General features: G+C 41.1%; 1 protein-coding gene across 1 annotated transcript; it reads left to right on the top strand.

Moving 5' to 3' along the window:
* The first annotated feature begins 21,717 nt into the window (after nucleotides 1–21,717).
* On the top strand, nucleotides 21,718–62,132 carry STMN2 (stathmin 2). The gene is made up of 5 exons (XM_082045851.1): nucleotides 21,718–21,784; nucleotides 49,270–49,365; nucleotides 50,004–50,176; nucleotides 58,613–58,804; nucleotides 61,557–62,132. The coding sequence occupies exons 1-5, from the start codon at nucleotides 21,766–21,768 to the stop codon at nucleotides 61,614–61,616; spliced, it is 540 nt and encodes a 179-aa protein (XP_081901977.1). The 5' UTR covers nucleotides 21,718–21,765; the 3' UTR covers nucleotides 61,617–62,132.
* The last annotated feature ends 9,957 nt before the right edge of the window (nucleotides 62,133–72,089 follow it).

Below are 72,089 nucleotides of genomic sequence, written 5' to 3'. Positions count from 1 at the left end.
GTTGCAGTTCAGGAATGTGCTCCTAATAACAAATGTCTTGATATCACCCACCTACCTCACTTTGGCTTGACCACAGAGGGGTTTTCAAGTTGAAATTCTGAATTTAAACTGGAATTAACTTGAATTTAATTATTTCTGGATGAAACTGAACAAGAAGGCATACTCCAGAAAAGCAGCTGAACCAAATTCTGCTCTCAGAAATATAATTTCAGTGCTCATGACCAGATAAGAATTAGTCCAAAGTAAAAACTCTTGATATGCATTCAGTGTGCACATTGGATCCCATGGCATTTAACCGTACAGACCTCGGTCCCTCCGGATCACAGTGCTGGCTAATGCAGACATGTTAGATGGCACGTCAAGGGAAAGAGAAAGCCTTAGCGTCCCTCAGGTGCTTCACAAAAGTGTCTGAGCCATCTCGCAGTCAAATTTCAAAGCACTGAATATTCATTACAATGGATTCAATCAATCTTTATTGTATACAGAAGTGCAACTGCAAAGTATTCTACAGGCAATTTCTGTAAGTAATTTTTATTGTAATTTCCATTACAGCTGCAAATAGAAACTTGCTCTTAATGTTTTCATAGCAGTCTCCCACTTGAGCTGTTATCATGAAATATGTTTTCTATGTTTTCTATCATAAAGTAGTGAGGACAACATAGCACAGATGGGGCGGGCAATATAAAATTATTTAGCAAATGGATCTTATTACCAAATGGTTTATATGTTAAAAATTAGGAGAAAGAGTGACAAGATTAACTTACAAAAAGGTTGCAGAGGAAGATGGATTACTTCTATTGAGATTTATTCACTGATTTTTTTTTTTGCTTAGAGTTGAGACTTAAAAGACCATTAAAAACAAGACAATAAGTTTCAGTTATAGAGATGGTTTCTCTTTTCCTGTGGTTCTTTAGAACTTAAGGAGACACAAAAGGCAAATATCCAAAGATTGCTCTGTATAACACTCGATCAAACTGCAGTTGAAAATTTACAGTTATTTATCTAATGATCAAATTAATTATTGTTCTGCTCTCAGAAGCAGAATTTTGAAGGAATTCATAACAATGTCCTTTTCCTTTCTAATGTGACTCACAGGGGATGCTAGGTTAGGCTACAGCTGGCAACACAATTAGTTGATTAAGCAAAGTGACTTTGGAGTGTGCACTGATCTGATGAGTGTGATCTAAATAATGAAACACTTTTTCCCTCCAAAAGGGAATGCTTCTTAAGCACATGCCTAAATTGAAAAACTTGTAGTCCTGCTCTGGCAATGTTCCAGGGGTGCACCAATGGATGCACAAGATGCAACTTGGACCTAGCACTGGCACAAAATTGGACTTGATATGGTGATTCGGTACAAATTCTTCTGAATTAGAAGACAGCCTGCAGAAAAGGCATAAAAATGCCTTACAGAATGAAAATATAGTAGCCTATCACACTGTATTTTAACAAAGAGTCACCATCCTCAGTGGTAACAAATGAACCACAAAAACATTACCGCAACTGGCAGAAAAACAAATCTCCCTTCCCTCACTGCACAGGCACCTTCTTCCAGTGAAATCAAATGCTACTGAACCAACTAAGCTTTCCAAATAAACTGTATAAGCTCATCTTTGTTTTAATTGATACAATAGTTTTATTTTCATAGCAAAATTAAATCAGTTGTGTATTCCCCCCAATCGCCCCTCCCCACCCCAATCCCCAACCCCGAACAGGGAATTGGTTCCCTGGAAGTGCTAAGAAAGAATTCTCAACAAAATCCAACAACATGTGATAGGTTTATTGGAAATTTCATATTTGGTATGATTAAGAAGACTATTTTTGTATTTGCCTTCTCTTGCTCCATCAGGAATAGTGAATAACTGACCTGAATAACATCTCACAGCCCACTAGCAGTAGCAAGAGTTATTGATTTTAAAACTGAAAATTACACTATTCTAAAGTTAAATATTTTCACTCCAGATAAAGCCTCTGCTTTGTTCTTAACAGTTCTGAAGAAATGCATTCAAGATTTTCTGGTATTCCACAGTTCCAATTTACTGATTTTGAAAATTACCTTAGTGTTCCTCTCTGGGATGTTCATTCACTTCACATGTTCATGTGAAAAAACTGCATGTCTGTTTATCAGTCCACATGGTAAATAACTAGTGTTTAGTCAAAAGCCCCTAATTAATGTTCACATTTCTGTGAGGTTTTGTTTATTCCATCTTATCATCAAAAATGAGTTCAAGATAGAAAAAAGGAAATTAATGGATCAAGATTTCAAGTGAACACCTGTAAAGGAAAACTTTACGCCTGTAAAGAGATAAGTCATTTGAAATGGTAATATTATTGACATCAAATGGAGAAGAACGAAAGCAAGAAAGCAAGAGAGAAAGAAAGAAAGAGAGAGAGGGAGAGAAAGAGGGAGAAAAGAGAGAGAGAAAGAGAGCTTTCAAAAGAAGCTTGAAAGTAACCTTGACAGTCATTTGCACAGATTACACAGTGAAGAAGTTTCCAAAATGGGACAAGGGGTACCATGCTGTAAAATCATCAAAAAGACTAAGAACACAATCGGAATAAAGAAAAGATTTGATAAATAAGAAGGTGCAGTAGAAACCAAGTTAAAAATAGCCATCTCACATGATCAGCTACAAACTATCTGACAAGCATTTGATGATGTTATACTCAGGACTCTCAGCTTTTAATTCCTGCTTTGCTGAACGGGTTTTATTTTGTAGTTATAGGTATATTGCTATTAAAATCGATGTAACAATGTACATTTACATTGTGCTTTGTGACTTAGAGCAAAAAATCCCCTGTTGCAATGGACTCACACAAATGAGAGGAGGCATCTTTATGTGTGCATGAGTGCCTATGAAGCATTTGCACTAAAATCTTGTTATGTTTAAGCAATGAGGAATGCCTAGTGTGGCTGAAGGGGATTTTCTGTGGGGAATGGGGGAGGGAGCAAGAGAAGTCATTCCTGAAAGACCTTGGAGAGAAAGAAAAACCTGAGAATGGCACCCTGACTCGAAGAGCAACAGGGCTAATTTACTGATGGTCTAGTAATTGTCAGACTTCAGTGAAAGCCACAGAAAACCTTTAAAATCTCAATAAAAGGAGCCTGTTTTAAAGAAGCTGTCATTGCTGAAAGGAAAAATAATAGACTAATGGGACTAATTCTAAACCCAGCAGGTCTGGAGGTGAGTCCCTGCAGAACAGAAAGGGAAAGCAATCATGTCAGATGAAAGAGAACTTGGAAGAATATTCTGCTGGGTACCATCAAGCCAATTGCGAACTAATGCATATGTTTCATTGCTGTCACTAATTTAAATAGGCTGAACATTCAATCACTGTTATTATGTTATCTTTTTAGTTGAAGGTCGAACACATGGGCATTGAAACCTTACCATTTCTTCTGTACATGGAAAAAATGGATGCCCCTACATTTGATATGTACTATTGCACTTTGTAACTAGAATGGTTACTAGTAACTAGAACTGAAGGATGTATCTGAGCAAAAGAAAGCACAAAAGCCTTTGGCTGGGTGGCAATCTCTATCAACAAATCAGCAAGGTAAGGAATGATGTGGTCCCTCTCATAGAGATTAGTGGAATGGACACACATGTATGGTATGCTGCACCAGGCCTGTGGTCACCAGTGAGCAGTTCTTTTTATTGTGGCTTCTATGAGTACTTCTCATAAAACTGTAGTATGGAAACCAGAAGTCTCTAAAGGGCTTTTTCTTTATTTATACACTCCATGATGCAGACATTGAAAAAAAAAAAAAAAACTAAAAAATCAAACCTCTAAGCAGAGTTATTCTCAGGAAACCTAGTCATAACTCTGTAAATCCAAAACATGAAGTATCTCTCTTCTGTAAGTTTCTTAAAGTATCATACAATAATTTAGGTTGGAAGGAATTTGGGTCATCTAGACAGACCTCCCAGAGTAGGATCAGCTTCCAGTTTAATGAGGTTGCTCAAGGCCTTGTCCAAGAAAGTTTCAAGTATCTCCAAGGATGACAAGTCACCAACTTTTCTAAACAACTATTTCCATTTCCCATCTTCACTGTGCAGAATTTTTTTCTTTATATTACCTGGAAGATTTAATGTTTCTATATGAAAAGTAAAAATTCCTAAGTATGGTCTTTTCAGCATGCCAAATAAATACATTTAAATTTTAAAAATGACAAGCTATTTGCTGGAATTTGCAGTGCAATCTGGAATACAATACATTTTAATAGAATACGCTTCACATCAAAACAAAATTCGAGGACCCTTAGGATTTCTGAGTTATTACTCTCCAGATTTTAACAACGGGAACAGAGATGACAGATCACAGCCTTCAATCCTGCTTTTTAAACTAAAAAAAAAAAAAAAAAAAAAAATCCTCCTTTTGATTATTCCAAAAGGAGGGTTCTGATGCATCTGATGCATCTTGTTGCGGCTCCATCTCCTGGACAGGACACATAGTATGCTTCATCAGCACTCCCCAAATGCTTACTGAAGTAGATTCAAATAATGTATTAGAAATTATTAAAATTATATTTATTTTTATATGTATCCCAGTGCCTTAAAAAGTCACAGTTCTGCTACAGACTACGCAGCACAAAACAGCACAAGGGTTTCTGTCTAATATAAGCATTAATACATAACCTTTATAGGCATAGACTTGTCAAGGAAGAAGAGGGAACCTCAGATCTTCATCTCCTGACTTCCACCCCAGCACTGGGCTATCTGAATCACAGTTTGAGATGCACTAGAGAGACCTGGAGACACACTGGAGAGACCTGGAGACACGAGTGTGGACCTGAAGAAGGCGGCAGAGTAGTGTGCCTCCTTGTCCCAGCTGCACAAAAAGAAAGAGGTTCCCCACCTCACACCGAGGTCACCTTGTCTCCCTTCTCACCTGCCACTCGCCCTGGAGCTGCGATGACCTCAGAGCCAGACACCACTGGTGGACAGCCAAATAGATGAAAGGGCAGAGCAAGACAGCCCTGGCACAAGAAAGTGCTACACAGTGAACAATAATTATTGTGGATTCAAGCAACACATGGTAATGTCCTTCTCGGTGTGAGTGGTTTTAACTAAGTGAAGTATCCATGCCCATGTCATGGCAGTGCTTAGAGTGACCACATACTAGTTGATGCACATTAAGTCATTGTGCCTTTTGTAGTCAAAAGCTATGAGTGATTCAGCAATTGCCAAGCAAGCCAAGAGTATTGGGATAAAGTAACACAATCTTTTCTATAGCTATAAATCTTTCCTGAATTATTTTCTCTTTGGATAAGAACATAGCTTTAAGAAAACAGTGACATGTAAAAATGCTGGTGATGGTAAAACCATCACAACTCTTGAGAAATTATGAAGATTATGAGTAACCTCCATGGTTAAAAATATAAATAATACTTAGAGGCTGAAATCACCTTCTTTCAAATTTCAGTGTCTACCCTTTTTTTACACCTGGGAAAAAAATGCAGGTCCCGTTATCAGACTTCGGTTCCTCATGTAAAACTACCCTGAAGTCATTTTTCTTTCAATGGATTAGTCGACCTTATTTTTTAAATAAGTGGGTCCCATCCTTACAGATGTTGATGTTTTCACCACTTCATGTTTCCTCAAGGACATTTACATAATAGTTCACTCGAATTGTGCTTATTACTCCAGCAGCTGAAGCAGGGCACACCATGGTAACACATTTACTTCTGCAGTCTCTGACAACCCTACAGCAATCATTGTTATGTGAACAGGATGAACACATTCACTAACAATCTCAGGGAAAAAAACCTGAAAAATTATTGTATAAACACACATCATGGCCTCCATCTTAAATTCAAAACCGTTCGAGACAAAACACTAACTGAACCAAATATTTGTATTTTCCTTCACTGTTAAGGTTATAGGTGTATATAAAGATGTCATTTGCTTTTATCCCATAAAAAGAATGATGGAATGCAGGTCTAGGGATATAAAAGTGTAAAAGCAGACATTTTCAGCCTTAAATAGTATTGTTTTTTTCTCTGTTTCTCTCATTCATGCAAAATGCTTCTCTGAGACACTACAGAATGAATCAATGCACCATTGAAGTAATGGAAGAGGTATGGGCACATGAATGCCTCATTTTGAAAAATACAGATTACTCCTAAGTCTTCTGAAATGTGTAACACTCCCCACTCAAGGCTACGAGGATCCTGGATGGCTCCCATTGCTATTACTTGAACGTGGTCTCTCCTGTTGCTTCTACACTACAGAATTTCCAAAGTATCTGTAGAAGGTTTCAAACGAACTCCAAATTTCAAAGCAATACCCAGGGAGAAGCACTGAATTTCATTTGAGTTAGCTTTGAAGCAAAGACCTTCAGGCACAAGCCCCAGAGTGAAGCTTTCAGGAAAGCTGACTGAAGTTAGTAATAAAAGCCAATGTTGGGCAAGCTTTCAGTTTCAGAAACCACAGTAAGTCATTCACAACATCAATTCCACAATGCTCTAACATAAAAGTAAAATACCCCTGTAAAAGTATAATCCTTGGTATAAATCCACAGTAAATCCATGGAAATGTTCCTGCTGACTGTGGATAGCCAGAACTGTCATATATGACTATATAGTTATGTTATTCAGGAAGTCAACAAACTGACTAAAGAAAACTCTACTGAGAAACCAGTGAAGCTGCTCAGCATGACAATTGTTTTCAGTTCAATAAGATGAGGGACACAAACACAGGAGACCTGTCAAAGCTGAGCCTAGCATCCACCTTGGGATGCTCAGCCACTAACATTTTGGGACACTGTTGCCAAAATCCTTCTAAACCAAAATTCTTCAGCGATAAGCTCTGTAAGCCTCAGCCAAGGAGGCCACTATTTCCACATCTTCTTGGGGATCAAATCAAGTCCTGAGAGCTAGTGACTGTGCTCATCAACTGCAGTGAAGGAGCGGTGGTGTAGCCAAGTCTCCTCCTCCTGCCCAGCCCCTGCTGCCTCTTGCTGCTCACTCCCAGACTCCTCCCGGGGCTTGTGTGTGCTTCCAGTTCTGCTGCACAGTGCAGAAACACAGCTTCACTCATGCTAAGCAAATAATACATGCTTTCTTTATACTAATATCTGCAGCCTGCAGGACTGAACCCGAGCTTATTCATGGTGTACAACACTTTGGCTTGAAAGCTGGCACCCTAACATGTGGAGGATTTACGGCACATGAGTGTGCATAACAGAATCAGATTGTTATTCAAAGAAATTGGACCCAATCTCATCCCGGCAAAGCCCGTTGTAATTTTCCTAATTAATGCATTGAGAGCAGTCCTCAGGAACTATGCTGAAATGTAGTTTTCCATTAGTCTCTGCAGGCCTGCAGTTTTAAAACGTGGCAATTATTCAAATATCATTTAATCATAAAAATTATAATTTTAAGCTGTGTCATGAATTTTGACATTCAATAAATTCATGATACATTTTACTACACGTTCTTGCTCAGGTGTTAATGTTCAAAATCCCACAAATGCAACAACATATAATAAAACTTCTGACTTAAGATATTAATTAGGTGATTAAACTGTCACACAGGACTTGTTTGTCCTTTGTAAATTAGTAGTTCAATCCTCACAATTTAGTAGTAGAACAAATCATAAAACAAAAGGCTTGGTTCACTATAAAAACCACTAAGCTTTTGCACAAGGCCAAAGCAGTCATGGAAAATTGATTTTCCACAGCTTACTCAGTCTTGAATAAGCTCTGCTTTGTGGATGATTTTTTATTGAGTGAAGCCAAAACTCATTATAGCTAAGACCTTTAGGAACAACGTGTGTTTGCTCCATTATTTTTAATGTCATCAACATCACATTTTAATCTCATGTATTATAGTGGGAAGAGCACAAAGATATATTTGCATTTTATTGCCAGGATAAAAGTAGGTGCCTCTGCTAGATCTTTAGTAAAATGTGAACCGTGGGAGAAGGAAAATGATTATTCATTATTTCTCACAGGATACACCATGGATAAAGAGCATGTTTAAGGTAAAGTAAAGCATGTCTTTTTGTACAGTATAAAACTGCGGAACTCCTTATCATCGGATCTAAGGACAGTAAATATACAAATAGCCCTAGACAAATTCAAGGGACAGGACATCAAACACAGCATTCTATATGCTGCTTAAGGAACCTTTCAGACAGTGATCCTCAGAAGCTGGGAAGCCCTGAGCAACCTGCTCTCTCTTCAGAATTGGGCCTTGCTTTGGCCAGCAGGTTAGACCAGAGACCTCCTGAGGTGTCTTCCAACCTGAAATGTGCTACATCCCTTTATACATGCTCATTTCTTACAATGTCAACAACCTAGCTAATAACAGAAACAAGATAGAGAGCTATATGGACATTCAATTTGAGTTGGTGTGAAACTATAGAATCACAGAATCATTTTGGTTGGAAGAGACCTCAGGATCATCGAGGCCAACCATAACCTAACCTAACTCTAAAACTAAACCATGTCCCTAAGAACCTCGTCTAAACACCTTTTAAACATTTCCAGTGACAGTGACACCACCACTTCCCTGGGCAGCCTTTGTGTTTGACTTAAATGCATCTTCCGTAATTACATGCCGTCTTAATTTTAAAATGAGAGATGGGGAATCCATCTCCTCCCTTTGTCATGTATTTCAATAATTAATCACTCCTTCTCTTAAAAACAGGCACAGAATTTCTAATTTGAATTTGGCTGGTGACAGCTTCCAGCCATTGCTTCTATAGTACTCAGAATTTTCTTAGTGTGAATATGCTTACACATTTTAATATGGTCACCTCTGAGTCTTGTTTACAATTCACTAACATGCCAATATCTTTTTTTCTCATGGGATGAGGTATTTCTTAGAACTCATCAATCATTTTGGTAGTTCCTTCCCTTGCTTTGAACAGTTTTTAAAATATGAATATGAACTGGATACAATATTCCCTTTCTTTGCACAGAAGATATCGTCACACTCCTGTCATGAATCTATTTATCAATGGACATCCTACTGTTGATCAGAGCATGCAAACTGGACTCCTTTGGATGAAATAAAATCACATTAGAAGACTGACAGTTACTAGATCTTTGATATAGGAAGGTTCAGTTGAGCATCCAGATTCCTGAGTAAGGAAATACATCTGACTGTCAAGCCATGGCCTTTCAAGTCACATTGCTACCTGACTTCAGCTTCCATAACTATCAAATTGGAACCAAATCTTGTTAACCCTGACACACCAGGAAAAGGAAAAGATTGCTTGCTGTATTACTGCCATAGCAATTCTGTTCTTCATCACAACTGCAATTTTAAAATAATTATGCCACCTTAATATTAAAAAAATAATTTAAAGCTACAGTCCTTTCTTCTCCAGGGCTATTCAAAGCAAATTTGTAGCCCCTTGAACCACCATAGACATAGGCAAAGCTATTATCCTACTGCTACAATGGTGAGATAGATGGCTACTGAGATAAGAAAGGGCATGGGCTGTATTATGTTAGTTCAAACCTACTGAATTTTGCAAACTTTTAGCTGACAATTCTAATTTCAAAATCACTGCTGCCATTACTGTAGTATAATAATGCCAATTTAAATGCATTGCTGAATTGAAAATTTGAGCTCTCCAAAATGTGCCTTATTTACTTCCTAAATTATTCCTTTTTAGTAATAGAGATCGATGGTTTCTCAGAAGTGACAGAGGCTGCATTCCTTTTGCTGCTCAGGATTCTTATTATCCTTTCGGACAACTGAATTCCTTTCAATTGTAAAATCTATTACCAGAGGAAGGATTGCAAATGAAACGCAATGGCTGGAATCAGAACTATTTTGGCAAAACAGGAATAATTCATTATCTATATTAATACCTAGGAATGCTATTAAAAAAATAAATGTATTTACTTAGTCTTAGGAATTAAAACTTGAGCAATATCATGAAAAAGCTCATAAGAGATATAAATTTGTAATATTCTTATAAGAGATTTTTGTAAGATACATTTCCACCTGAACTAAATCAATGTTTTGGTGTGACCACATTAAATGTTTAAAGGCTGATTAACCAGAGACACTGAAGAAAACAATCACAAGTAGAGCATCTTTATCCAAAGAGGTAATTTCTTGACATGTTCCCAAAAAAGTATCTACTTTAAATCAGACGTGAAGCAGCATTTGTCAGTAATCTAAATGGGACTATTAAACTGGTGCTGGTAGATATGAAAATACTAATAAAATTTGTGAGTTCACAAATAATTATTTGCAGAATGACTCAGAGAAAGCAATAACCATTTCCAGACTTAAAAATTTATGAACTGATGACAGTCTATTGATTTGAGCATTTACCACACCTTCAACGGGTCTAATTAATGAAACTGTTCACAGAATTAAACATAGTACTTAGCAGAACGACACTACGCCCCCATTCTTTGCAAACATCTGCACATTCAAATATTTTCATGCTCATGGACTGGCCTACTGAGGAGCCTATTGCCTGTCCTAGTGAGAGCAGGGAGTGTTTCACAGCAGCTTCAGTTATCAAATGCTTTTCTACATATGAATATAAAGCTGCTTAGGAGACATGCAAATTGCAGCATCTGGTACTTGATGCAACAACACTGTTTAAAAATCACATGCAAAAGAATACTTGGTTCATTTCTTCTATTAGTTAACTTTAAATCATTACTATAGCAGTGATGATGTCAGTGGTCACTGCAACACACTAGAACCTGTGCAACATATCTGGAAAAACAAATGTGTTATATTTTGTAAATAATATAAATTTGCTTTTTAATATGGTCCATTCCAAAGATATAGATCCAGAAATAAGCAGTCTAACAAGACAGAGAACAACAACCTGGAAAGCAGAGTCTGAAAGGGATCTGTAGGTCCCAGTGGAGAAATGGCATGAACCCTTAAGCAGCTACATTATGGCAAGAAAAGTTAATACAATTTTTGAACACGTTAAAAGAAAATAAATGAGCAAAAGCAAAGAGGCAGAGTTTTTACCTCTTGATGAGATCATTTTAGAAAAACAGGTTCCTGTCTACTACCCATTTTTTTTTCTTAAAAACATCAAAAAAGAAAGACAGAAATGGAATAAGAAGAGCCATAAAGCTCAGGCCTAAGATAATGCCTTGAAGCAAGAAACCAGGAGGGCCAGATCATCTTGCTTTTTCAGGAAAAGGACTGCAAAGAGACTGGAAACTAAACCAGAAAATGACACAAAGAAAAGGGGAAGATGGACTCAAAAGGCAGAGAAATCCAAATTGAAAACTAGGTATCATTTTTTTACAAAGATTAGTGGATTCTTCATCTCTTGGTTTCTTCAGGTGAAGACTAGATACTCTCCAGAAATTTTTGGACAAATATGAGTAATTTTGCCAAATAGTTGTTAGAGTGTGAGAGTAACTGCATCTTTGTTCAATACATGAAAGAGGCTTAACAATCTACTATTTTGTTCTGTCCATCTGCAAAGGTAGAACGATCAGTGGAGCGAGGATTTCAGCTAAAGGAGATAAAAGTTTTCTGACTCAATGAATCCTGTTGCCAGAAATTCACTGCTAACCAGGCATCTAACAAGCAATTTCAGAAGATTCACATCTTGAATTTGAATGGAATTTGATCCTTGCCTAACTGTTCAATCTATAAATCCAAGAGCTTAAAGCTGTCATCCTGAAGGTCATATTGCTACATTTATAGTATACTCCTTTGCATGATCTCATGTTTACATGTACACTGCAATATTTTGATGCAACGACCTCAAAGGGTACATAGTATTCTAAATTCTGAAATTCTGATTAATGAAATATCTCTGATTCTAAAGTTGACTTAATTCTAAAAGCTACCAGCCTTTGGAAGCTGATATCCTATATCAGTCCATAGAATACAACTCTGGCTATCAATAGCAGCACAGATTCATCTGTCAGTGTAGATGCCTACTTGAATCTTCCCTAGAACGGGAGTTCACTCTCCAGCTTACAGCCTCATTTGCTCCCCAGGAACTTCCCTCTGTCGTCTCTTTCATCCTTCAGATAAAAACAGCTTACATGTGTTGAGTGAAACTGTAATCTCTAGGATACCAACACTGTGACCCATCCTGACTTGTCTACCTGCCAGCTTCTCTGGAGGAATATAAGAAGTCCACTCCAAAACACCCCCAATTCAAAGAACTTTTGAACAACTATAATGCAAGTTTAAGAAACAGTATGAAAATATACTCCTAGCCAGTCCCATTCAGCTGCTGAAGTGGAAGTTTTAGTACAATGTGATTTTCCATGTTTGATTATTACAATGGTACATACCATGGAGCTTTTGCTCTTTTGTCTATTTTTTGGCTAAAGTTAGAGCCCTGACATGACTCAAATCTAATAGCATTTGACTGAATAGGAAATCAAAAGTCAGACGGGAATTTTTCAGTCCTAGAAAAGATAAAAGTGAGTTACTGCTTTAATTGGCTGTTGAATTAGCTCATATGAATAATAGCTCACGGTCTTTTCAAGTTCTGTGGTTTAATAAGACTCTCTTCTTTGTCTGAAGACTTGCTGGAAAAGATTCATTCCTTCTGGACATAGTGATTACATTCAAACTCCAGACATGAAAAAAGAAACAGCTATGCAAAGCAAAAAGCATAAATAGTATAGGCTGCTGGTAGCGCTGTTTTTTTAGCACCTTCTCCATGTGGCAAACACACAGATCTGTTTAAGTCATGCTACTAGTCAAAAACTGAGTGGGCACTTCGTGACATGGGACTGCACCATAAGGGCCTTGCAGAGCTGCATATAAAAACAAGATAAGGCAAAAAGCAATAGAATAGATGTATGCCAGTCAGCAGAACAGTCACCCATGTCACAGAGCTGGAGCTCAGGTGGCAGAAGGACTTTTGTAAGTTCAGAGCTGAACCAACAAACATGGGGAGAAATTTTATGTGATCCAAAAAGTAGGAGCCTATTAAGCCCCATACCTAGAGTATCTACCAGCAAATACTTGTCTTTCAATAATCAAAATAAAAGGTCAATAAAAAAGGAAACAATTCTTTATTCTCTTTGAATGATTTTTGTTGTGAGTCACTAAGCTAGTAGCTCCCTATCTGCATGAGCTCTTACTATAACATCTTTTTCCTTGCAAACAGTAGCATTAAAGATGTTTTCCTAATCTCCAACCAGGCACAAGCTGTTAATGCATTTCCACTATCTTCCATGGTACCCATTAAATCTCTACCTTAGTACTATTTACTCTTAGTGTACCCAACCATACTATTCAGAGAAAGTGACTATGTGGGGCATAGCATGGAGCAAATCCCACAAGAGCCAACAACCTCCAAAAACTCCATCACCTTCTACTCTCAGCACAAAGTGCATTCATGAACACTACACACTGAAAACAGGAGTGCAGCCATTAAGGTACTCATCACAGACCTGAAACTCCATACTAGCCAAACAAACAACCCTGCACTAGAGACAGAAAAAGGCATATGGGGCATCAGTACATTATTTAATCCCCCTCTGTAAAAGGCTGATAATAACATGTTGTATCTATGTACTTTGACACAGTCTTTAATCACTATTTTTGCATAGGATAACAGTTTCATTCACCAAAGAGCTAATCAATATTTTGCTTTCACCTCATAACTCACTGTGTGGCCCATGCTTTGTTTACTGCCCGTTATTCAATTGTGTTATGATGGCAGAATTATTAATTTCCTCCAGGGCTTCTCAATGGTGCTCATCACTTCAATATCTGAGTGCTGCACAAATGCAAATTAATTTAGCTTCACAAAAATCCACAGTGGCAAAGAAAAGGTGGTACTGCTGTCTAAAATACAGGGTGTGGAGGCCCAGAAAGATTAAGGGCAGAGGTATCCACTGATTTCAGATGCCCTGTCTGAGACATCATAGGTGTAATTTAGAAGTATTTAATAGTATTTCAAACACAGAGGTTGCGGCATCAGTCGCAGGTGTGACTGCTGAGCAAATTGGATTTAGGATTCAAAGGTGGTCATTAAAAATTAGATAATTAGAAGCTATTAAAACATTAGAAGTTCCAGATACAGAGATCACAGAAGTGGTTTAAGCGCCTGTATCAGCACTAGGTAGGAAAAGTCCAGTGCAACAGTGCATTACTTCAGTCACATGACCGTCCTTTACCCTCTCTTGCTTCATTGATTAACGACTTCCCAGGTCAAGCAATAAATGAGCCAGGAGTCACTTGTCTCTCCCACACAGCCCTAGTACATCCCTAGAGCAGGTCCATCTTGCACAATGATTGAGGCAGAAATCCTGCATAAAAACAATATCTGATCGCACATGTATCATAAGGGGACTGAATTAAGGTTGCCAAGCAACCACCTCCCCACATTATGCCACAAATCCTTGTCCTTCATCTCTTCAGCAAACAAATGCCAAGCCCTACACTTTCCCTAGTCTGCTGCTGTGACCCTAATTACCCATGCTCCCAAAGGCTTCTTCATTGCAATTTCTTTGTCCAGCCAGTACCAGCTTTCCCTCGTTACTCCGGTTTTTATTCTGTCTTTGTGTTCTTCATAATTACCATTTAGTCCATCCCATTTCCTATTTCTCTGACCAACTCTCAGTCTCAAAAGATGAGAGAGGAACTGTTAAAAAACAAAACAAAACAAAAAAACAAAAAACAAAAAACAACAAAAAAAGCGCTTCTCAGTGAGGAGAGAAACTTCAGAGATTTTAGCTGTGAAGATTTTAGCAAATGTCTCCAAAAGCAGTACAAAGCACAATTTTTTCTAAAGTATTAAAATGTTGTCAAGTTTAAGCAGATTTTTACAGTGAAAAGACAGCCCACTTCTCTGCTACCAAAACAACTGCCTACCAGATTTCAATTATCTATTGCAGAAGAGGGCATGCTGCTGCATTTCCAAGAAAAGATCACCAGAATGAGCAAAACATTGTTATAGTGCATAAATTTTATCCTTAAAACCAGCTAAGACACCTCAGCTGACTTTTTTCAAACACAAACAATAATCAGTGGGCATGCAAGACTGAAAATGTCAGATGAAGTAATGAAGAGTGGCAAAACTATGAGCAAAACCAGTTGTTAACTGAAATTTCCTGTAAACTTTTTAATAGGCTAAGAGTAAAATGAGAAACAAAAAAATTTCTCCTACACTTCATTCTCAAAGTGGTTTTCTGCTACTGTTTCCCTCTAAGTGTGAATTCCACACAAATGCAACTAATATCTTCAAATTTATTTTATCTATCTCCAGCATATTTTTACTTCATCTTCTGTTGTCTTTACTGTGATATATCATCAAGTAAGTCAAAATAAATTTTAGTTGCAAAAAGAATAGATTATGAGCCTGATATCAGGAACTGGATCCTTGTTTGAGAGCCAGCAATATCATAATACTTATTGTCCTAAAACACATGTATCTATGGACATGCCTGGCTACATAGAGAAAAATGGTCTAGAACATACCTGGAGCATCTAATGGTCTATTGGTCTTTTCCAAGGGCTGTGAGGCAAAAGCCATGATGAAACAGCTGATAGCCAGCCAACAATCACAAGAAATTTAGTCAATCCAAACAAGAGCAAAAACAGAAAAAAATAAGTTAAAAGCCGTGTATTTTCTCATTGCAAACAGTGAGACAGAGAAAAGTTAATTAGGGGCTTCACAGCATAATTTTGTTGTTGATTTCTTGCTACACAAGACATTTGGTTGTTCAGAAAACTATAGTCAAGAAACCAAATCAGAAATGTGACAGTATATACCTAATTTCAGTAGGACACTTGGAGGACACTTCAAAACTGGGCCTCCTGGTCTTGGAATGACTTATGATTTAGATCTGCTGAATATTGGCACTACTGTTTTTTCTAGGAAAATTGTGTTGTGAACCTCTGAGGTGCAGCAGATGGCATTGTCCCTCATCTGTCTAACCAAACTCTGCATCATCTACTTGTCTTCTCCCATTTTAAAAGGTGAATTGGATCTGGTATTCTTCCCTTCCTTTTTCCTTTAAAGAGTGAAGTTCCCTATGATTCCAGGACTGAAACCGTACTTTAGTATCCCACATCTAGATAAACATAATAGGTCTTGGTAGGATACATGCTTAAAATGAGCAAAAGAACATGCCTCTTTGCATAGCAATGAGCCAGCCTGTGGAAACAACTGCCACAGGACATCGTGGACATTGTAGAAGACAGATCCATCAAGAGTTACTGAGTAGGAAAACTGTACCAGGCTCAGGCACCTTCTGAGAGCAGTTAGTGGTCCAGCAGTGGCCTACCCAGAGATGGGTCAGGATGAGAAAACCTGAATAGCCCCCCAGGCACTGGGATTCCCCTTCAAGTTTCCTCCCCTAAGAGCTGCCACTGACAGGTTCACCCAAGGCAAGAACGTCACTGACAAGAAAATCCTGGTATCTGGTGGGGCCTTGGAAGCAGACAATGCACAATTTCCAGGCTACTGGATAGACAGCCCCTCCGTCTGATCCCATGCAGCAGTTCTCATGATCTCATGACCATGCCATCCTCATTCAGAATCACACACCTGGTTTCCGTCTCAATTTCTCCCATCTTCACCCACAAGGCCTGTGGTGCTTTATGTATTGCAGCACAGGACAGAGTCTAGATGCAACCAAGCCACTTCCATCATGCAGCCTTGCACAGCTGTAGCTCACATCTCACGGGCAACGGTGTTGAGGGAGATCTCATTATGTACAATCCCCATGTTAGCATTAAGCCATTGCTTACAGATTTCTAGGAAAAAAAAAATCCACAAATACCATAATACCACTATTCAGCTTCCCCACGGTGATCCTGAATACTGCTGAAAGGCTGCACCATGTGCAGCCGTGCAAGTATAAAAGCCTGCAGGAAACCAGGCGAGCTCTAAATCTGCACTGTTCTAATGTGGATGTGGAATGAGCAGCAACTGAAATCACTAATGGTGACATTGTTTGCAGCTGCCTTATCAAGCCACTATCAAGCTTTAACAAGATGATTTTTAGATAGTCTATGCCCAGAAAAAAAGTGCAATTTTAGAAGCAGATAAATGCTAATAGAAACATAACAGCACGTTACTGCTTTGTAACTTGAGTGTTACTTGGGAAAATGAAAGGATAAGAAAAATACAATTCAAGAAGAAAATGGTGACCATGCTTCAGATATAAGACACGGTTATGCATATGTATCAGTGTTCTTTCTTTCTCCTTCGGCTTTCAGTACATAGCTAATCTTTTCATCTGCTTGGTATTATTTATAGCATTCTGCAAAAAATTTCAGAAAAAGTTATAAAAAAGACGAAACATTACAAAATCACACATGCATGTTCATAGACTTCTATCCCTAAATTTCACATTAAAATGCACAGGTGTTAGTTGCTTACTGAAACACGAACTATGCTAACATCTTCTAATCTATACTTAGCCTGCTGTGAAGAATAAGTCTAGACAAAAGATTTTTTTTTACCCATGTTAGGAAAATATTCTGGCAAACATTCCTGCAAGAAAATCTTTGTTGTACCCGTACATTCAAGGGCACAAAGGGCTGTGTCAAGGTTCTGTTTTACGAGAACTGAATGAAAATAAAGTATCAAATAGTGCTTGACAAGGGAGTACCATCCATTTTGTTATGCAGGTAGGAAGAATCTCTTGGAAAAAATAGCATATGAGTACATACTTTAAAAATGTATCATGATATACATGTATAAGATGGCTAATTAAGGTTGCACAGGCACCCTTCTCTGACATTTGAGGACTTCATCATACAATCTGAATAATATCTTTAACCACAGGCTTTTTTGAAATAGGGATGAAAACAAGTTAACCATGGACAAATTACTAAGTAATTTTCTAAAATTGCATAGACATGAAGAGAAATTGTTCCTGAAGGTCTAAAGAAGAGCAACCAAAAGAAGGAAAAAAAAAAAAAACCACCACAAAACAAAACCAAACCAAAAAACAACCAACCAGACAAACAAATAACAACAACAACAACAACAACAAACGAACACCACACCAAAAAACAGCTGCTCTAATTAAGGTCCACTACATTTCCTACTTACAAAGGCTAAGTGTAAAAAAGTCACCCAAAAGTCAATAAGAAAAAGCCTAGTATCTTCAATTATGTAAGAAAGCTAAACAAGCCTGCATAGTCTCCCAGCCTATGCAGCAAAGACACAAAGCATGGGCAGAGAGCAAGAGATTCATGATTTACTCCCATCCCTGCCATTTGTATTATTTCAGTGCCAATGTAGTTCATTTACCTAGCAACAACAGTCTGCAAAGTGCTGCATAAACGTTTATCTTTCCAGTATCACCTCCTCTTCTCCCTTGTCTGCAAGAGTAAGAAAAAAAGTATGACCCTTTCTAACAAATGGAGGAAAGAACAAATGGGAAAAAAGGAACAAAAGCTTTTCTATGATTTGGCCATGGCCACAGAGGAGGAGTCCAACAAAAATGGGATGAATGTTCCAGTTATATCCCAGCACCGTTTAGAAGCAGTTAAGGAGTGCTTTGCTCAGTAGCACATCCTTACAGCCTGTATATCCACAGACATGGCAGCAGGCTGGGCTGCAAATGTCTTGATGTCATTCAAGACAAGGCCCAGCCATGAAAGAAAACGAGTCCTAGCTTTGCTAGGACATGCTGGAGCTTAATTCATGCTCCTCTAAAATTTATGTGAAACACAACATCAAAAGGTGGCAGTTGATCAGAAATTATATACGGAGTGTCTCATAACTGCTCCCTTATGTGCCAAGGGTTTGACATGACAGGAATTGTCATGTGATTTCTTGCACTGCTCTCTCAACAATCAGAATCCCGGTAGCCCCTTCCTGGGGGAGAGTCGAGCTGTCCCCTCGACCCCGGCCTGACGACCCGCGGCCCCCTCGGAAGGGGCTGCGGAGGGTCCCGGCCATGGCCTGAGGCAGCCGGGGAACCGGGCGGAGGAGCCGCTCCCGCACCGCCGGCCAAGGGAGCGGGGCGGTGCCGCGGTCACCGTACGGGGCTGCAGGAAAGCCGAAAGTGAGCTCCCTGCTGCAGGGGCTGCGAGAAATCACCGCCGAGGGGAACCTGCCCGCTCCGTCTGCCGCCCTTTGCTGCTGATTAAGCTCAGAGGAGAGGAAAAACAGAATTAAATTAAAAAGACAGATGCCAGGGTGGGTTTGCTGCCTGTTGGGCGTGCCGGGCGGGGGATGGGGCGGCAAGCCGAGCCAAGATGCATTATGGCAGCGCAGCCCCGGTGTCTCCTCCGCCCCCGGGCAGCTGAGCCACACAGAGCCAACCCGAACCCAGCCGCTTCCCCGGTGCCGCCCCGTGCCGGGAAGCAGCAGGGCAGTGGGTAGCGGCCGGGCCGGGCGGGGCCGGCACTGCGGCCCCTCACCCGCTCCGCGCTGCGGCTGCCGCGCTGGCGTGGGGCCGGCGGGGGGGTAAAGGCGGGGGAGGGCAGCCGCCCAAGCCCCGCCGGTCCTCGCCCGACCTGCCCCTCCCTGCTCCCCCCGCCTGTCTCCCTACGCTCCCTGCCTGTCTCCTGCCCGCAGTCCCTCTCCCCGCCTGCCCCCTCCTTGCCTGTCCGTTCCCCCCATCACCCGCACTGGCCCGGACGCAGCGGGCGGGCGCTGCCTCGGGGAGCGCCGTCGCCTCCAGCACCATGGAGAGCGCCCGGCCGGGCCCGCACCAGCGCGGCGTCCGCCCTCCCGAGTCCCGGGCAGGGCCGCCCCGCCGGGGTACCGGGGCCGGGCGTTCTTTCTCTGTTACGGCGAGGCTCCCCAGCACTGTGAGGCGTCTCTCTCCCTCCGCCCTTACATGCGCATCAGTCAGTCGTTTCTCACCGTTTTCTTTCAGGAATAAGCTCCCCACACTACAGGCGTCCCGGCACAATCACGTCTCAGACTCCTGCTCACCCTACCCACCCCCCCGACAGCCACGCAGCTGAAGGCCAGAAGTGTGTCACCCCAAAAGACCACGGGACCCCCGGGGCTGTTTTCCTGGTCTCTGTGAGGGAAGGGCCTTCCAGGACGGCAGATCACTCCCTGCACCCCCAAAATCTGCCTCATCCCCCTGATGCTAGAGAGCCTAAGCTGCCTCAGCAGGGAGCCATAACAGCATCTGCTATGCTGCAGCTCACACGCTGGTGAATCACACACGTCTCTCTGTGCATGCTGTACAGATTGGGAATGTTTCCTTCCCCCAGCTCATTTTCAGACTCTACTGTTCTGGTTTAAAGAAAATTTTAAAAATCGTTCCTGCAATTCAGAAATCATCAACAGTGACTCAAAAAAGAAAATTGCTCTCAGACTCACACTCTGGGCCCTACTTGACTCAAAGATGCTGTTTATGGACCTTGAAGAAGCTCAAAAAGTATAGTCCTGCATTACCTGTTCTAGGGAAGCACACACAGAGAAATAGCATTGCAGTTACTGCTGGCCCACCACATGGACTGCACAGCTGCAAATGGCAGCACTGAAGGAAGGAGAATGGTGACAGTGCCCTGCCTGCTTTGGGAGAACACACTTCCACCCTGAAGACCTCTGCCTGCTCTCCTACTTTTCTCATCCACCCATACACACCATGAAAACAACTCCACAAGGGGTTTGGAGTGTCCTCCACGTTCCAAGCTGAAAATTTGCCCTATGCCTGTCTGTCTGCAAGTAATGTGGGAAGCTGTTAGCTTTTGACAATAAGGCACGTTTTCCCCTGGGAGAGGCAAATGAGCTCCAGTTGGACAGTGTAAGGATGAGATGGCAGTGTAAGGATGGAGTGTCATCCTCTTTGCCCCACCATCTTGGATCCTTTCTCCTCTAGGCCAACAACTGCTTCCAGCCCTAGGAGGTGTACAAAGAGATCCCATCACTGACGTGTTTCTAGCAAGAATTTCAGACAACCACCTACATTTGTTTAGTGGCTGGCAGTCATGTCACTGGCTCTGCTCCTGCTGGGGATAGAGAATCCTTAAAATTAATGTAGGGAATCCTTAGAATGTGTCTGTCCCCTTTTATAAAATAATTATATCAGGTCTCATTCTGCACACTTTATCAAGTGAATCAAGCTCGCAGCTTCCCAGTGGCTCTTGTTGCACATCAGGGAAGTGGTTATCGACAGTTCTTTTCGCATTTATCCTGGTTTTGGCTTTCCAGAGCTCTTTGAGAGGGTGAGCAGGTCCAGTTGCCATTCCCCAAGTTTTAGAAGAGTTTTGGTTGTCCAGGGCTAGGTCTAGGAATTCTAAAATAAGCAGTGAAATGCAGAAACATTCAGCATTAAACAATTGTCTGTGGAATCTGCATACATTTGCACGAAACAGGATGCAGAGGTAAAAAAAAAAAAAATCAGATCAGCTGTTTTACTGAAATGGTTTAGAAAATCCCTTGCATTGGTCCCTTTTTTGTCATATCTTTGGAATAAAATGTGAAAATGGACTTGTGCATGTTTTACAGGTAGCAACAGCAGAGACTTCAACACCAATAGGCTTTTTTCACACAAGACATAAAACATTTGACATGGAATGTACTATTAAAGCCAGATCGAGGGGGGAGAGGCATTCAAGGACTGATTTCCATTTCAAACTCCATTCTGGCACTTTGTACTCCAGCACCATTGGTGGATCAATATTTAATGCCCAGAGATTCTGGCTCTGCAGGAGTCATGTCAGGGGACCTCTAGAGCCAATCTGCTTGGGTAGAGGAGTGATAATTATTCATGGGCTCCTGCCTCTTGCTCCTTCTCTTGCACAGCCCCACTCTGCTGACTCAGTGCCTTATTCAGTCTTCTCTCCCTCTCTCCACTGCTGTAGCTGGACCCCTTTGCCTTCACCGCCTCTGAGAACCTGCACATCCCACCATGGCTAAAACAGCAATGGGTAAGAAACTGCATCTCTTTTTCTTCAAACAGTACAACGGCCGCTATTTCCTAGGAGCACTATCTACACCGGGTGCTCTTCTCAGTGTCCCTAAAGTTTAGAAAAAATCAAGACACGCTAAACATATTTTTTAATTTCTTTGATCAGAGAAAAAGGGAGGGGGTGTGGGATCGCAGGGCTTGTTTAGCGTCCTAACCTGAGATCGGATTAAATATTTACTGATGGGTGAGGTCGACGCATGAGCACAGCCTGATTTTGAAACGACTTTCATTATTTTAATGATGAATAGATATATTATGGCATTAAAAAAAAAAAAAGATAAAAGGAACCGGAAAGTTAACCCCGCTACAAACGTGCCTCCCATCGCCCCCCGTAGCTCCCCTCTGCTTCTAAAACGAAACGCAAACCTCGTGGGAAGAGGCACAGCGGGAAGGCAGAGAGGCACCGCCGAGTGGAACCCAGCACCGCAGGGGCGGGGGCCTGCGGGCGGCGGCCCCGGGGGTCCGTGCTGGCGGCGGGGGGCGCAGGGGCCGTGGTGCGGGGGGGCTGCAGCGGGGCGGGCACCTGCGGCGGGGCGCACTGCGGGCCGGCCGCGCCCAGCCCGGCGCAAGGGGCTGCGGGGGGGCGAGTAGAAGGAGCCGCCGCTCGCCTGCTGCCCCGGTGCTGCCGCACCTGCAGTCTGCCGGGGGGGCCGAAGGTGGGGAGGGCGGGGGTGCCCGAAGTAGGTCACTGCATCATGGATAGCTGGCATTTTCTAGCAGTTCCCACCCTGATTTTCTCTCCCGGGGGGCAGCTTCCAGGGCTGTTGTTATCTTGCGTTTTTCAGCTGCAAGCAAAGAATCCTCCCCCCCCCCCCCCAACTTCCCCCCCTCCTCCTCGGCCAGGAGCCGCACCCTGCGCCCTGCCGCCGCGGCGCCCCGCCCCCCCCCCAGCCCCCCGGCCCCTCCCCGCCGCCCCCCGCTCGGCCTCGGGGAGCGGCGGGGCGGGGCGCGGCTGCGGGAGTTGCGCGGTCTCCCCGCCGCAGCCCCGGCCTTGGGGAGCCTTGGGGAGCCTTCGGGTCCCTTCTGGTCCCTTCTGGTCCTGGAGCGCCTGTCCTCGCCCCAGCGGGGGGAGCGAGAGGCAGGAGCCCGGCCCCGGCCCCTTTGTTCGAGGGAGGCTGCTGGAGAGGGTGGGGAGTGGAAAATCGCAGTGGAGGGTGTGGGAGCGAGAGAAGGAGAACAACCGTGGGGCCAGACTGCTGAAAGCATCCAGACTCTGTTACTCTTTGATTTTTCTTTTTTCCTTTTTTTTTTTTTTTTTGGGGGGGGGGTGGGGACGGGAGGCTGGGGGCAGTGAGAAGGGACCTACGTCTGATGCATTTAGCTTCAAGTTTTCACAGTCATTCACCATTGAGTCATGCACACACAAATGCCGCAAAATAAGGTTGGAGAGCTCCAAGACAATTGTTATCCTTCCCCAAAAAGCAAATCACATTCAAATTCTCGTTCTGTGCAGACTCTGTTATCGTTCTTAATCATGTTGCACAAAGTTATACCAAATCCTCTTGGCATTGGCAGTAACTGATGCATTATACATATATTTATTTGAATGCTGATGTTCCGCTCCCGAGGAATAATCGGTTGTGGATTGGAAGCATTTTAACCTGGCTGTGACACCCCTGGGAAGAAGACAGGAGACAACTGGAGATGCAAATAGAGGAGGGAGACAAGGGCTGTGGGAGTCTGGCCAGCCCTGCAGTGCCGAGCACGCCGTCCCCTCCCCACTGCAGCAATCTGGTAATCAGTATTGATAATTTGTAGTCAGTCGGAGACTTATCACTGCAGAAGACCCAGTTAGGAATTCTGTCACTAGGGAAGAAAAGGCTCTTGAGCCTTTGATTAATGATCTCACAGCACACAAATATAAAGGTTTCTGCAGCAAAAGAGATGTCTGGAATCATTAGGTTTGCCCAGAGACAGATTGACTGTGCCACGCCAGTTTTCTTATTAATACCTGCTTAACAAGCGACATAAGCAATGAAAATCAATGTAACTACCTAGGTTTCTGTAAATGCTAATTACAACAGCATTCAGTTAATTAATGAAAGAAATATTATTAAAAGCATCTTTTCTCTTTAAAGTCATAAAGGCTAAAGATTCTCTTCAGCATTTCTTTGAACCTTATTCTTCCTTGCTGTAGTTATTTGTAGAGAAAATTTGGATCAAGACAGAATATTAGCATATGCCACTTTATTTCAAGAGTTTCTTCAAGACAATAAATTTTATTTTCCTGTGGAAAAATAGATGCATTCTCAGTCATAAGTGCTTCCAGTTAGTGCCAAATAAGCTCCATTTGTTTTGTACTCCAGCTTTACAGAATAGACCACCGAGAGAACTACAGAGTGCCTGATTTTTTCTCCCTGTTGAACACTGTGTTTTGCAAAGTGACAATAAAGGTTAGATCTGGCTGCCACTGGAGCCAACAGCACATTTCTAATCAGCTTAAGCTGGCCCACTATTATGTTTCTGGCCCTGGTCCAGCAAGGCACTTAAGCAGGTGTCTGAGTTTGAGCATGTGAATAGTCCTACAGGCTTTGGACAGAACTCTTCACATAACTCAGGTTAGGCAGATGTTAAATAACCTTGATAAGCCTGTGTTTATAGTCTTACATACAAAGCAAAATGAAGCCTCATTTTCTTAGGCTCTGTTAAATAAAAGGTTTCAAGGAAATCTCCTTTGGTTTACACAGGAATTTCATCAGCTGCAATAATTTCTGGGGCTCAGAATGCCTGAATGCCCATGAAGTTCTTCTTTCTGTTCAGTTTACATAGTGTATGAATGATGCACACCAGGCACATACATGCACATCCATCTATTTATCTATGTATGTGTCTTATTTTAAAATTTCATATAACATGACTGTATAGAAATTCTGGGGGCTTTTAAATTACATCCTCCCCTTGACACCATCTTCTAAATGAAATCAGGATTGCATAGATAGAATCCTTCATACATTATGCTTCCTACCATACAGAACGTGTGTTATATCAAAAAGCTGCTTTTACAGGTGGGGTCACTGCAGGCCTGATGGGCCATGTGCCTGGCTTTCTTAGGCTATGTACATGGCAGCATGAGGGTGAAGCAGTCAGTGATGCCACTGGAACTAAGAAAAGTGTCTGAAACTATTATGCCATTTTTTTTTCCTTGTGGTGTTTAATTTAAAGAATATTTATTATGAAAAATATTCAGACAATTATCATACAGGAAATCTAAATTATGGTTCTTGTTTATTTTGTGGGAAGTTGTTTAGCAGAAATACATGGGATATATGTGAATAACGTGTTAAAGAAGTGTTTTAATTCAGACTCCTTTTGAGATAGTCAGGAGCTCTGTGAGGTGATAAATGGGTGGGATTATGAGGATATGGGAATTCAGGCAGCCCCACACTGCCTCCTTTGCATATCTCAGTAAGACTGATTAAACTGTTGTAAAAGTGTTTCAGAGTTGTTGTTCTACTTGGTCATTTACATTTTAGTCACAAGTTCAGACCTCGATACTTAGCTTGATGGACGCAATGTCACTGCTAAGTTTGTCTATTAACGGAGTACTGCGTTATTGTTTTATCTGGTATGTAAACATACATATGAAGTCATAAATAAGTTGAGTTTAACTGGTCCAATTATTTTAATAGCTAGGCTTTTTTACTACAAAGGGGTAAGCATTCTGCCTCTGATCTGCCGGTGCACTTAAACAATTGCTCAATCTTCAACAAACGCACATGAGTAGTCATCTGGACAGCAATGGCAGTGACAAGCTTCAAGTTCAACAACATATAGCTAAGCATCAGGCTGAATTTGGACTAACAATGCTCCTTTCTGTACTATGCTGTTTTTAGCAGAAGGTTTTAACCTTTCCCTTGTATAAATAAATAAAGGTCTTGCCCTTTTATAAATAAATTAACACAAGTCAGGACTGAATTATTTTAAACTGTCAGAAAATTACATCTCTGAATAGACAAATAGGAAATTACTTTGAGAAAGAATGTAGACAAGATTCAGAAAATAGTTTATTGTCTCATAATGTTAGAAAAAATGTGATTTGGCTGAGACACCATTTTTCCAAATTTTGTCAAGATCTAGAAGAAACATTTTAATTAGTTTATTTTTCAGACTTTTGAGAATTTTGGTCGCTAAGCTAATATAAAGTTGCTGGCAAGTACAGTTCACTAGAGAAATGAAGGTTAACACCTATTCACATTCATTTCCTGGTTTTAAAAAGTAGATTACTCTTCCTGCTATGTAGAACTCAGGCAGTAATAATTTTAAAAACAGTCCATATGGCTGAGAATTTATATTGCCTCATAACAGTTCTTTACTGACCCTGTGAGTGTATATGCAGGAGAATGGAGCATCGTCTGTTCCATCATCTTACGGAAGAGGTCCCGTACCATGTTGAGGAAATAAAAAGAAAATCCAGCAGCTTGAACACTTCCAAAATGTTCTCTCACCTCCACCTCCATCACCTTTTGTCCCAATATAAGCTCTGTTTAGACTAAAGGCTCCCCTGATTAATAACGTATTCCTGTAATTCATTCACATTGACTTTGTCAATTTTAATTTCCTTTAATTAATTAAGCCTGATTTAAAAAAAAAATAGTTGATATTTGTCCTGCAATAGTACGTTTCTCTAAATCACATTTTGCACACCTATTTTTTACTATAAATATATGCATAGCCTAACCTTGTGGTTAGATTTTTCTCAGGTGACATTTATACTAATTTCTTTAGAAAATAATTCTCCATTTTCAAATTAATAGCTTTAATTTAAAAAACTCATTACAGAAGAGAGATGGAACACTCATATCCAGCAATATATTCGGATAGCATTTTAGCCTTCAAAGGCTGAACAAAATTAACTAATTAATTCTCCTAAGAGCCTTCTGTGAGAAGTAGAAACTATTATGCAGTTTGAAACACAAAGACCAGAAGATTCCCACAACAAGTGAGTCCAGGGAGTACTCGAACAGTGCAGCATTTTCACATAGGTCTAGTTTAACTACCTTATTAGTTGATAGTTCAAAGGAACATGAGATCATCAGCACTCCTGTAAAACATCAAGCCCTAGGTGTCTTAAAGTAGCCATCTTAAAATGGTGTCACTCCAAATAACTGATATAGCAGGAAAATCAACTCACTAAAAGCTTTGCCAAAGATTATACAGCAAGAAAGCCACCTCTTCATTATAAGAGACTGAGGGTGGCTCCTAGCCCAGTGACCAGTGGGCAACAACACAGCTGGAAGTTAAGTCCTCCAGCAAGTCTTCTTGCAGAGTGTGCTGCCCCCAGGCTGTACATATATTGAGTACATTCGCCTTTCAACTTTTGTCTCCAGGCTTCAAAGCCCTTTGTCCTGACGTGCTCAGTAGTTCTGCCTGAGGCTTTAAGGGCGAGCAAATGTCACATCAGGAACCAGCAGTGCATGCTTACCTCTGCAATAACTACCTTTAAAAACCCAATGCTAATTCTCCATACGAGTCACCTTTATAAAACAAAAACCGTTACTGTCATCAGGTGGCTTGTAGAGAACATGCTTGCTTCTGCAGTATCCATAAAATAGATGATAGATCATAGAATCACAGAATAATTTTGGTTGGAAGAGACCCTCAAGATCGTAAAGTCCAACCATAACCTAAGTCTGGTACTAGACTATGTGCCTAAGAACCTCATCTACAGGTCTTCTAAACATCTCCAGGGATGCTGACTCAACCACTTCCCTGGGCAGCCTGTTCCAGTGCTTGACAACCCTTTCCATGATTAAATTTTTCCTAATATCCAATCTGAACCTTCCCTGGTGCAATTTTGCAAATGAGTCTTGCCTCACTGGAGTCAACGGAGTTCAGCCACTGGCCTCAGTTCAGTCAGCTGATCTGTAGCCCATAGGGACGCTGAAATTGGTAGATGATTTGGAGGAATGGCTGCTATTCACGATTCACAGAATCACAGAATCGACTGGGTTGGGAAAGACCTCAGAGATCATCAAGTCCAACCCTTGATCCAACTCCAATCCATTTACTAGGTCATGGCACTAAGTGCCATGTCCAATCCCAGTTTAAAAACCTCCAGGGACAGTGAGTCCACCACCTCCCTGGGCAGGCCATTCCAATGCCTGACCACTCTCTCTGGAAAGAATTTCTTTCTAATATCCAGCCTAAATTTCCCCTGGCAGAGTTTAAGGCCATGCCCCCTTGTCCTGTTGCTAACTGCCTGGGAGAAGAGACCAATCCCCACCTGGCTATAACTTCCCTTCAGGTAGTTATAGAGAGTGATGAGGTCACCTCTAAGCCTCCTCTTCTCTAGACTAAACAACCCCAGCTCCCTCAACCTCTCCCCATAGGTCTTATGCTCAAGTCCCTTCACCAGTCTTGTTGCTCTTCTCTGGACCCGCTCCAGCACTTCAATGTCTTTCCTGAACTGAGGGGCCCAGAACTGAACACCATACTCCAGGTGTGGCCTCACCAATGCAGAGTACAGGGGAAGGATCACTTCCCTTGTCCTGCTGACCACGCTATTTTTGATACAGGACAGGATACCATTGGCCTTCTTGGCCACCTGGGCACACTGTTGGCTCGTGTTGAGCTTCCTGTCAATTAGTACCCCCAGGTCCCTTTCTGTCTGACTGCTCTCCAGCCACTCTGTGCCCAGGCTGTAGTGCTGCAGGGGGTTGTTGTGGCCAAAGTGCAGGACCCGGCACTTGGCCTTGTTGAACCTCATCCCATTGGAATCAGCCCATTTTTCCAGTCTGTCCAGATCCCTCTGCAGAGCCCTCCTGCCTTCCAGCAGGTCGACACTCCCTCCCAACTTGGTGTCATCAGCAAATTTGCTGATGATGGTCTCAATCCCCTCATCCAAATCATCAATAAAGATGTTAAACAGGACTGGACCCAACACTGACCCCTGGGGGACACCACTAGTGACTGGCTGCCAGCTAGATGCAGCCCCATTCACCAGCACTCTCTGGATGCGGCCCTCCAGCTAGTTCTTAACCCAGCAGAGAGTGCACTTGTCCAAGCCATGGGCTACCAGCTTTTGCAGGAGTATATTATGGGAGACAGTGTCAAAGGCTTTGCTGAAGTCTAGATAGATCACATCTACAGCTTTCCCCTCATCCACCAGGTGGGTCACCTGATCATAAATAGAGATCAGGTTGGTCAGACAGGACCTGCCTCTCCTAAACCCATGCTGGCTGAGTCTGATCCCTTGTCCATCCTGAAGGTGCTGTGTGATTCCATTCAGGATGATCTGCTCCATAACCCTGCCAGGCATCGAGGTCAGGCTGACAGGCCTGTAGTTGCCAGGGTCAGCTTTGCAGCCCTTTTTGTGGATTGGAGTAACATTCACCAATTTCCAATCGTATGGGACCTCCCCAGTGAGCCAGGACTGTTCTTTTTAGGCTACACACAGTTCTGATCCTGTGAACTCTGCAGATACAATCTGAAGTGATGTTGGTTTTCATTCCGTTTAAAAATACTGTTGATCCCACTTGGAAGCTTGAGTCCCCCTGTGAACATCAACCAGCAATTCTACCTGGGACACATACCTCAACCCTGCAAGGTGTTGGGCACCCATGACTACAGTGCAGGCAATATCTACTGCTCTAGTTGCTCAGCACTTTTCAAAAACAGAAAAAATTGCTTTGGAGACTTCAGTCTGCACAGACCTGCATCCTCAGTCAGAAAAGAGGCTTAATGCCGAAATGCTGGCCCCTGGGAACAAAATACCCAAGACATCATCTCGCTGAGCAATACCAGCATCTGAAGCTGCTCTGTAATTATCTAATTTTCTCTTCCACTTATTATGTTTTTCTTTTTCCTGTCTGCTAATACATAATTTAACAAATGAACTGAATTTAAGTTCTTTCTGACAGGATGTGCCGTTAAACTGATGCACAGCATCTACACAAAACATTAGGCTTTGCTGAATACACTTAGAAATGTTATTTTTTTGAAAGTATAGCTGTCTAATCCAAGAACTTCATAAATAAGTTATAATTATGTGCTCATTCTAATACACAAAACCTATCTACTGTTGTAGCAGTTGTTGTGTGGAGAAATTGTGATCCTTCACACTTACAAAACAGGCTTGTTGGGGTTTGATGGGGTTTTTCTCACCAGTTTTGCCCCAGGCAGGTGGTTTAGTTTAAGGAAGTGACTGTGAGCACTTCACCAGCAGCCACAGAGAACCCCTGATTTGGTTTCCCCCATCATGGTAGGAGGAAAAGGAGGTGGCGATGGATGCACTCCTCTCCCTCGGCCAAACAATGACCCTTGTCCCTGCATGCCCTTCTTCCCCAGGGGTTGCCAGAGACACCAAGCTGTGGTTCCTTTCCATTCTCTGGTGGGAAGAACATCATGCTGGAGAGAGGACAAAAGAGCACACAGGAGGGAGGATGACCTCCACCTCGTAACTAACTGGGAAGCTCTGGTTTATAGCACCCTTGCTGGATTTTTCATGATACAGCCACAGGGTATGAAACAGAAACAGTTGTGGAAGCAAAAAACAAACCTCAAGTTTCTTTGAGTGGTGATTAAGTTCCTTCAGCTTGAATCTCCTCATTTCTGAAAGGGATTGAATGCAGTTGTGGCATTTCCCAGCCCAAGGTGCCCACTGTAGACAGTTGTACCAATGGGCAGCAGTAAGACAACTGTGAATGTTTCTCCTCAGCTGCATTTTAAAACAAACCAGTGGCTGCCCCTGCACTTATGAAGAACCCTGTCCTATCTATGTGTGCCACATGCTCTCAGGAAATAGGCTACAGAGATTTCTGCAGAGGATAAGGACTGGCTTGGAAGAACACCCAGTTCCTAATGTTAGGGGATTAAATGTTTCAAGTCTGAGACACTCTTGCTTGAACAAGAAAGTAGCAACCCACAATGCACCACCAATTTGAAGAGCACAAATTGTGGTATTTATGGATTTTCATGACCTCTGCAGCTATGCAGGAATTTGCAGAATCTACATTTTGGATTTAGAAGCCTGAATTTTCCTTACATATCATTTTAGGCACCTAGCTTGTTTATTTGATTTGTCACTTGATCATTTTATGATCTTTCTCTTCATTAAGATGAGGATAATCTTATCATATATACCTACCTAAGAGCTGCGATGTGAAGTTATGTTCTGTACTGCATGGAAATGTGTAACACTGTTCTATGTTACAAAAGTTGCAAAAATCCACACTGATCAGATTAGGAAACAGAGCAACCTACCTTCTAATGCTATATTTGCATTCTGTGCTGTTCAGGTACTTTTTATAATCCTTAGGGAATTTCTTAGGTAAAGAAAAATGTATAAGTTATACTATGACTGCTATAGAAGTCTGCAAATGGAGAGTTTACCTTAAGCTAAGGTATGCTTTACCTAAAGCTAGCTAAGGTACTTTTAAATGTTTAAGGTTTTTACATTTAAATATATTCTGTAATTACTAAGTGACTACATGGCTATAACTTCCAATCTTGATGCTGTTATTGATCCGTTCTAAAGCTGTTGAAAACACAAATTGTCCTTTTGGCCTACAAGTTCAAATTAAATCTTCTGGTTTCCACTAGGATAGCTCCTGGTAGGACTTCATTGGCAGGGATCCCTGAAGTGTCTAATGTTGTTATGACTGTTATTTTTTCCATTTAAAAAGACTGGTCAAAGATGCACATTTTTTTTTACCTACATTTACATAGAAAAGTGTAGAAAAAAAAAATTACTAGTATTTTTGTACTGCAAATCCTCCAGTTACCTGAATGGAGCTGTAAGAAATATTTGCATTCTCCTAGGAAATCTTTTAAATTAAAATGAATGCATGAATCAAGCTGTGTAATTTCTCAAAGACACTTTTTTGGAGGTGAAATTCACTTCTGTAACCCATTTTATTATCCTTTACTAAATATCACATTTAACTATTTTGATGTATTTGTTTCTTACATCGCTCCTGTGAAAAGAAAGAGGAACTGATGTCATTCAGCAATCATGTTTATAGCCACTTGATTATACAGTCTTTGTCTCCAGGTACCAGCATTTATTCAATTTGTTATGTAGATGTAATACAAAAGTCTGTTTCTAAGCTAATACATTTTTATGTGTTTTGATATTTTTGGTGCTGTCAAGACTGCAGTCAGGGAGCTTTCAATATTATATGTTGTAGATAGGAAAGAAGCCCATACTCATAGTGGTTTCAAAACTGAAATGTTTAATATTTGTCAACAAAACACTTGTTCTCAAGGCAAATAGCTTCTTGCTGGGAAAATGATGTTCTACCTCTAAACATCATTATTTTCCAAGTAAAATATCAGTAAAGGCTTCTTAAGAAAAGTAATAGTAAGATACTTGTTTTTATCTGCATTGAGGATTCAAGTTACTTCCTTGATGCATTCACATTTTTTGTAGTGAAACATTAAGAAGGAAAATATCTGACTTAGAGAATCATACAGCACTAGATTAACTGTGTAAAGAATTCCTCCTTCTAGTGATGGGAGGCCTGAAAAACAGGATTAAATATGATAGAGGTACTTTTAAGTGCTCTGCAAAATTGCAATTATCAGTTTGCATAGCCTGCCAGCGCTATTCTAGAGATCTCAGCTCTGCTGACATCCTCATCTCTTCTGCATGAAAGACGTGAACAGGATTGCAAAGAGTAAAAAATTGCAATAATAATCCGGGCAGAAAATTTAAGGCATTTAGAGAAGCAAACAGGAGTAATCTACAATACTATAGTACAAAGGTTACGCAATTACATTTGGTACATTTCTATGTAGTTATAGAGGTATAATTTCCTAGATTAAAATTAAAATTAAAATTAATAAAAGGTATCCTGGAAGCAGAATATTATATCAGATGGACCTGAACAGCTACTCTAATATTTGTGTAGTCTTTTAGTGTCATTTACACATTAGAGGAAAGTCTGAGCTAGCAGATAGGAAGATTTCTGTTTCAGATTACTCTGAACTTTCTTCTGAGCAATGTGGCATCCTATGCAGAGTTTCCCATCTGCTCCATCCCCACCACCTGCTGATTTCCAGTCCAAATCCATTTCCTTGCTACCCTTTCCCTCATTTTCTTAACCTAGCCTCATTATCTGGTCATAGAGTCACCCCCACTCTTGGTCCAATCATCCCATCCCCTGACTGACTTTTTCATGGTTGTTTTCTTTTGTTTTGTTTTTAAATTTGTCTGCTCTTGGCAATTTCTTCCCCCAGGCAAATTCATCTCTTGTGCCTTCACACAGCCCATTCCTTCTGATAATCCTCCACACTTCTGCAGAGCCAGAAGGGGAGTAATTAAAATCATAGGATATTTGTTTCCTCTTCTTTTTCCAATTTCCAGCACTCCTCTGGTTCACATCGACCAAGAAGAGCAGTGCTTGAAGCAGCACTCTCAGACCATGTGAAACCAGTCATGTCCAGCACAAAATGTCCTCAGAGAAATTGGCTGTAAAGCTTGGACGTGTCTCTCCCAGCCACAGTTGAAGCCTGCAATCAGATATTTCAGTGACTTATTCCATGGGTAGGCCTGGGCAGATTTTTTAAATGAGGAATGGTTTCTGGCACAAAGTGCTAGAGCCTTTTAAACAAGCACATTAGGCACTTGTTTAGTTTACCACATGCAAGCTATGTATTTTTCCTTAGTCATCGTCCCAGAAATAGTGAAATGATTTTTGCTAAAAGCTCCTCCAAAATTCAGCAAGAGGTAGCCCTCCAGCCAAGAAAACTGTAGGCCAAATCACTGTAATTTAGCAAAGTGAGCCTCAGTGAAAGAAGGGCTCTCATCTTTTCTAATGCAGTGGAAGTAAAAAAAGTGACAGTAGATGGGAAATAGCAATGGCTCACTGTGGTGTATGGTTCATGTAAGTGGCTAAGATGTGCAAAGGCCAGGAACACCAATCTTGCTAGAATTGGATCCTAAACCAATGCAAATCTATGGTAGTAGAACCATGTTGATTTATGTCTGATGAAGCCATTTTTTCCCCCTTTAAATTTCTTGAAGCAGCAGCTTAGGAAGGAAATATCTCCCTTATCATTTTGAAAAATCTTGTAAAAGCCAGCTACACTAATAAAGGAGAATTTGATTATACAGGAAAAGAGACTTTTTTATATGGGAAAAATAATTTGATTATAAAACAAAAGAGAAAAAACAGGACAATTTAAGTTGACATTTGGATATCTCCAGCTCCTGTTACTATTAGAAAGTATTGAAAAATGTGATGGCCAAACCAGTCCTGGAAGTTTGGTAAGTCTGTTACAAAGGAGAGGCTGAACAACACAGAAGTTCTGATTTACCTTTAATGACAGACTGTTGATGCTGTGATTTGCTGGTGCACAGTGCCCTGAAAATATAGCTATTGCAAGTGAAGAACTCTTTTTATTTGAAATGAGCCAAGCACCCTCCAAACAGAGCCCCACAGGAATCAATGGAGCATCTCTGCAGGGATCGGCTCTTCATGTGGTTAATTTGGTGGCAGAGCAGTGTCTCTGAATTCTTTAAGGAGAAGGGGTAATGTTTTTAAACTAAAAGAGAGGAGATTCAGGCTACATGAGGAAGAAATATTTTACAATGAGGGTGGTGAAACACTGGCCCAGGTTGCCCAGAGAGGTGGTAGATGCCCCGTCCCTGGAGACATTCCAGGCCAGGCTGGACGGGGCTCTGAGCAACCTGATCTAGTTGAAGATGTCCCTGCCTGTTGCAGGGGAGTTGGATTAGATGACCTTTGAAGGTCCCTTCCAACCCAAACTATTCTGTGCTTCTATGGTTCAAGATCCTCTTCTGTGTAAGTGAAGACCAGTGCTGCAGCAAAATAAAGAGAGACAGATAGACAGGTATATACCCACAGGGGGATAAATAGACTAACAAAGCAAATGGATTCTAGAAATCTTCGCTAACATTTCAGAACAGGAAACAAATCACTGAATTGAAAAACAGTATAAAGAGGGAAAAAAAAGAGAAAGATTGAAAACAGAGGTGGATCATGAAGAACTTAATTGGGAGCATTCATGTTACTGAAAGTCCACATAAATTGTTAAAGCATAGACATTTCTGCATTAATTTTACATCTTAGAAAATCAATATATTTCTATTATGGAGATCTGTGTAAAGCTACTTAAACCACAGGTCACTTTCTCTGACCATTAGTTCTTGTTCTAGTTTTATGCTAAGAAAAATATCTCACCAGCAATTGTTCTCTCTCAGCCAATTTAATCAATTTTGAATTTGTTTGAATTTGTTTGAACCATCAGCATGGTTTCAAAGAAGAGGCTGTCATTCTTTATTTTTCTTTTTTTTCCTCGTTCATTTTACACATCTTCTGATTAAAGTACTCAATAATATTTATAATCTATGCCTAACTGTGGTAAATTTTAGCAATGTGCTGTTGAGGTTATCGTTATTTTCTTAATGGAGGCAATCAAATGTTTGAATATATGCCTAAAGACATGGCAGGATAGAATAGTAGAAGTATAAATCAGGTAATTAGTAAAAACGGCTGCATAGATAGTTTAGTTAAAAACCATACATAAAATCTGAGAGCCACAGAATAACAGATATGTGACGAACAACTCAAAAATGTCATTTTGGAAAGCCCCCCAGAAAGCATCTATTGGATAAAACTTAAATGCACCAAAGTCAAAGAGAAATTTTTGGTTGACTTAAAACAAGGCTGGGTTTTCATCCACAAATGATCTGATTGCAAGTAAAACAGTATTGATAAGTTTGAGATCAGGACTGACAAAACCTTCAAACTATTGCAAGTAATTTTACTGGGAGTTAGGAGAAATTCATGACCACAGAATGACGCAGGACATGAGCCGTATCTTCTAGGTGGGCTTCTAGAGGACCACTGATAAATGACCACAGTTCAGTGGGTGTTCAAGCTAAAGTTTTATTTTAGCATACATGCTTTGCATGTATTTTTTCTCAGGTGGAGAAAGGATGTGACAAATTGGAAGATGCTTGTCACCTAGCAGGAGTCAATATTATTAAAGATTTCTTCCATCATTTCATACAACTCACTTTATTGATTGTTGTCACTGCCCAAATCAGTTTTACTAAAACAAAACAAAACAAAACCAAAAATAAAACCAACCAAACAAAAAAGGCAAAAAGTGTCCAATTAAATGAATCCCTCAGATTTATTTTCCAGTCTGGATTAGGTCTTAAGTTTGACCTGTATTAATGTTTTGAATTGTGCCAATTTCTGGTTAAAACAGTTACATTTATATCCTCATGCTGTATTTCTAATACAATTTTATGGTTTTGCTCAATAACAAAACTTGCAGAGAACCCAGATTTGTTGTGCAACATAAGTTAATACTCACTAATGACCACACTATTGTATTTGCAACGGTTCCAAGAATGAAATGATCATTTCAACTTTGCAAGCTATATAAAATCTTCCCAGTGAGGCAAAGCCAAAATTTTAAAAGAATTATGACAGTGATTCTCTTTATTTGCTTTTATGTATCTTTTTATTACCTGTATCTATGCTGTATGGCTTATTGCTTGTTTTGCAAGCAAGCTTAAGTGCTGAGAGAGTTTTTACAAAATCTGAAAGGGTACTTGGAAGACTGCATTTCTAAAAACAGGTAGGATGACTGGGGAAGTGGCCTGTGGTGATGGCCACATCTGAAGTCCAGCAGCTGAACAGCCAGGGTCTCTTCCTGGTGCTCCCCCAACAAGGTGCTCTTGGAACATGGTGAAGGAAATTGTGAGGTTCTTCGGCAAGAAAGGAGGTAGAATGTAGGTCAGCAAGGGGGTGAATGATTGGGGAAAGAGCCAGGAAAAGAGTCTTCTTCTCTGGAGACATTCAAAACTCACCTGGATGCCTTCCTGTGTAACCTCATCTAGGTGTTCCTGCTCCAGCGGGGGGATTGGACTAGGTGATCTTTTGAGGTCCCTTCCAATCCCTAATATTCTGTGATTCTATGACTCTGAAGAGCCAGAGGGATTTGGTTCTGAAATACACTGGGGATGAGCTCACCAAGAGTCTGCAGCTAATTTACAAGTCCTCAATGATAACAATAGTGCAGAAGTCCAGTGAGATGAGATGCACTTTTATTGGGATAACAAGCACAAAAAGATGTGAATAACAAAAGACGAGTGGAGCTGGAGGTGTAAGTTGCTAACATGCCCTCCCTCCCACACCACCACACATGAAATAGAGCTTGCTCTGGGAATTGAACTATGGAGAAGCTGGCTGGAAGGACATGTAGAGGTTATCTAGCATGACCTGCTTGAAGAAGGTCCATGGACCCTTTGTCTATCCAAGTCCTGAATGGATCATCTCACAACTTTCCAAGACATGGTTTATGGCTGCTGTTCTTCTTGTGTTACCTGGAAGTGTTTAGTTCTGTCATGGTATTGCTCTTTCCTTCAAACAGTTGTAAGCAGCTAGCATACTGTCCTTTAGCCAGCCCTTTGCCCAACTAAACGAACCTGGCCTCCTCTACCACCCTTCACAGGCCACATGCTTCAGGTCCATCGCCTTCCTAATAACCCTCCACTAGACCTTCACCTATTCCACCATGTCCCTATTAAACTAAGAGGCCCGAAACTGGATGCAGTACTTCAGGCACAGCTCCACAGCAGCAAATACCTTCAGCCACTAGCAAATCCAACTTCCTCTTCTGTAGATTCACACACACCTCTGCTTCTGCCCTGCTTCTTCTCTCCATTTTCCCAAGGTGGAAAAAACAGCAAAAAAAACTCTTCCTTGTCAGACTTTCAGAGCCAGCCTAGATCTCCTGAATTTATGTTTGTAGATTTATTTTAAAAAGTCACTACCCCAGTATCTGTTCCTATTGGACTTGGATGCTGTCATCTTTCATCACTGACAGTTATGGGTTTACATAGCCACACGCTGAAATATCATCTGAAACCTCATTTGGGCATTTATACTCTCATTAGGACTGTGTATAAGACTAGCAGAAAATTATCTTATGTCTTTAAGTGCTGTGAAAATAGATTTTCACGGTGAACATATTGAACATTGAAATGTCTAGAAGTAAACCAAGTTTCTAGATTTGGAGACCTGCCAAAAGGTACTTTTCCTAGTCATTCTGCTGCCCACTTGTTAGGAAATGATAACATCAAATAAAAACGTGAGTTTTACAGAATCTGCTTTATATCAACATGGTTGATTAGGAAATTGTTGCCATTTCTGTTTGTGCAAGTGCCTTCAAAGTCCTTCAAAACCTGAAGACATCATTTTTGAACCAAATGATTTCTCCAAGGATAAACACACCCTTGATAGGCTTTCCACATAGGGAAGATCCTTAAATTAGGGACTAAATTTCTGTAAACCCAGAATTTCAGTCCTTGGAATATCTTGTAATTAAATGCAACCCCTTGCTCCCACATACACCCAACTGAGTAGACTCTTATATTTGTATTTAAATTTTTGTAGTCTTTGTTATGAAAAAAGGGGAATTGAGCCATAAAGTATAAAGAACTAGACTATAAATGAAGTATAAATCAGAGTATAAAGCAGAGTATCAGGGCATCTGCAACACCGTTTCTGTTACCACACCTCCCTGGGTTTAAAGCAAAATCCCTCACAAATATGAGTTACATTGATAGACAAACTCTAATATCAAACAGTTTTATACCAAAACTTTGAAGTCTTTTACTAAGAGCTTATTTTGTTCTGGCATTCAAATTTAAAACACTATTGTTAATTAACACAATTTATAATGTGTATGCCATTATTTGTACTATTGCAAGGATAGGAACCCTTCATTTTTCAGTAATCTCCTTGCATGTGTCATTTGCAATCATGTACAGAAAGCAAACTAATGCCTTTATTCAAACTGATGAGACAACCTTATTTTAAAATGTTCCACAAAATTGAAATTCTGCTCAAAACCCAGAAGAAAATTGGATTTTTCAAACTGTCTCCTTTCATTGTCGTTTGCATTTTGACATTATTTGGTAGTCATGGCAGCCAGTAAGACTGATAGTGCAGCATAAAGATGCAGTTACACATATTTGACTTCGGGTTAAGCACAATGAATACATGTGGATCACTCAAAATCAACAAAAAAACTTACATTAAAAAGCTTTATATATATACATTTTATGAATACACATGTACATAAACTAAGTAATGAATCTGTCTATGTGTTACCTATTCAGACACTATAAAATGGGTTTTCTAGTCTGTATGAAATGATCAGTTTGAGGAGTACCTTCTACAGCCCTCACAGCAGCATATTGTCTCTAAAATGGATTATCCTGATAATTATGGTGTGAAAATAATTATAATTGGTTCTGCTCTCAATGAAATGACTCAGCAAGCAAGCAATACATTTAATTAGTAAAAGATAAAGACCAAGAGTCCAGCCCTACTGCAAATTATAATTGCATCTATCCCATGTGATATAAACACAAATTTCTACTTAGCTGATTGCGTTCAATATTTTCTTTACCTTAATTTTAAAAAAAAATGCACCTTTCAATTGAGTTTACTTACTGTTTTCTGAGCTGTAAGTTATGACTAACTAATGTTTTGGCTTTCATCAGTTCAAAGCACAATTTTTAAAATACTGGAAGACATCAAAGATACTGGCATTTTGGAATGGCACAAAATGTGCATTACTGAGCGTTGTGGTTACAACCCATCTATGAATTATAAAAACAAGTCACACTTTATATCTGATTTACAGTTCCATTAAAACCACATGTATATCTGATCCCAGAATAATGGCAAGGACCAGAGTCTCTGTTGATGGAAACTGGTAGCAGTGCATCTCTGTTTCCTTGATTGAGGGACTCCACAACAGCTGAGACTCCCTGAATGATTAAAACAGAAAAAGTTGGATTCTTTGCCTATTCCTCCTTACTTGCCTGCTTTGCTGAAGCATTTTGGACCACTCCTTTACTTGATAGTGTATCAATGGCTTGCTTTCAGAGTACGTGGGTAATTCCTACAACTTGCTCTGTTGGGAAGCTCAGTATGGTTCTTCAAAAAATTTGACTGTAATCTCAGTCCAAAGATGAGGAGGGATTTCATAACATAATTGAAATAATATCAGTACAAGTCCAGAAAGGATCTACTGTGTCTGAATGAAAAGAAACAGTAACAGAACTCATTGCAATTGTGAAGACTGACAATGTGCCAGGTTATGTCATTAGTCTCTAGGCACGGTATTACACAGCTGCCATGGAATAAAATGACATCCAGTGTCAGTGGGTGATGCACGTCCAGGTGATGCAAGATCAGGAAGAGCTTGTTGAGCCTACAGAAAGGAATCAAGGGTGATGCAAAATTAAGTCAGTGGAAGCCTCTGAGGAGATCATTAAGAAAAAAAAATACTAAATGTCACCATTCCAAACACATGTGACTGAATGAACGATTTAGAAAAATAAAAGAAATGTTGTCAGCCAGCTCTGTCACACCCTGTTCTAGTAACCCAGCCTTACTGTGCTAAAACAGAACCCACAGCACGATTCATACTTCAGGAAGATGCCGTTCGATCATAGCAGGCTGTGGCACTAAACCATTGCCATTCTATTTCATCATACTTTATTTGCATCCGCACTCTAGGGGCTGTTTCAGCAGCCAGCACCCGTATTTTCTGCAGCACTATCAAAGAGACAGCCCATGCCAACAGAGGTGTCAGTCATCCAAAAATCAGGACACCGGTGTTCTCCATGAAGCTTTCCTACAGGGTGGGTCTGTGACCTGAGGCAGTTTTTTTCAGCTGTGGGTCATTTCCCCCGGCATCCCTTGCCTGTCTTCCTCACACTATAAGCTCTTTGGCACAGAATGTTCACATCTGACATGTTTATACAGAAAGTAGTGCAGATCTCAGCTGGACCTCAGCATGCTCCTGCAGTTCAGTAATGAGATGACCTTAAGAGCGTGCTGGGAGACAGCAGACCTCTCCGATATCCTAGTCCCTGACGGCTGGGTGCTCCAGGGGAAGCTAGTATGCTCAACACAAGGATTCAGAATTGCACTTCCCACCCAGTGCCTACATCACCAGCAAGCAGAAGGCTGTGGGCACGCTGTGTTTGTGGTGACTGGTATCACCATACCGGGGCTGTTGGAGGAAAGCAGGCACCTGCAGGCTCTGCAACTTCTGTCCTTTCAAGCTGTAACTCAGTCCACTACACCTCACTTATTATATGTTACAAGGACACTGAAGAAGTTCCATCTCCTCTGCACATCCCTCCCTGGTGCACCAGCCATCAGCATGGACCCAGGACCAAGCCAAGCACCACAGCTTTGCACCCAGGGAGGCGCTTGGCTCAGGGGGCTCATCAGCATTACATAGCTGCTTCTGAGGGGAAAGAGAATAAATCTGGGGTTGTCCTGCTGCAGGGAAGTCCTGAAGAAAACTCCACTAGGCTGCTGTTAAATCAGGCTAGTATGGGTGGTAGCCCCAATGTCAGGTAGCCCCTGTGTACAGCAGGGCTGTGATGGGTGTGTTGAGGAGAGTCTCTGTGAAGCCTTCTGCTTATCGGGCCTTCACACGTGCATATTAGCATTCTTGAAAACACTCCTTGTAGCCTGTGCAGAGACTGAGGTTCTGGTTCAGTACTGCTCATCAGGGCGATCTTGAAAATCACATTAATGAAAATTTTGGAGTGAGATATCTGGCTTTCTGAGCCATTTTTTATGTAACTTGTCTCAGAAGTAAAAGAGTTGAATGGCTTTGTGTGCTAGTGAAAGGGTATGCCACAAGCCTTTAGGTACATGAAGTGAAGGAGATTACGTACACACAGTGAGCATTAAATCATGGAAAGCAAATCCACCCATTCAGAAATTCCAGGATTTAAGCTTTTGGTCTGTAAATCATTCATATAAGACTCTGAGTGACAGCTTGAGAACAGGAAAGTTGGTTATAAGGTGCAGAATCATTACTACTACTCTGTCAGTAGTCCTAAACTATCAGTGAAATTGAGGGGTTTTCTGTAAGACATGACAGAGGCAAACTTGCTACAGTACCAGTCAAAAGAGACTCTTTTCCCCATGTGGAGGTATGTAACAAAACCAGCAAGTTCTCAAGCAGGTAAGGCGAGCCAAGTAAAGAGGGTTATTTCCTCCTGGTGCAGCTGCTACCACCTATTCCCTTTTTCCATCCTGCTCACATTCAGGAAGATCTCTTTGGTTTACATCCTCTCATAGCTGAATTTCCACGGTCTTTTGTGCTTCCACAGGATACAGGAGACAGCAGATAACAGAATGATTACTGGCTGGTGCTGCCTTAAAGACTTGCAAACTATTGATGCTTACATGACTTTCACACTGAGGTGATAATAGTTTATAAAGAGCTGTCTGTGGCTGTGATGGCCTCTTATGAAGATAGGCATAAGTTGAGTATCCTGCCAAAGCGTCTGAAGAACAGGGGCAGAACTTGTCACTGCAAAAGACTAAACCAGTTAAGCAGCAGTAACTAAAGCTTTCTTAGGAGCAGTGCACTGACAGCTTCTGGACAGGCACATGTCTGTATTCCTTCCACATTTCTGTAAACAGACGGTGCAATCTGGCCTAAGACTCTCTAATAGTTACTATGGCAAAGCATCTGCATCAGTGTTTGTTTTGAGTAACCCTGGCAAGATTTTTTTTCCAAATTCGAAAAACCCCTTCCATTAAAATCTCATTTTGACAACACAGTTGCATTAGCATGACAAAATAGTCCCATTAACTCATGTCACAGGTGACCATAACAGTCAGGGTTCAGTAAATGGATTTTCTTGTTGCTTCAGCAGTGAAAATTACATAAATTGAAATAAAACAAAGTAGTAACTTCACATGTTAACATTCTGATATCAGAAAATAAAGTGAACAAAGATATTTGAATCCATTCACACACATTAAGTAAAAATCATAAACCTGCCATCTAGACTAGTCTGTTTTAGTTCAAAAATCCATAGCAATGATCATAGCTGTAAATTTAGGGGCAGTTTTCAGTTAGACTTTGCACACCCTGCAATCTGCATGTTTGCATGTGTTTGCATCTACACAGCATAGATGCAAGAAATGCAGTCTTTGCATAAGCAAACAGCTGCTTGTGTACTCTTTGGGATGGTCTTTCCAGCCAGATCCTATACTATCACCCAAACTGTGCTGTAGAAGTGGCATGGAAGGGCTTGCACTTCAGGACAGGTTTCATTGGTTCAATCTGACAGTCTTCATAGGAAACTGAAGGGTCAGATCTGTCGCTTTTTCGTTGTGTTTTGAAGAACTGACACTACAGTGGTACCCAATTTCACTGCCACCCTGTGCTTTTATGGATTATTCTAATGCTTGATTCCATCCCAAGACATTTCAAAATGATTTGTTAAAAGTCTCTCTTATTGGAGAGAATAAATTCACTAATGCTTCTGCTGAAACCTGTGTAGCTTTAATGATCTTGGAATGGTCATGAGTGTTACAAAAAGTAATGCCTAGAACTACTTTTTAATAATCTCATTTGACACAAAAGCAGATTAAATATGTCGAAGTTCTTTCTTTCTTGTATTCTGGACATATGGTAGAAAATGCTAGAGCTGCTGTTGACAGAGGAAATTCAGTAATTCACAGTTTCTGTTTCTTATTTCCTTTTCATGGTACCTGTTTGCTCTATGGCCTAGGTACAGAATTATCACAAAATTCAAGGGCAGGGAACATGACCAAAAGTCTATACTTGTCTCTATATTAAGCTGCATGGCATTATCGCAATTTTAAAGACTTAGTCACCAAAGAATGGCCCCAGGTGAATGAGGGTCCTGTGCCACCTTTCCCATAAGTGAAATATATGAGCGCTATAGGGCATTGAAGAGGAAGTTCTGTCCAGCTCATCTCAGCTGCCTTTGCTTTGGGCCTGTGAACCATTAGTAGAATTTAAAGCAATCTAATTTTTGTTGGGGAAACCAGACAAGTACATGTGTACTTGAGGTTGCAAGTTGGATTCACAGTAAATACTCTCTTGAGCAGTGTTTTTCACTCAGAGAGACAGTCACAAAATAAACCCCACCTGTGTGAACCACCAAAATGAGATGTCACTCATGACTGAATGTAAGGGATGGATAAGATCTATTCACTTCAGGGGCTTTTGCTTTCATTCCCTGCATCACTGGCTAATCCATAAGCCTATAAACATCCTTAGGTTTTCTGATAATAGTGGGAGATTGAGTGGCCTTAAGACAACCTAATTCTTTTATCTTAGATGTCTCTTTTGGAATAGAAACAACCACTCTATGGTGGTACTTACCTCTCCAACAACTAGAAAAAAAACTTTCATAACTGCTGCAAATTAGCTATCTTAAATATTAGATATCCAGCATTAATTAAAGTGAATCCCAGACTCACACATCTCAGACAAATGCCAAAAACTAAATTATATGTAGAATCCCTATCACTTGTGCCCCATCTTGAGTTTTACTTCCCCCAGTCCCATGTGCTTGTCCCAATGCTAATTCACCACTTTACCAGCATTCATCCTGCAGCTTTCTTCAAGTACCCCACCAGCTATGGGGAAACACTTGCAGTTACGGTCATACAACAGCATTTCATGTGACAGAAAAGGATGCAGCACACTGCTAAAATGGATTATTAAAAAAAAAAAATGGCTAACAGAGTGCACCTGTTGGGGTTCACAAGATGACATGGCTTTTCATGAATTAAAGCATTGTCTTGACATACCAGAAACTCTAGCACTTCAAAGGAAGCATTAACAAAGTGAAATTTGTAACAAACTACTTTGTCAATAATATCCATGAGAAGTCGGTGTAAATGGTGGCTGTGTTAGGTCTTCTGTACCTTGTGTTTCATGCTTGCTGTAGTCTTACTTCTAGCACCTTCAGTTTACTCCAAAGCAGAAAACAAAGCAGGATTCAGTTCAGTCTCATAGAACTGGCAACCTCACAGGTGCCTGGCAAGGGAACACTGGGCTGAGCCATGTTATGAGTTGCACATTTTGACCATGGGCAATGTGCCAGTCTCTGTTTCCTTCCAGGTGTGCAGAACTTCAACAACTAGTTGGCTGATGGGACTTGAGCTGTCAAAAGTCACTAACACTTTATTATATGCAGACTGGATTCAGTAAGGCAAATTGAATCAACAGATTTGCCTTCATCAGATGTTAATTATAAGTAACATTTACACTTATCTCTCTGCTTTCATGTGTTAAAAATAGTCTTGCTTATGAGTAACAGTCTTTGGTGTGACACAGCAATCTGTCCGAGCTGTGCTTTGCCAAGGAACAAAATGTGACCCAAATTGCCAATGGCCTGTCAGTCAGGACAGATTTTCATTTTACAGTGTAGACTGTAAAAAATTCCTTATAGCTATTGGATAACAGATGAGAGCAGACAGTGTGGTTTTGCTGGTGTTTTGCCTCGTCTTCCTATTTCTCCCAGCAACAAATAAGTGGTTGCTAATACTGAAATCCCTTCTGGTTTGAGTAAAAATTAGTGTTCTGCTTTTGCCCAACTTTGAAGGATTTCATGCATCCAGACATGTAAATTTTGCTGCATATAACTGAGAAGATTCTGTTGCTGTCTTTTGTCAACATTGTTCTTTCCTAGCAATTTCCTTATCAAAGCTTTTGTAGTATTACGACTACCATCATTTACTTTCCTTCATTTAACTTGCACAGTTAATGGAATGATATGTATCCTACATGACTGCACAAGGAGCTACATAATTAGCGAGCCAGTTGAAACACGTTTGGAAAATAAAGTTTGTTGCAATCACTGCTTGTCTTCAAGGGTTTTTAAAAACTCTACTGTAAGAATTTTTGTGCCTATTTCAGTTAATACAAGAGGTCCTGTACAGCTTGCATAAGTGATACGCGGTCGGATTTCTGGCTTATGTACTGCTTTTTTAATGGAAGAACATTTATTTTAGAGAGAACTGGCTTCCATGGCTAAAACACTAACTCCTCAGGATTTAGGAAAGTACAATTATCCCTGTTCAATCCATGTGACAGTGACCCGCCACTCTCATCAGACCACTAACCACAGGTGCCTATGTGGATCTCACAGGGATAACAATATTGTGGTTTTGGTTTTGGTTTTTGTTTTTTAATGTATGACAGTTTAAGGACAGGACCACTGAGCAAAGCAATGCTCCTGCTACTCAGTGCTGCCAGATAAGCTGCTTTTTGCCTGGTCAAGGGGGACAAGTCACAATAATGATGTTGGATGCCTAAGGAGATATGTGCCCTTGTCTCCAACGGGAAAAACAGTACTGGTCAGTATGTCAGGAATATGATGCATGCATACTCTCCCAATGGTCACCCAAGGCAGAGCAGGACCCCTTTCCCATCCTCTCCTGTATCATCGACGTGTTGTTTGGTTCCCAGGGTTGCAGCAAGCTCCAGAACTTGCTGTGAGTATTCAAGCCAAGCTCCAACTATGGTTGAAGGACTTTCTAGGGCAAATGGAGACTAAATCAATACCATGAAAAAAGAAAATGTAATGCTTGGAAAGCATGGAAAGTCATCCTAATTCTGTCAGAGGCCAGAATGAAAGAGGACAATGATTCCACCAGCGTGCTTTCAGTGCATCTATTGTGCTGGAAGGAAAGAGAGCTGAGCACGTTCTTATCTCTCTCCAACCACATTTCGTAGATGACAAGCTGGGAGAACAAACACCTTTTTCTAATTGTTATAAGTACTGTTAGAAAACAAGACATACTCAATGTCAAGCAAAGATAAAAATAATAAAAAGTCCTAAAAGGCAGGATTCCTGGGACACTGTTTTGTATGCCTCATTCTGCAAAGATATTTCAGGGTACACATTGTAGCACATTGTAGCAGTGTACAAGCAGACCTTGTACAAGAACCTTTAGCTTTCAGCTTGTTGTCACTGAGCATGTCTTTAACACACAACCCAGCACGCGTTTTCGGTATGTTTAGCAGCCTCCAAACCAGCATGTAGGGTTTCGTGTTCACTCACTCCACAACCTCCCTGTTGAAAAGGATGCTATTTTGGTGGTGTGGGCAGCCAGCTGGGCAAGCCCTCTTCCAAGGACAGTCTGGACAATGACACCTGTGCTCTCAGAATTATGCATGTGCATCTTCAACATATCTGGCAAAATGAGAAACCGTATCTTGCTACCTCTGATGTACACCTGTTCAAGGTGCGCCACTCGACCATCTCTGTATGTCACCGTTATGTTGGACATCTGACAATTCATGTTGTCTTCAGCTTCCTGGGATGAAGACCTAAATGAACATACCATTGTGTTTGACTGTTAACATACATCAATTGGCCATGATTTGTCTTTTCAGATGAGTTTTGAGTTATTACTTGTAAGTTGATACCTATGTTTCAAACAAAAAAAAACTTGTCAAGTCCAAGCCCTGGGGAACACCACTTGTGACCAGCCACCAACTGGATTTGGCTCCATTCACCACAACTCTTTGGGTCTGGCACTCCATCCAGTTCTTTATCTGTCACAGAGTACACCCTTCCAGGCCATGAGCTGCCAGCTTCTCCAGCAGAATGCTGTGGGATATGGTGTCAAAGGCTTTACTGAAATCTAGGTAGACAACATCCACAGCCTTTCCCTCATCCACTAAGTGGGTCACCTTGTCACAGGGCATCAGGGTGGTCAAGCAGGACCTACCTTTCATAAAACCATGCTGACTGGGCCTGATCAACCTGGTTGTCCTGTATGTGCCGTGTGATGGCACTCAGGATGATCTGCTCCATGATCTTCCCCAGCACTGAGGTCAGACTCACAGGTCTGTAGTTCCCTGGATCCTCCTTCCAGCCCTTCCTGTAGATATGTGTCACACTTACCAGCCTCCAGTCAACTGGGACCTCCCCGGTTAGCCAAGACTGCTGATAAATGTTGGAAAGTGGTTTGATGAGCTCCTCTGCCAGTTCCCTCAGTACCCTTGGGTGGATCCCATCTGGCCCCATAGACTTGTGCATGTCTAAGTGGTGTAGCAGGTCACTAACAATTTCCCTTTGGATTATATGAGCTTCATTCTGTTCCCTGTCCCTGTCCTGCAGCTCAGGGGAGTATTGAGCTTGTGTACCTGGAACACAACTGCTCTTACAATTAAAGACAGAGGCAAACGAGGCATTAAGTACCTCAGCCTTTTCCTCAGCCTTTATCACTATGTTTCCCCCCCATCCAATAAAGGATGGAGACTCTCCTTAGCCCTCCTTTTGTTTTTAATGTATGTATAGAAACATTTTTTACTGCTTTTTATAAAAATGTTTTTATTGTCTTATATGGCAGAACATTATCATTCAAATACCACTGGTTTGAGCAGCACCTTAAGGCTCTCAAGCCTTCATCAACTTCAGGGGCCTTTCTGAGTATGAAAAAATAATTCGAAAAGCACAAGAGCATCCATGAGAAAGGCTGAATAACAATTTCATGTGTATACACAATTTGAAGATCAAATGGCTTTTTGTTATTCCTTTAGTAACATCAAGAATTAATTTGGTCTAATCTGTTAAATACAATACTTTCAGCCACAGTTATATTTTAAGCCATGTTTTCACAGGCTGGCAGCAAATGTGTATCTGCATCTGTAGACATTATTTTGATAGTAGCAGGAATTTGTGTGTGCCAGGATGAATTTTGAAGCAACCTCCCCCTCAACATATATACTTTATGCAGTGTGGGCAGTGGCTAGGGTATTGTTGCAGGACCCAGGAGAACTGGCTTGAGTCTGGGCTTTCTCATTGACTTACCAATTGATCAGACACGAGACAAATTTTCCTACTTAAAAGCTGGGATGACGGCAGTTAGAAAGGGTGAATGCAGAACATTGTGTAATGGTTAGGTATTGGTATCACTATTTCTAGACTAAGTCCTCCTCAGTCCATGAGGAGGCATTACTACAGGCATTAGAAAGTCAGTAAAAGTAACAACATAAAGGTAAATTACAAGGGTATTTATTGCATCAGCTGTTATGCACTAGACCTGAGTATGGAAGCAAGTAAGTGAGGAAGGAAAAGCTTTGTTTCAAGTACTTACACATATTAACGACATTATACAAAGGATTTGATAAATGTATCCTCATTTCTGGTTTTATTTTTATTTGTCTGGATGACATTTTCATTTGTAACAGATAATGTCTTTAGCATCTGCCTATGGCAACACACAGGCAGCATTTCAGAGCTGTTCTCAATTGCATTTGGATACGTCAGAGAATTTGTAAGAGCTTCATTTCTCTCCACCTGCCAGGAGTGAGCGGAGTCATGGCAGTCTTCCAGTGCTAAATACATTTCCTGGTAGCCAGATTTACTTTGTATAAATGACGGGACTGTCTGTTAAACCCAAGACTGAGGTCATGTAGGAGATCGGAAGCAGTCCCTGCAGTACTGAACATCTCATCTGTGATTTGATAAAAGATCAGTGTTCGGAAGAAATAGTCAAAAGTAAATATTCTGGAGAAATCTGCCAGGTGGATGGATGATAGAGCAGATTTGCTGGTTCCCAGCCAGTCACCTCAGCTAGAGATGCAGTGAGGAGGAGCTGGGGAAGTGAAGCATGCTAACAAGATCTCTCTTTTCAGCTTACAAGGAAAAGATGAAGGAGCTGTCCATGCTCTCTCTGATCTGCTCCTGTTTTTACCCTGAACCTCGCAACATGAACATCTACAAATATGATGGTGAGTGACTTCTGTTGGAGATCATCCTGCAGGTCAGATAATGCGCTAGTGCTGGGAAATGACTCAGTTCGCAGTCCCAGTCCATAGTGTTAATCAGTGGATATTTTGCTGATTTAACAATTCATTTGCTGGTTTTGGCTATTGCTTTCTACTGATTGTGTATTACCCATGATGCTGGATATTGTTCCTAATACCAACTAGCTAAACTTTTAAAGCTAGTGCTCTCATACTGAGCTGTACTTTTCCTACTACTCACTAGAGAATTACAGCTCTTCACAGCTGACATAATTCCCAAGGAAACCAAGAAAAGATGAAAGCAGGCTTAAAAAATTAATCAGTTTGGGCACTGCCCGCAGGGGGTGTGAAATGGCACAGAACCCAAATAAGCTTCCAAAACCACTTTATAATTTTTATCTTTATGGGATTAAGGTATAATTAAGCTATTACAGATACAATGGAATGTACTTCTCCTGAGAACAGCTTTCAGCACATAATCTGCCATTGCATTTAAAATGCCCAAGGCAAAGGTGCTAAATCTTTTCTCTGTGCTTCTGATCCTAAACTAACATCTGTGCTGCTTCTCCCCTCAATACCACTGCGGTATTGAAGGGCTTACCATTTCTCACTTTATTGCGCAGACATGGAAGTGAAACAAATCAACAAACGTGCCTCCGGCCAGGCCTTTGAGCTGATCCTAAAGCCACCATCTCCGGTCTCAGAAGCACCACGAACTTTAGCTTCTCCAAAGAAGAAAGAACTCTCTCTTGAGGAGATCCAGAAAAAGCTGGAGGCTGCAGAGGAGAGGAGAAAGGTATCTTTCCTTAAAAAAATGCTAGTAATTACACTTGACGCTGTACAGTAAAACAGACAGGTTTCCTACCCATTTGTATGTTTCCCATTGCCATCACTGACTCACAGCGGCCTGCATGGATAGAAGTTATTAGCAAGTTTAAATGAAAAAATGAGTTTATATTCTTTCAGCAGCTCACAAACAAACCTGACTGGTTTCAATGCTTGGAAAGTATGTGTCACAAAATACAGCTGGCTTTGGACAGGAGGCTCAATTGGGTTCAAATATGCATGCTTACTGTGTGAGCGTAAGGGGTGTATTCAGAGCACCTATAAAAGTGGCTGAAAACCAGTGCAGTTCTTCTGATGTCTGAGCTTATGAGATGGATGTGCTATTCAAACAACTACTGCATGGGCTAACAGATCTTGACTCCTGCTAGTGCCAATGGAAATTGCTCACAAGTCTGCCTGAGGCAGCTAAAATGTCTTATTTATTCAGTATGGAGGCATGCCAGCCCTAAATAAAGTGCTTTCTGCATCATTCACCACACACTTGAGTGAAGACACCAGCATAGCACAGCTACTAAGAGAGACAGTTCTAGCAGACAGGATGAATAATGCTGGAAGTTGGTCTTGCAGGGTTATATACAGAGTAAGCTTTTCCTTCATTTTTGACCCTGTTTCATAATCATTAAGTTTGTCACATAGAGCTTGGAAGGGTTGTAACACCCTCTTCACAAAGGTTAGCACAAACGCAGGGCACATGCAGCAGGAAGTTCACATTGACTATTTCACCATGACCAATGTGTTGCAGAGGCCTTTATTTACTCTAAGTCAGAGCTTTCAAAGAAATACTTATTTCAAAGTATTAATTTCAGTAAAAGGAAGTTAATGTATGTGAAAGGAATATGCATTTGCACTAGCATCTGCCCAGAAGTGTGAGCTTTCACACAGACAAATGATGATATGCCCCAAAAGCTGCATCTGTGAAGTGCCTCTGTACCAAGTACAAATACTCAAGTAAAGATATGGACTCAGAATGAAATGGCAGCAATTAAGAAGTGTGATATTATGCATATACTTAGTGGGAAATGTAAATTGAGTGTCCCAGAGATTTCATTTTATTGATTTCATTACTGTTCATTTCTTCCTAAAGAAAAACTCATTATGCAATAAACTGGTAATCAGTGATAGAAATACAGACACCTGCCATTTCTTCCCCTTGGTACTCTATTCATTTTGATTGAACATATAACTGAGTTATTTTAATGGGCAAGATCCTCCACATTAGCATTGCAGCAGAAGTTGCTGGGAAAGGAATGAAGAACAGAGCACAAAACTTCATTACCTCACTGTTAAAATCCCTGGTGCCCCCGCATCTCAACTATTGCCTTCAGTTTGAGCCTGAAAAAGGGTACAGGGCAGAGAAGAGTAAAAAAGCAATCAGAGGGATAGAACATCTTCCATAAGAAGATAAATAGTCCGCTTTTCAGCTTGGAAAGAAACAACAGACGGAAGATAAGATAGAAGTCTACAAAGTCATGAATGGTAATGAGAAGATGAATAGGAACAATTATATTCTGTTTCCTGCAACCCAAAGGGGAAGAAACACTCAATGAAATCATCAGACAGCAATTTCAAAACAGAGAGAGGGAATCACCTTTTCATGTATTGTTTAATCAAGACATATTTGTGAGAACAGACTATTTAGAGATTATTAAAATATTATTTATTTCAAAAAGATAATAAAAAACTTGTTAGAGCACTACCTTGTAGAAGATGATTATGTGAATGCAACCTCTGGCTCATAAAATAGGGATCTTGGTGCCTGCTGAAGGCTAGGAAGCTATATATATATATCTCTTTTAAGGAAAGGACCAGGCAGATTTGCCCAACTTCATCTTCACTTTCCTTAAGCATCTTCCACTTTCTGCTGCTAGAGAAAACAGGCTGACTTTTTCTGACATCCAGCATTGCAGTTGTTATCATACTTTTCAATCTATGTACAACAGCTGTCAGACATGACCATTCTAGATCATGTCCTTCAAGCACAGTTCTAATTAAAATCAAGTGTAACTAATGGATGAGAATTGCCTTTTCAGAAAAAAATATTAATTGATTTCACACTGTTTAGAATTATGTTCTGCTCTGTTAATTAGGCAGTCTTCATGAATAAATTTCAAACTCATGAGGACAGCTACAGCTACACATGCACTTCAGCGGCCTCCTGTTTATGTTGTTCGCTGTTTATCATTCCTATTTATTTCCTTGTAAGCTTTTACAGGCCTCTGTCCTTTTCTCCCCCTTTTTCTCTACCTCACTTGGCAGTCATGACCTCATACTCTCAGACCAAACTGAGAGTTTCACCCAAGGCATTTTTAATTTTTTCACCACATAGTGAGACCCATTTGGGCTAGTTACTGATCTGTCCTTTCCCTTTATAGAACCGTCTTTACAGCATGTAATTATTATCCCATTATTTTTTGGCATATGTGTGCTATAGTTTCCCACCTTGGTGAATAATCAGAAAGATCTTTTCATCCTTTCCACTTAAGTAATTAGAGCACAGTGACATTGTAAACAGCAGAAGTTTATTTCTTACAGAACCTTCAACATTTATCAGTTTTTATTCATTGGCCTCAAATGTTCAGCTGTTATTATTCTTGAGGTACAAATTTCAAGAGCCATATGTCGAATTATGTATCTTTATTGCCCACATTCAACTTCCTAGCATAAAAATTAAACACTAAAAGGAACACACATTTCTGCTAGACTTCGGATTATGGGAGACAAATCGTATGTAATTAAATCCTCTTAATGGCTTTATGTTGGGATGAAATTGAATCAGGCTCATCTGTAGTGCTTAGTGCCACAAAGGATACAGGACAGCAGTTGTATTTTTTAATTTCCGTGCTGTTGGGTATAGACTTATATCTACAAGAGATTTTAATACCAGCATGGGCAAGGCTGCACTCTGCCTTGCGCTTCAGCACCCAACTCGTTGCCCCTTTGAGCCAGCCCCACATCCTGCCCAGAGCCATTTCTTGATACTTTTGATCCATGTCTCCTTTGGCATTGAAAAGGCCACCCATGCTTTACCGCATGGTACAGTAGGCTGTTGGGGGAAAAGGCTTCACCAAGGTGGGGAAGGTGGTGAAGCTGGGGGACAAATGCTCCTTCCTGGAAATTGCACAGGGCATACAAAACTGCTGCTCCGGGCCAGAGGAGAGGCAGAGAGGGGATCAGCACCTTCCCTAGCAGAAGTGGAGCTTTCGTTGTTCTTCCAGCTCATTCCTATTCCTCTCCTTGGTTTCCTGTAATTTGTAAGTGAGCAGGTAAGGAGGGAGGTCAGGCACTGGCTGGGACATTTGCCTCCTGTCTTGCCCATCTCCTCATCTCCCTGTTACTGCTGGCCCTCAGCTGTTGCTTGTGCGAAGAGGCAATACAGCATGAAATGCTTTTCCATGTAAAGGTTCCCGTGTTACGCATGGAATCAGCATTGGAACTGTGTGTTTCTGCCCCATGTTTATTTCCGTGCATGGTCCTTCACTCCTAATGTTTACAAAAGATAGCCAAACCCACAAAAGCTGCTCTGCGGCTCCTCATCCTAAAAGCATAAGCTTGTAGGATATGTGCCAACAGGAAGATGTTTTTTACCAACTAGGAGAAGATTTGGAGTTACGCACAAAGGTCTGTCTCAGAGCACATGGAGTCATGAGCAGAGACAGCATACATCCCAATGCGGGCAAAGTGTCTCCCTGCAATCTACCATGGGCTTTGCTGCTAATGAACAATTGTAACACAGACTGGAATTGATCTTTATTAACTTCAAAATGCCAGGTCTCAAACTGCAACAGATCAAGAAATGCCTCATGAGCAGGTAGAGGAGCATCAAGCAGAGGGCTCAGGTGGTACCTTTTGCATCCCTCCGACATGCCTTGTTCACCCCCATGGGTCACAACCCTGAGAAAAGGAATTTTCTGCCAGTTGAGGAAGAGAAAGTGAGAGGGTTTTTTTTTTTTTCACATGGTGGATGGGCCCCGCTTTGTGGTGTTTTTTTTACACTTCTTGATGTTCTTAGTAGGCCTGACCCAAAGCTCCACTGGCAGACAGGACAAAAAAAAAAAAATCTCACCCAAATTTAAGTAAAATTTTACACAATCTGATTTCAGTGGAAGCAAAACTTCACCTGCAGTCCAGCTCAGGTGTCTCTGGCTCTCCTGACATATGGCCATTTCACTCCTCTGCTCTGTGACCCCACAGAGCAGGAACATCCCCCTCTTTTTTCTGTCTCTTTAGACTGGCATTGCTTTGGGAGAGGAACTGTTTCTCCCTCTGTATTTGCACACAGGGGATGTGTATATATATATAGTGAGTCCTCATAACAGCCTGAACAGGTGCTAATGTAATACAAATAACAGTATTGCAAGTGAAGGAATAGGATGTAACCTGAGATTTGAAGAAGCCAGTGCCATGAGTGAGGTCTAACTTGAGTCCATTCCCTTGTGGAAAAAACCCATGTTGAAAAATTCCAGCCTCAGTTCCTTCCCCTGAAAATGTCACTACTTCACTATGAAATTACTACTTCAACTCACCATTTCGTTCTGATTAACACCTAGGTTTCACCTTGGCATTTACATTGCAGTAGCGGCCTTTAATCCTATCTTCACGTTATGCTCCATTAATAGTATAATATCTCTTAAATATCACAATACACTGAAGAATACCAAGGTTAATGCACCTTCTGCTGAACAATTTAGTTTAAAAAAATTCAATCAATGAATGAATGTGTTACAAAAGTGGAGCTCTCATGACTGGTAGTGTGCCTCATCCATCCTAGTAACTAAGGTAAATGCATTCAAGCTGAAGTTCCCAGGTTAAAAGCAATTTTCTGACCTCATTTCTTGCTTAAAAGTAATTCTTTAATTTTATCTTTGCATAAATGACTTCAATATTTGGATGTACATGTCAAAGAAAAATAGATAAATGTGAGAAAATAAAGCACCCATTACTCAGAGAAGTAGAATTTTCTTCCTGCGAGTAGCAATTAAAAATATATATGTATCTCCAAAGCCAGTTTCCATAAATAATTTTGCTCATTGAGTGTTTAGTTTTCTTCATCTCTCTCTGTCCAGCTGAGATGTGGATTTCCTTTTGAAGCGCTCATCTCTGAAATCTGAGGGTGCACATGATCCTTTAGAAATATAACATGAATACCATAGGAGTTTTCCTGCATTAGCCATCTTTTTAGCACAGCAATACATTTCTAGGAGCAAAGGTATCTGTACCAGGAATGTTTTGCAACATTTTTACTCCTCCACATCTAGCACGAGACACTGCAGCTGTAGCTGCATTGATTATGCCTTGTTATATTTAAGAAGTCTTCTTGATATTCCCCCTTGAGTATTGCTTTTTCCTTTCTCCACCATTTCATACTTTTCTCTCCTTATTAATCTTATTTATTAATTTATTAATCTATGCTAATTTATTTTATTTAGTATTACGATTATGTTCGTTTCTGTATTAATTTATTAATCTTCCAATTTCCAGTCTTTTTTTACTCATCTTCTCACAATAACAGTACAAGAAGCACTTATTGTAAGCCATTTACGAGTGCGTTAGTATGTGGACTATCAAGGATTTGTAAATTTCCTTTCCAGTGCTTCAAACAATACAATGTTGAAAATAAACTTGGAATAAAAACTTTCTGCGTATGTTGGAATCCTGTATCAGGACCAACACAAACAACAAAGGGAGTCAATTAATCCCAGCCCTGCTAGGTATTAGACTTTGAACAGACAGGGTGGCCAAGTTCTTTTGCCAAATGTGTTGGAAACAGAAACTCATTTGACAATCCAGTACATAAACATACCGACTGCCTTCCAAAATCGTTATCAGGAGATTTCAAAAATGGGCTGAACACCAGGGAAATGGGCAGACTCACAGCTGGGGTTTAACAGCATTAGAAGAGGGATGTCAGTCTAAATGAGATGATACCCTGTGGATGTTCTGTGCCAGTGTGGGGGGTCCTTTTATTTTGAACCAGTCCTGGGTACCTTGAACATGTTGAGTGAGGAAAAGGAATGACATTTAAGGCATATAATAAACACAAACTGCCTTAGGAGTCTGCAGTCAGTTCCTGAGGCCTGGTTTAGCTTTCATTCAGACTCTTACTGGTGCCAACACAATATGCATCCAGTAAACACTGAATTAGAGTATAAGGATTTTCTTCATTATCGTGCATTAGTGGACAAATTACTTTCAAATGTGTTGTCTGCCAGTGTAGCCTCCAGAACTACATGTACTTTGATATGGAACTCAAATTTTTCGCTATTCTCCTGAATTTATGATAATAAGAAGTAGTTCCAGAAAGCAAGGGGTTTGAATGGAAGAAAACAAATCCTGAAAAATGGGCAACTGCCCCCAAGTCTCAAAGGCAGTTTGCTACCTGCCATTGAAGGCCAATGTTTTTTTCAAAAATGCTGCTTATAGGTACAGTCCAAATCTTACTTTTTATTATAGCATCTCCATGGGCCTTGGATATGTCTGTTTACCCAGTCTGAAAATGCTTGATTCTATAACACGTTATAGATACATATTTAAACACCATGAAATGTTAACCTTCCAAATTAACAAGTCACTTCTTAGATGAGTCACGGGAAAGGACATTACAATTAGTATCACATTAAAATTATTGATGCTTTTGTTAAACTTCTGGGGCTTTTATGATTTTTCAATTAGTTTACAAATTTCCGTCTTTGCCTAGCATTTTTTCCCTTTCGCTTGTTCTCCTTTCATTCTCTACCAGTGAAGCTCCCATTGCTCTTGGCTGCACCTGTTTGGGGACTTTTTGTTCCCATTTGCATCCTCTTTTTGCCTGCCCAACAGTAATTTTCTCTGAGTCAAAGATCTGAAAAATGCTTGCTCTACTACTATCTACTCAGCATATGCTGTAAGGGAGGCAAGAACAAGGAGGAGCCTTTGTAAGGTACCAACCATTTCAGCAGACCATTTCTATCAGCAAGTGCTCCAGGGAGCACAGTTTGAGAAATGAGCCCTTATCTGAAACCAGATCAGAGGTGAAAGAAAATGCATTAAGTGGCCGAGATGGATGAAAGTAGCTTTTGCCTCTGATCTCAAGCAAGCCATTACAGCCTTACAAAACCAGATATGTTTTACGCCAGTGTCTTGCTGCAAGATGTTCTGCCTGGCTTTTGCAGCCTTTTCTAGAATCTGCTTAATTTGCCTCGTCAGTGCATTTGGCTTTGTGTGTATCTTACCTTCATTAATATACTTTTCTCCTTCTAGTTGTATCGCACTCATTTAAAAGAACTGCAGCCTTTTTTCACTGCATTTAAAGCCACAGAACAGAATTTAATAGGATTCATTATCACTAATTGTAATTATTGGTTAAAGCCCTTAATTTAAGCCTTAAACTAATTCATTTTTATGGATAACAATGGCAACAGTGCATTGTGATCTGCACTGAAATACACACTTAGCTTCCCAGAGCCATATTTCACTCCCTGATCTCTGTTTACTTCTTGTGCTCCCTCTAATTTATTTTATCCAAAAGCATACAATGTTGTTTATCATTTCCAAATAACCCCTCTGAAACATATTTTCTTTTCAACTAGACTTGCCTGGAGGATGAGCCCAATACTGCAAGCTCTTTGGCTTCTCTCCTAGGAACAGTGGTTTCATATTAGTAATTTGATTTAAAATAAATAACCAAGCTTATGTTTCTGAGCAATGAGTTTACAAAGAAGAACAACACAGTACTTAGCATAGGCTGCATCTGTTTCATTCCTACCTGCAGTTTTCATTTTCCTTGCAAAACTTCCATTTTTAACTAAAAATAGCTTTTTCATTATTTTCTACAGAAAAAAAAAATAAAACTTTTTTCCTTTCCTAGTCAGTGAGATGAATCCAAATATAAATATCATGGGGAAAAAAAATGTCTGAATTGATTCTGTCTGTCTTCCACAGCAATAAACTTCAAACTTCTTATTAACTATTCAGGCACATTGAAGGACAGTCCAACCTAGGCAACACCTCTTCTGTGTTGGCAACCTCCTTTTCAACACTGTACATACCTTTAGCCCCTAATCCCATATCTGTACTAATAAAATGCTCATAGCTGAAAGACTGCAGCTGTCGGAGGTTGAGCAACTACTGCAGTAACCCAGACAGCCCAGGACAGGAACACGACAGCATTGCTTGTGAACAGAAGTGCTGCGGACACTGCTCTGCTGCTGCCTCCGGCACATCCCTCACATTTTGCCAGTGCCTCTAAGCCCCTGTTTTTGAAGCTTGATCTCATTTATACACAGAAGTGATCTTTCCAAACAGTGCATGTAACAACAAAGCAAGAAAATTTACTCAGGGAACTGTTGCCATATATTTGGGGTTTTTTCTCCACGAATTTCACTTGAGCCACACTTGTTTCTGTTTCCAGTCCCAGGAGGCCCAGGTGCTGAAACATCTGGCAGAGAAGAGAGAACATGAGCGAGAAGTGCTTCAGAAGGCTTTGGAGGAGAACAATAATTTCAGCAAAATGGCAGAGGAAAAGCTGATACTGAAAATGGAACAGATCAAAGAAAACCGTGAAGCTAATTTAGCTGCTCTTATTGAACGTCTCCAAGAAAAGGTAACCACACCATGACTCCTCACCCTAGACTAGAGAGGAAAATTTAATCAATATTTTGAAAAGATGTTGTGGGTAGCTCCTATCTCAGTTGTTACACTTGAGTAATTTTTAAGTCAAAGCCCCTGATGTCTGTCTGAACTACTTCTTGCTTTTAATGAAAGACTACATATCTATAATCACACAATCGCAGAATGGTTGAGGTTGCAAGACGGTTCTGGAGGTCATCTGGTCCAACCCCCCTGCTCAAGCAGGGACACCCAGAGCAGGCTGTCTAAGACCATGTCCAGATGGTTTTTTAATATGTCCAGAGATGGAGATTCTACAACATCCTTGGGCAATCTGTGCCAGTGCTCAGTCACCCTCACATTGAAAAAGTGTTTCCTCATGCTCAAAAGGAACCTCTTGTGTTTCAGTGTGTGCCCACTGCCTCTGGTCCTGTGACTAGGCACCACTGGAAAGAGTCTGGCTCTGTCCTCTTTGTACCCTCCTTCTGGTATTTATATAAGGTCCCCCCTGAGTCTTCACCAGGTTGAACAGTTCCAGCTCTCTCATTCTTTCCTCACAGGAGAGACTGAGAAATGCTACAGTTCCTTAGTCTTCATGGCCCTTGACTGTACTGTCTCCAGAGAAAGGTTGATTTTCAATCTTTCAAGAAGTGCTGTGAACAAATGAAATGTCATGTGTTTTGTTTTTTACTTTTAAGAGAAGTCATTGATCAAATCAAATAGGTGTCCTGTGTCTGTAGTTCTTGGTTTCTCAGAGGAAAAAGACAAAAAAAAAAGGAAAAAAAATCTCTCCTATACATCAAAAGGGACGTGTTCTTCCATAAGTCTTGCAACTAAAAGAAAGCAAATTTTCTTCTGGAGATCTTTGGTTCAGTCAGAGAAAATGGGTAAATCACAAACAGCCCCATGTTGAATCAAATGAGGGACATGTGAATAAAGATTTAGAAGTGTTAAGAAAAAAATGGTAAGTTCTGCATGAGTGATCACTTGTTTCTCTCAATGATGAACTTTCTAATATGTTAGTAAACTGACTAAGAGAAAGAAAACAGCTCTCAGTGGTTTCCAATGAGATCTTCTCCATAAGCACCTTTGTTCCTTTGTTGGAGACGAAAGTCTAAGGCAGGAAAGGAGCAACAGAAAACCAAAGGATGATGTTACGAGTGACTACACAAACAGGATAATTCTTTAGCTTAAGAACTGTACCCACATTGCTTGACGTTTTTACATTAGATTAGTTTACAGGCACATATCCCAAAGCTTATGAAAATAAATGGAAAAGACAATTAGCCATCCTTGAGGCCCCAAAGGAAATGGGAAGGACAGCTGAAGCATCTCTCTGTCCTAGGTTAATGTTAACAGACTGTTAAGCCCTGTTTCCACAGCCGTGTGATGGCATCTGTGCATGAAATCCAAAGAAGGCTTGTGAACGAAGACAACAAAATTTGAGAAGATTTGTACAGACCAGTGATTAAAAATTGCGTAACGGTACAGTTTTGCCAACACAAAAGTGAACCTTGAATATGCAGGAAAAGAAGAAGTGAGATATTTGGGTCCAGATCTTCAAAAGTTACTCAGAACTGTGGATGCACTGAGGTTTTGTTGTCTAGAAGTTCCTACAAAGATATCTTCTGTATACTGCAGTTAACAGGGACAAGGAACAAGTCCCATATAAAATCTAACATTCAGTGTTATGGATCTTACAAGAAACTGTGATTTACAGAGTCAGTTGATGCAATTGACTGTGATCCATTGTCCAACTCAGTCAATAAAAAGATGACTGTTGACTTCAGTGAAGTTTCAACCATAAAAGACCCTCTAATGCATGGAAATGGCTAGGAAGTGCCTTAAACTGTAGTCAGCTAGGGATGGAAGTTGGCTTCTGTAGTCGCCTTGTGCTTATCATTTGATTGTCTGGGGTTTTTTTTCGCAGTGGTCAGACACAGGAGGTAAAAGTCTGATAGTTCGACAGTGGAAAAGAGAGAGACATAAACCCAGTAGTTGCCAAAATAATAGTTTTATAAACACCTCAAGTAGAACATTCCTAAATCCATTTGACAGCTGTTTTTCCTGACTACAGGCCCATTTCCACAGAAGTATCTGAGTACACAATGGGTCAAAAAAAGTCTAAATTAATTATGACTGCTTTTGTAAAAGGGAAGACAACGTGACTGAAAGTGGACAGAAGGATCTAGCATTGACTTTTGGTAACCACATCCCTTCTCCATCATAGCCTGAGAAAGAGTGGAGAGGAGAGCTGGCTTTATCATTTGGTCTAAGGCGATATTTGAGATGTTCTGATTTACCCATCTTGGTGGAACTAAATTCTTGGACCTTTATTTATGGTTCCCAAATGCTACAGATAACACTTGTTCTGCATACAGTGTGCAAGCAATTAATTCAAGCCCACTCATCCTTCCCTATATTTAGTTTAACATCTAGGAATTCAAAGGACAAATGTGAGCACATGGCACATTTTATGCTGCGAGCAGCACTTCCCTATGTGGGCCTTTAAAATGAAACTGTGAGGTGGTGAGAATTATAAGGCAGCATCAGATAAAAGACAGAGCTCCAGAGCTGATCTGGTGGATGACAACTCCCCTGAGCTGCATCATTTAAAGATGGTTGTGCTGTGAAACAATTTTTACACAAGCATGAAATGCACAACCTAAATGGGTTGTCATCAGGAACCTCTCTGGGCAGGCAGAATGAGAAAGATGTTTGATTTTTCCCTTCTTGATGTTTTCCAGGAGAGGCATGCTGCAGAGGTCCGTAGAAACAAGGAGCTCCAGGTGGAACTGTCTGGCTGAAAACAGCAATGGTGGATGTGACCCATCCCCACCATTAGTAAACTCCCCCTGCCTATATTATTATGGATCATGCGATATCAGTATGGGAAATGTATGACATGGTTTAAAAAAAAAAATCAAGAACTCAATAAAAAACTTTAAAAAAGAAACAAAAATAAAAACAAAAACAATGCGGTCTCTTTGCAGAATGATTTGCTTGATGTTTAAAAAACTTGGATCTTATTTTGTAAATACTTACATTTTTGTTAAAAAATACAAGTATTGCATTATGCAAGTTATTTCATAATCTTACATGTCCTGTAACAGGCTTCTGATGTTGTCTATTTCCACTTGGTTGAACTTGCTGGGTCTGTTCATTTGAAGCACCTCACGTCTAATTCCATTCCCTGCGACTTTCATTCCAACCCACCACGAGGTCAGTAGTAGTTCTATGGTGCTAGAGACCAGTCATTGCCTAATAACCTAGACTGCTTTACCATCGATAAGCTTTGTGGAAACGGTGACCAGATCACAGGTATCATGACTTCACGTTCAGCTGTCCAAGACAAAAGGCTCTTAAAATGTAGTTTCTTCAAATGGAAATTACACTGCAGGACTCTGTAGTGTGCTGTATAATTGAGGTTAAATCACCATGTGCAGTATTTGTTGCTTCTGCTTTTAGAGGTGAGAGGCAACAAATGCTGCTGTACAACAGCATGAAAGCAAGTGGGATCAGTTTGAGGCAAATTTAAGAGGTACATTGTAACCATCAAGCTATGACAAATTCTGGATGATGCCAAACAGCCATAAAAATGCTAATTGTAAAGTGAGCTTAATTCACCACTTGAAAATTTATTGATGGAGCCAACTAATAGATAGCATCAAGTGGCTTTATCTGTAGGTGCCATGATCTATGATACTTATCTGATGCTACAACATCATATGTGTAATAGTACAACAGGCTACCAAATATTTCACCTGGAACCCATGAGCCAGTTGTTACCTTATTTTTTTGACACTGCTGACTTCCATTCATCATGATCTTTACTCTTCAGTGTTAGCCAACCCTACCTAGTGACAGACATCTAGGACTAAGAGGGCTGAAGCAGGAGGAATGACTAGACAGGGTGCTTGTGCCAAGTACAGTATCACCAAACCTAACACATCATCTCCAAAATAGCTGCAGTTTTGAAGTTGTCCCTGCCCCCCTGGAGGTTGCTGCCTGCATATTCTACTCTTCATTAGTGCTATTTTCCTGTATGTCATTGTGAGCAAGCTGTGATTAATAAAGAATTGGGGTTCTGTGAACTGAAAAAGGGCTGGTCTCTTCTCTCGCTCCATTACTTCTCTGACATGTGCCCATGTGAGGTGAACACCTAGTGTAGTCATAAAAGCATGGAAATGAGACTTAAAGAAGACATATTAATAAACCAAGCCTATTTCTCTGCTTATAGAGGACTAATACCTGCTGTGTGTTTTCCAGTGCTTAGGCTGCTTGTTTTTAAACATCACCATATAAACCGAGCCTATAAATGTGACCTCTAGCACTGAGTTTAGTAAAAAAGAGAACTAGCTACACACAGATGCACATGCACCCTATAATCCTGACTCAACGTTGGAGAAAAAACAAATTTCAAGAAGAAAAGTGAATAATGTAACTCTGGGTACATATATAAATAGCTGCAGCAAGATTCTGGCTGTTAGCACACTGATTTTCAGGATAAAAGGGATTTATTTACAGGATTTATTGGAAAACACAAAGTTGCTAGGGAAGCTGTTCAGCTGCAGATATAAAATAGGATTGGATCCCATGTAGAACTGGACAGGTGATCAAGAATTACCTCTAGGATTCATTTTCTGACTTATAGTCATGAAAGTGGTATCATTTACTTACTCTTTTGGAGAGATGGGGCAAAGGCTCCTGATCTGCAACAGTCAGTTTCCAACCCATGCAGCCTGTTCTATTTCTGAGCCAAGTTATGTTCCTGGAACCCTTGGTCCGCAATCAAAAAGCAGCAGAAGCTGATCCAGGCACAAGGCTGCAATGAGAATGAGAGCAGTCCTCCAACTTGCTGTGGCAGCTGGGTTTTCTTGCATACATTCCTTGTCTTTCTGGCAAAATTACCAGATGTAAACCTCACAGAGAAGCCAAACAGCAGACTTTGAATCTGGATGTCATGAGCTTCAATGTTGCCTAGCCTTCGAAGTTTGTATACTGCCCTAAGCCCCAGCTGAAAAAAAAAAAAAAAGGCATTCGGTCAAGCTTGTATTTCAAGTTAAGGTCCAAGATCTTGGTTTGAGGATTCCTGGTTTTTTGTTTCATTTCCCAATGGCAAGTCACTTAGTTTTCCCTGTCTGTTGACTTAACAAGCTCTGGTCATGTTTCCAGCTCTTTTCTGATCTGTCCTGCTGGCTATGGTTGATGGCAGAACTGGCCAAGGACAAACCTCTGGTGCTGAGGCCAAGCAGGGCAGCCTGCCTCATCTCCATGGGGCTGTACTCTCTTCCCCAATAAACAAGGGTGTCCAAATCCACAGTGCCCGTTGGGATGGTCCCCGGCATGTGCTCAGCCCAGCAAAGACCAGGGCATTGCCTCGGAAATGCCATAGACCCATGACAGAGCCCAAGCTCTGCTCCTGTTCACTTGGATCTTTCAACAGCTGTGGGTCTAGAGTTCATTTGTCAAGGTATAACTATATGTTGAAAGCCTGTTTGCAAATACACTGCATATTTAATCTATAATAACAAAAAGAAATACCTGCAGAGTTGCAGTATGGCTGTTCCCTTATATTACTCCTGTTTCCTTATATTATTTCCTTATATTTTGCTTTAGTACTACCTTCCTAGCTCCTCCTTGCTTGCCCTAGCAAAAGTGTATTGGTGCCATGCATCTCTCATATGGAGTTACAGATTAAGCGTCTCCTTGAAAAGTAATAAAATATTCAAAACATCAATTTTTAAAGTATTACCATTCTGGCTACTTGAAATATCTTGGTTTATCTTTTAATTCAATGGCAAGCAGAGCACTCAGGACTTTTAGATTAAAAAAAAAAAAATACATTGCTTATTTATTTAACCATAGATGTTCAACTACATGCCATGAGTTGTGAGCAGCTGGAGCTGCAATGCAGACCATTTTCCATAGGCTGCCTGACACCTCCCGCAGGACAGGAGGGAACCTGGAGCACCAGCATTGCACCATGCAGATGCTCCCTCCTCTCCCTGAGCTGTGTAGCTGTGTGATATATGAGCTATATGATGGCTCAGCAGCAGGACAGAGCTGTGCAGCACATGGAGAAAGACACTGCTGGCCTCCGCAGGTCCCAGGACTGCCCCTCCGAAGGTGGGTAGGGGTGGGTTTGCTATCAGTTAACCCATCAGTTATGTCAAGGCTGCCAGGAAGAGACCCCCCCAAGTAGTCAAACAGGAACAATTTACACCTGTCACACTTCACCTGGTCATACTGAAGCCACAAAATTTATGCTCAAACCGAGCCAAACATTTCCAAAGTCAGGAGGCTTGCGTGTAGGGTTTAAACCCCTCACTGATCCAGGATATGAAAACAATGTTCATTTTTTCCCTTTGTTATCACACTTCTTGTCATGTGGAGCTGGGTTTGTTTTTTAATGACTGGAACAAAATCCTAACCGTTCTATAGCCAAATAGCAACATCTGTCTGTTCCTCCACTCCAGAATCCCCAAACACATCACTGATGTACAGCAGTATCCTATGCACACATTCACAGAGCTGTGTACCTGTCTGCCTTTCAGCAGTCCTTTCAGATGTGATCCATGTAGGAAAGAGCTTTACTCACAGCATCTTAAACCATACCAAGAGAAGTACTTCTCTCTCATGCCTCAGCAGGAGAGGGAAGTGGTTTAGAACCCACATTTAGGACAGCATGAACACCTTGTTTCTTATCAAGCTGTTGTCAGATCGCATCATGTCAAATGAAACCCTCTCTTCAGGTTTTTGGTGGAGAGACGAGAGGATGGCACAGGAAGAGGCAGGTCCCACTGCCATCTTGCAACACCTGTCCCATGCTGAGCATCTGTCAGTGGTGGAAGGAGGCAGCCGCTCACTCAGCAGAAAGGATATTGTGAGGAAGGTGATGGCAGAATTTTAGATAATCTTTCCCATTCCTCGGGGCTGGTGCCACAGTGATGCTGGTGCAATAGTGACATGTAGTGGTCAGTCTTAATAATGGGGATCATCTCTAAATACACCAGGGACTGCAAGGATTTCCTCAGAAGGATACTCATTTAGTGTGCTGCACAGCTTACACTAGGTCTTTATTTAAGGTAGATGTGACTCTGAAGACTGAGCCCAGACATTTTCAGGTTTAACTCCACTGTAACGTGAGTGAAACAATCACGGGTAGCTGTAAAACCAAAAATGGCTGATATTTTTGTGTGAAACAAGGAGTAGCCAGAATTACAGCCATTGCAACACCACCATCAGAAAGTCTCAGAACTGTGAGAATATCTGCATGACTGAAACTTCAAACATGTCTAGAAAGCAACAGATAATATATAGTTATCAGCTGAGAAGAAAGACTGAGATGATGGTAATGTCAGAAATTTGGGGAGCTGCAAGAAAACCTAGCATCAAAAACCATCAGTAGATCAGGGGCTAAATGAACCATGAAACAATGCTCACATTTGAAAAGTAGATTTCCTCTCCCAGCAGAGGAGAGAGAATGGTCACCCTTGAAGCTGTTATCCTTGGAAAAAAATGAACTCTTTCCCCACTCTCACCCCAGTACTTGGAACTAGGGCACAAGACAGAGAAGCCTAAATTCCAGCCTACAGTACGTATGTAAATATAGCCTATAGCTCTATGAGCAGCAGAAAAAAGAGTCTGCTGTGGACTCTCCATGGCGTACAAATAAAATTCTTGTGCTTCAGCCATTCATAACTTCGGTGTTATGATGATGGTCTGATAACATCTGAGCTTTAACTCTTGCTCTGGGAAAATTAATGGAGGTTCCCGTTTCTATTCAAATGTCCACAAAGACTGTAGGAATGCATATAATTGATAATTTACTTAGAGAAACATTCTCCCTCTTCAAGTTTACAGTGTGATGCCAGCAGCTTCTCTTTCTTTCAGATAACAGCAAATAGCTGCTGGAAAATGTATTCCTACTGTAACAGGTTGGCTTTGGTCAAATGTGTCCCAGAAAAGGAAGCACCTGGGTAACTCCTGAAGATGGAGGACATGGAAGACATTATCTACTGATATAGCCCAGAGGAGTATGATGTAAGGAAACAGCCAAGCTTCAATTTAAATTTCTTTTAGCTGTTAGAGTTGCAATAGACTTTTAAACAAACTTTGAAAACAAGTACAGTATAATAAAATACATTTAAAAAAACACTAAACCTTAAAATACACGTTTGCCGAAGAGTCTTTTAGATAATAATTTCTGCAGATTCACAGTTCACAAAAAAATCCCATGCACAACTGCTTGTGTCCAGAAGAGGGCAAGCTCTGGTTATTTAACAGGCAACTACATAGTAAGTTTTACTCAGGAAAGTCTGTCAAACAGTGTTCTATCCTGAAATCCTGCTTTAGAGCATTGTGGAGATTGATTTTCTATATTTACCCTAAAATCTGGATTTGGTTTTATATGCACCATGAAAGATAGTACTTTTTCTTTGGGCAAAAACCTCAGTTAGATTTCCTTAAGAATACAGCACTGAGCAGGCATTGTATAAGCTAAAGAAGAAGGTAGTCATACGAATAAAGAGGTTAAAATTATCTGCTCAGTTAGTCCGGTGTTTAAGAGCTGGTTGCTACCCTCCAGGTAGTTTGAACCAGCCCTCCTGAGTGCAGGAGGGGAGCAGTAAAACCCCACTGCTTTTCAGCTGGATTCCGAGCAAGCGAGGAAAAAGTGATGTTCACAGCAGAAGCAACCAGACTCAGCAGCTGGGACTTCCCTTCCTGCACTGTGTTTTACACTTACACATTTGCAAATGGTGGAAAAAATGGTGGAACAAACTACGGCACACAAACAGCTCTCAGTGAACCGAAAACGAGTTACTGGATTGCAGATTATCCCTGACACAGGTATTAGCTTGAGAGTAGCACTGGATAAATTCATATCTTCTGCCTCCAGGGACAGGCTTGGAAGCAGCACAGCTCCTTGCTCACAAAACACAGCCTGCACCTGAATTTACAGTTTCTGTTAGACCAGGAGTGTCAAACTCATTTTAACTGGGGGCCTATCAGCCTCGTGGTTGCCTTCAAAGGGCTGAGTGTAATTTTTGGACTATATAAAGGCAATTGTGAGACTGATGGGGCCCCCGGTGAAAATTAGTTTGACGCCCCTGTGTTAAACCTTTAGATGTCCCCATGAAGGGCCAGCTCAGTTTTCCTTGTGCCACATTCCTAGGACACCCTACCACTGCTGGAGGGATCCTGACTTGACCCAGCCTGGTGTGTCAGCTGGGTCCCTGCTCACACCCCACACAGGCTGGAGCAGAGCTCCAGGGGAAGAAGAAGACATCCTCTGGGTGCTGCGAGGAAGAAGGATGCTGCTGGCTGCCACTGGGAGGGAGCAGCAAACTGGCAGCAGCACCCAAGCTGGGGGAGGACAAGGGCGAAGTTGGGTGTGCTGCTTCTGCTTTGAGGTCCCCCCCATCCCTGGGAGCTTAGGAGGGGTCTGATGGGAAGGAGTGCTGTGTGGGGACCTCAGGGTGTCCTGGGAGCTGCACTCCAGAGCCATTCAAGATGTTGTCCAGCACTGACATCGCTGCATAGGTGTATGGTTCTGTGCTCCCCAGCTCACAGCAGGTCATCATCCTTGGGCATTATCTGCATGGCCTGGCCTGCTGATGGCTCCATAACAGAACTGACTGTAGAAATTATACTTTCTATTTTTCCGTGCACTTTTGCCCTCCTGCTTTATGCAATAATCAAATGCCTGGCCTAGTTTTAAAGAAGTTAGCATTTTTCTAGGAAATTATTACTTTTGAAGGCAGGCAGGCATCTCTGTTCTCTCAGGAGGCTGCCTCCACGGCTTTGATAAAGCTCACCAGCAAATTGAGCTGGAATTTACAATGATGAAATTAGAGAGATTCTTCCTCATTATAATATTTCCCACTATATTTATGGTTATCCAAGGTGGTCAGTCTCTCTACATCAAGGCCAAAGACAGATTTTTTTTCTTTCAAAGCTACATAGTTGTGGAAGACTAGGCGACAGCTGAAAATAAAAAAAGCCACCTAATATCATTCCTCCCTAACTAATCATTTTATCAAGAAACTGATAACTCAGACATCTTTTTTTCCAGAGCTCTGGAACACAGAGGATTTACAGTGTTGTCAGGCATGCTTTTGGCCAGTACAAGCTCCTGTTGTGCCTGACAGGTCCCAAGCAGGGCTGGGGAGTCCCATGTTCCTATCAGGAAGCCTGCACGCTGCTGTGCTGCTAGGACAGTGTCATTGTTCACTGAGACATGGGCTGTTTGCACCATTTGGCTTCCATGCTGAGGCATGTTTAATGCTCATGGATACAGCAAGTGGCCTTGGCTATACAAAGCCCATTGTGCTGCTCAAGGCATCTGCTGCCTCTTGCAGCACGTGTGCAAGGATATATCCAAACAGCCCTAAGCTCCCTGGCCCAGGCTTAGAGCCAGCTGAGCTCAGCTAGCTTGAAAACAGGGTCTTCCCAGCCAAGCAACTCCATGCTGGGAGTCCCAGACACACCAGTGCAAGCACCCAGCAGCCCGACCACAGCTCCGTGGGCTCCGGCTCCCTGCCAGCTCGGCTTAGCCGGTGTGGAGGGCAGGCAGGACCACCACGGCTGAGCAGATCTCTGCAGACCCCAGAGTCAAGGCAGAGCTGGCACCTTCCCCTCTTCCAAAATCTGGCTCTTTTTCCCCAGTGCATCAGGTCAAGGCTTCCCATGTAGTGGGTCCCCACTCTTCCTGCAGCCAAGCTGGCTGCTCCTCTCTTTTCCTACTAAAGCCCAGTTAGTCCTTGGAGGTTTTTTGTGTGTATTAAAGTGGATTTGATTCCCTTTTTCCTCTAGGAGGCACTGGCCAAGTTCAATTGGCCGTGATGCTGTGACTGACTCCCAAAGCCACTCAGCCACCTCACCCCTGCACTGAGTCTTATGCCAAAGTTGGATGGGAAGGTTTTGTAGGACTTGTAGGTTTGTCCTGTAGCTCTGAGCAGGGCTCTCCAATACATTGACCAATTTTTCAGGCTTTTTGAGGCTCCTCTTACTGTTTCCCTCTGAATTAAGTACCTAACTGCAAGAATGATGTCTTGCAGGTTTGATTGATTCTGCATCTTTTGAACCTTGCAAGAGCAGCTACACTGGATGAGACCAAGTACCCATTTGGCCCAGTACTCAGCTGCTGCTAGTGGGCAGTAACAGGTGCTCAAAGATGAGTGTAAGAACAGTGTGGGCACAAGGCAATGCTTCTCTAGCCTCCAATAATAGGCATTCCTGAAGCTGCCTGACCAAGAATTACTTCGTGCAGTTAACACCCCTGATGGAAATTTTCTTTTATTAATAGGTCTAATCACTTTTTGAGGCCAATGCAAACTTCTGCTATCCATAACAGCCCATTACTGTGAGACCCATAGCTGTTTGATTTCACGTGTTAGTGGTGTCTGCTACCTGCTACATGCTCAAGCAGCTCATCAGTTCTTTCAAAAAAAAAGAGGGAAAGGCAAAAAACTTTGAATTTGTTGGCAAAGAAGGGAAATTTCATGGGCAAAGTTCTTCTGTTCCTCCAACCCAGCACTTCTCCAATGATCTGAACCCTACTTGTCTACCCTCTACTCAAACACAAGCATGAAGGCAGAGTCATCCCTCGAAAGTACAGTTTGCTTGTCCATATGTTCTCAAATTATTCTATTTCTTCCCACTTTAAGCAGCATAACTCTAGAGGATCAGTCTGTTTTAACAGACATGCTCCACAGTACTACACAACAGACATCCAGATGTGCCTTCCTGGCCTGCACAGGCCGTCTCCTGTTCTTGGCAATCACCAGCCAAAGAGTGGTCCTTCCCTGAAGGAGAGGGTCTCTCCCCATGCAGGGTCTCAGAAGTGGAGCAGCACTTCAGACTCATTGCAAACAGATACCCGTACACACTTCATATTTTCAAAGCTTCTGGCCTTGGGTGAAAAGCTGCCATGTGAAAATCCCCCTAGCCAGCACTGTAAGCACAGAGCACTGTCTCAGATTATATGGAAAACTGGATTTTTTTTTTCATGTTTTAATACTGGAAAAATTCCTGTCTTTTATTTGGACCAAGAAAATATAGGGAATGATTTTTCATCTTCCCATTTTATTCCTTTCCAAGAGAAATTAGATTTCTCTTAGTTTGGAGGAGAAAAATTCCTTCCACTGGAAGGGGATCTTTGGTTTCCCCTGTCCTGTAACACAAGGGGACCACCATGCAGTCAGAAACTATTTTACCTATAGCCTTTCATAGAAATGGAAAATGGAAGATAATTGCTTCCCAGGGAAATAAAGCACGTGGATGTAGCCTGTACCTCTCCTTTTTTCCACCACTCTTCAGGTTATTTTCCAATTGACTTAAAGGCAAGACAAAACCAAGAAATCAACTAAGTATCCCAGCTTGCCAAAGAGCTTTATATGCATTTTGTAGCTCTAAAGTCCCATGCCCAGCATATGGTGATGTACAGATCTGGACTGTAAACAAAAATGGATGATTAAAAAAGAAACACCATGTTTCTATTGATTTCTGCTGAGTGTAGTATTGAGCTTTCCCTCTCTGCAGTGGAAATCAAACACAAATCCTCTGATACTGAATCCCAGCATAGATATACTCCTAAACTTAATCTTTCTTGGTTTGTGCAACATGGAAATACATGATCTTTCTCCTTACTCTGCTCGGTGATTTATTAATTATTCTCGTGTTAACAATTACTTATTTTCTTTCCACTAGCCCTTTAGTAGAAGCTATAGTTGACTGAAAGCACAGAAAAGCTTTTGCACAGCCTTTTGCACTTTTTTCGTATTATCTCACTGAGAAAAAGACCCAAAACGTGTTTTCACATCTTTGCATCATTCTGGAGACAGTATTGTTCTTCAAATGACCACTATGTTTACAGTGGTCTTAAAAGAAAGCAAACAGAAATGAAATATGAAATTATCCCCATTACACTTGGCCAAAGGCTGGCTGAAAATACAGCTGCAAGTAGCTAGAGCAGTTGCAGTTTTATTCAGCAGCTGGTCTTAGAGAAAGACTATGAATTTTCTCAGAATTAGATAAGACTCATGAATCTTAACATCTTGAGGGCTATTTCTGAAAAAAAGTGCCTGGAGATGGAACTAAATTGTACCAATGAAGCAACAGACTTTAGGAAGGAAAAAGCAAGTAGGTATGTGGGTGATACTATGAACAGTCATGGTACTCATTGCATTGCATGAGGTAGCTGCTACACATCAACACAGGTAACCATGTCAGTAACTTCAGGTATTTTATTACATTTAAATCTGAGGAACAAGTCA

The sequence above is a fragment of the Streptopelia decaocto genome, assembly GCF_964273445.1.
Source record: "Streptopelia decaocto genome assembly, chromosome: 2".
In the NCBI taxonomy this organism is placed as follows: Eukaryota; Metazoa; Chordata; class Aves; order Columbiformes; family Columbidae; genus Streptopelia; species Streptopelia decaocto.
Note: the sequence above shows the minus strand (reverse complement) of the source record. Positions and strands in the feature narration are given on the sequence as shown.

Excerpts from the sequence above, each read along its gene's own strand:
- STMN2 (XM_082045851.1), top strand. Across the intron at positions 49,366-50,003 it reads GAACATCTACAAATATGATG|ACATGGAAGTGAAACAAATC; the intron begins GTGAGTGACTTC and ends TTTATTGCGCAG. Across the intron at positions 58,805-61,556 it reads TTGAACGTCTCCAAGAAAAG|GAGAGGCATGCTGCAGAGGT; the intron begins GTAACCACACCA and ends GATGTTTTCCAG.